The sequence below is a fragment of the Cynocephalus volans genome, chromosome 10 (genome assembly GCF_027409185.1).
Source record: "Cynocephalus volans isolate mCynVol1 chromosome 10, mCynVol1.pri, whole genome shotgun sequence".
Taxonomy (NCBI): Eukaryota; Metazoa; Chordata; class Mammalia; order Dermoptera; family Cynocephalidae; genus Cynocephalus; species Cynocephalus volans.
In genome coordinates, this window is record NC_084469.1 from 104,395,734 (window position 1) to 104,467,822 (window position 72,089).

A 72,089-nucleotide genomic window follows, 5' to 3' on the forward strand; every position below is an offset into this window, starting at 1 on the left:
GGAAATTGGCTAGTCTTGGGAGGGGACTTGCTCCAGTGTCCACAAAGCTCCAGATGTCAAATCATCAGAAATATAGAAAATAAAAAGACATGACGGATACAGCCTGATGGAGGAGGTGGCATCCAAGGGGAGACCCAAACAAAGGCCCCGACAAGTAAAGGCAGGAGTAAGGGCGTGCCAGGAGAGGCCAATGTGGGCAAACGCGGAGTGCATGGAGTGTGTCTGGGGAGCCGTCCTGTGGCATGAGCTCCAAACTGAGAGGCTTAAAATGACAATGAGGGGCCGGCCCATGGCTCAGTTGGGAGAGTGTGGTGCTGATAACACCAAGTCAAAGGCTAAGATCCCCTTTCCGGTCATCTTAAAAAAACAAAACAAAACAAAACAAAACAATGAGCATGTATTACCTCTAACAGTTTGTGTGGGTCAGCAATTTGGGAGCAGCACAGCTGGGCAGTGCTGGCTCTGACTCTCTCATTAGTTTGCAGTTAGATATCAGATGGGTTTGCTGCCACCTACAAGCATAACTGGGGCTGGAGAATTCACTTCCAAGATGTCTCACATGCCTGGCAAGTAGGCACTGGTTGTTTGCAGGAAGCCTCAGTTCCTCAACACTTGAACCACAGGCTGCTTGACATCCTCATGACATGGTAGCTTTCTTCCTCCACAGTGAGTGAGGGATTCTAAAGATGGAGTGCCAAGCAGAAGCTCTGTTCCTTCACTGACCTAGCCAGCAGTCACCTGGCTTCACTTCTGCCACATTCTGTTTGTTAAAAGCGAGCAACTGGAAAAAAAATTTTTAAACACAAACAATTTGCAATTGCTCCAAAGAAAATTGAATGCTTATATATAAATCTAAGGACACATATACAGGATCTGCATCCTGAAAATTACAAAGTGCTGAAGAAAGAAATCAAAGAAGGGGCCGGCCCGTGGCTCACTCGGTAGAGTGCGGTGCTGATAACACCAAGGCCGCGGGTTCGGATCCTATATAGGGATGGCTGGTTTGCTCACTGGCTGAGCGTGGTGCTGACAACACCAAGCCAAGGGTTGAGATCCCCTTACCGGTCATCCTTTAAAAAAAAAAAAAAAAAAAAAAAGAAAGAAATCAAAGAAGACCTAAGTAAATGGCGAGACATACCACATTTGTGGATTAGAAGACTCAAATAGGAAATGATGACGTAGACAAATGTGTTCTAAAATTTACATGAAATGATACAGAATTTAGAATATCTAAAGAGTTCTGAAGACAGTATAAATTGGAAGGAATCACTCCGCTCAATGTTAAGGCTTACTATATAGAATTACAGAAATCAAGATATGGCGGTACTGGCAGAGGGCTAGGTGCACAAAACAATGGAATGGATTAGGAAACCCAGAAATACAGCTACACGTATATGCCCAATTGATTTTTTTAAGAGGTGAATATGGACAAAATGCAGATGTTAAGCATAAAACCATAAAACTTTTAGACAAAAAAATAGGAGAAAACTATTGCAACCTAAGGCTAAATGAAGATTTCTTAAACTTGACACCAAAAGCATGATCCATAAAAGGAAAAACATAAATGGGATTCATCAAATCATAAAATATCTTACTCTGGTAAGGGGATGATGACACATTTTGCAGACTGGGAGGAAATACTTGTGAACCACATACCTGTCAGATGTCTTGTATCTAGAATATATGTGTAAAGAACTCTCAAAACTCAATAGTAAAGAAGACCCAAAAAGCCCAATTAGCAAGTGGTCAAAAGACATGCACTGACATTTCACTGAACAAGATATACAGATTAATACAGACAAGATAAAATTCCAAGGAAAAAGTATCACAGAGTAAGTGGGATAATTTATGAGAAATAAAATAAGAGACTCTTGTGTACCCCCCAAAAATGGATATACAGACGTCAGCACATGAAAAAATGTTCAACGTCATTGCCATTAGAGAAATGCAAATTCAGACCACAATGAGATGTCACTGCCATCTACCAAAATAGCTAATATAATAAATAGAGATAACACCAAATGCTGGTGAGGATGTGGAGAAACTTGATCACTCAAACTTTCAGGGTGGGAATGTGAAATGATACAGCCCCTCTGGAAAAGTATGGTGGTCTCTTACGAAAGTAAACATGTGCTTACCATATGGCCCAGCAATAAGACTTTTGGGCATTTATCTTAGAGGCATAAAAACTGAAGTTCACATAAAATCTGTACATAAATGTTCATATCATCTTTATTCACAATACCCCCAAACTGGAAACAACACAAACAGTCTACAATGGGTGAATGATTAAACAAACTGTGGTATCTTCAAACCATGAATTACCTAGTGAGCAATAAAAAAGACCTAGCTAGTGATATATGTAACAACTTAGATGGATCACAAGGGAATTATGCTGAGTGAAGAAAAAGCTAATTCTAAGGTTTACATACTATATGATTCGTGTCTGTATAGCACTTTTAAAAACAGCTTTATTGAGATATAATTCACATACCACCCGATTGATCCATTTTAAGTGTACAGTTCAATGGCTTTTAGTACATTTGCAGAGTTGCACACCATCACCACAATCAATTTTAGTACATTTTTATTATTCTCCAAAAAAAACCCTTCTATTCCTTTGCTGTCAGCCCCTATTTTCCCTGTCTACTCCCCATCAGCCTTAGGCAATCACTAATCAACTTTCTTTCTCAAGAAATTTGCCTTGTCTGGATACTTCAGATGAATAGAATCACACAATATGTGGTCCTTTGTGACTGGTTTCATTCACTGAGCTTAGTATTTTCAAGGTTCAGTCGTGTTAAAGCATGTATAAGTGTTTCATTTCCTTTTACTGCTGAATAATATTTCATTATTCAGATATACTATATAACATATTTGAATTGGGTCTCCTCAAGGCTAAACCAGGTCACTGGTGGGCGAGCTTCTTTTTTGGGAAGTCCACTCTGCTGTCATGGCCACAGTGTCACAGTCTCCAGAGCACACAGAGTCCCCAGAACATTGGGAATCTCCCCAGACCTCCAGCAGCATGATCACCTGTGGCCTGGCTTGTCAGGCCAGGAAGACGCAGCCTAGCGGCCAGCCAGCAAAGCCAGCGCTGGGCCTCCACCAGCTGCAGGCCTAGGCCCTCAGAGCCCTTCCCTCCCCTCCCCACCTACCCCTCCCCATAGACTAGGCAGGCTGCAGCAAGCAGAGAACAACAGGTTCCTTTATACCAAAAGAGCAAACACCAAAAAGAAATCGAGAAAGCCCCACTCTTTATGCTCTGAGCCATCCGTGAGCTTTCCTGACACCCCATAACTGCCTTGAACCAAGTGGAAAATAAATTTCAAGCAGCCAGCAAAAACAAAAACAAAAAACCAAAAAAATGTATAGACATGGAGAACAAATTAGTGATTGCTAGGTATTGGAGCAGGGGGATGTGACTGGTTTTAACAGTAGCCTGAGGGATCATTGTAATGGAATTGTTTTGTATCTTGACTATGGTAGTGGTCACAAGAATCTATTCATGTGATAAAACTGCATAGAAGTAATACACACTCACACACACACACACACACACACACACACACACACACACAGAGTGCATGCTGATCTGGTGAAATCTAAGGTCCATGGATTACGTCAATTTTGCAAACCACAAAAAATGAATTTTCTCAATTTCATTTGTATATAAAATGACAATTGATAATAGACCTTGTACTTGCATCCTATTTCATACTACAAAGCATTTTCTGAACTTAGCTGGATATTAAATGCATTAGGGTGGCATATCAGTGTGGGAGCACCACTGACCCAGTCTCCAATAAAACTGGTGAAAGTAAGGGCCGGCCCGTGGCTCACTCGGGAGAATGTGGTGCTGACAACACCAAATCAAGGGTTAAGGTCCTCTTACTGGTCATCTTTAAAAAAACAAAAACAAAAAAACAGGTGAAAGTAATTAAAAAAAAAATTTACAGTTTCTAGAAATGGTCTGAAGGGCAAATAACAAATGGAGAACATCTGTTCATGAAAAGCTATGAAAATTCTGTAGAAAAAACGTGATTCTGTGATATATGAACCAAACCTCCTTTCTCCTCAGCTCCTCCCAACTGAGCAAGTTGAAGGCTCTACTCCAGACAGAGGGAAATAGCATTTTACACTTCACAAAAATTGTTTTTTAGAAGGTTACTATATAGAGATGTGATTTCCTATTAAAAAGTAATTACTCATCTGATTTATAAAGTATTAAAAATGAAATATGGTTAATCAGGATCCTCCAGAGAACCAGAAACAACAGGATGTGTCTATGTAGTTGTATGTAAATATATCTATTTTTTTTTTTTTTTTTGTCTTTTTCATGACCGGTACTCAGCCAGTGAGTGCACCGGCCATTCCTATATAGGATCCGAACCCGCGGCAGGAGTGTCGCCGCGCTCCCAGCGCCGCACTCTCCCGAGTGCTCCACGGGCTCGGCCCTAAATATATCTATTTTAAAGGAAATGGTGCACACAAGTTTGGAGGCTTGGTAAGTCCAAAGTCTGCAGTGTATGTGGGCAGCACTTTGGATACCCCGGGAAAAGTTGCAGCTTGAGTCCAAGGGCAGTGTGCTGGCTGAATTCCTTCTTGATCACGGGAGGTCGGTCTTTGTTATATTAAGACAATCAATGGATTGGATCACCCCCACCCACAAGATGGAGAATAATTTGCTTTACTCAAAGTCCACTCATTTAAAGTCATCTCATGTGTTAACACCTTCACAGAAATATGCAAAAGAAGGCTTAATGAAATATGTAGGCATTGTGGAAGAGAACGTGGCATGCATACACACCTCCTTAAACCATAACAAGGTCACACTTCCACCTAACATGATACAACTATCCTGCATAGAACCAAAACACACTAACCCATTTCTCAGCTGAGGATTTAACAACCTACCATGATGTTTACTCTTCTCTTTAACATCTCATAACTGATATAATATGTAAAGTTAACAATACTCAAATAGTATGATAAAAGTCAACACATCTTCTGTTACACAATAAATGGATAAGAGAAAGAATAAAACAATACTTTATATAGGTATATATGCACACAAACATATTTATAATGAAGAAGAAATAGGAAAATTACGGTCCTTGTTTCTGTAATTGATCACATGGTCATAGTTGGTATTTATAACTACCTTTATCCACTATCCATTTCATATTCCCTTTGTCTTCAACAAGAATCTCAGCTGGTCATGGTTCTTTACCCAGTAGGTAAAGAAACAAATCTTCATTCCTGAAGGGTTCAGGCCATTTAGTCCTTCCACTTGGGTTGTTATAATTTTCCACAGACTATAATCATAGAGTGAAGGAATACTAGGACATGCTGTAAAGGATCACATGTAGCCCAGACATACTCTTCTTACCTCCACTGTGGAGTGGCAGTCCATTTTCCCCCTGGTAGTCAGGATCAATAACCCCAGCCAGCACATAACTCCCTTCTTTGCCTGTTGATCCAGAGGCACTGGGAGCCCCAAATGGCAGGGTGGCAGTCTTAACTCCCGGTTGAGCGGAATAGTTGTGTCTCCTGGTGGGAGTATTCCTCTCTTTAGAACTAAGATCTCTAGGATAGGAGAGCATATGATCTCGGGGTCAGGAAGCAAAAGTTTGGGTATAGGTCACTAGGCGTAATAGTGAGCAGTGTCACTCTCATTTCCACCTCTTCATTCCTCAACGTATGCATCCTGCCTGAGAGAAACAGCACCATATATTGCATGCTGATTGACAGCACGCACAGCCTCCTAGAAAACCTTGTCCTAGCTCTACAAGGTATTGCCACCTCGCTGGCACTGTAACTGTCTTCAGATGGCCATTCTACAGTTCTGTCAAGCCAGCTTCTGTAGTATGATGGAGAACACATAATAAGACCAATGAATTTCATGAGCATAGGCCCTTTCCATAGACCCCACAGCACTTCATTTGCTGTGAGGTGATTCCTTGATCAGAAGAAATGCTGTGTGGAATATCATGACGATCAATAATGCCTTCCGCTAGTCCATGGATAGTTCTGACAATAGCATTGCATGCAGGGAAAGCAAATCTGTATCCACAGTCATTGTCTATTCCAATAAAAACTAAATGCTGTCCCTTTCATAATAGAAGTGGTACAATGTAATCAACCTGTCACCAGGTAGTTGGCTAATTGCCCTGGGAAATGTTGCCATATAGGAAATTTAGTGTTTAACTCTGCCACTAGCAGATTCGGCACTCAGAAGTGGCTATATGCAGGTCACACTTGGCCAGTGGAAGTGCATGTTGCTGAGCCCATGCATAATCTCCATTCCTGTCACCATAGTCACTTGACCATGAGCCCAGTGGGCAATGACAAGAGTAGCTAGGCAAAGAGGCTAACTGATATCTATGGAATAGGTCATTCTAATTACTTGATTATTACAATCCTCCTCTGTTGAGGCCATTCTTTAGTGAGCATTTCCATGGGACACAAATATCTTCACATTTTGCACCCAGTCAAAAGGGTCTATGCACATAATTCTTCCAGACTTTCTTATCACAATTTTCCAGTCATGTTCTAGTACCTGACCATCCCACCATACCAGTGGTCACAGCCCACAAACTGGCATATAATAGCATATCTGGCCATTCCTCTTTCCAAGTAATGGACAACCAGATGCACTGCTCTAAATAATGCCCACTTGGAGGAGTTCCCTTCACCAACTGGAATGTCCCAGGAAGGGGTTGTTGTGCTGCAGCTGTCCACTTTCAGGTGGTGCCCATCGATCGTCAGAACATTCTGTAAACCAGGCTGGAGTCTTCATGTGTTGACTGATATTAAGAAACTCCTCCCCCCCCCAAAAAAGCAACTCCCAATGAGGCTACAGGTGAAAGCTGGGAGTAGGAAGGCAGTGAAGCAGGAATGGGAACCACAGGCACTGGGCCTCCTCTTGTAATTTACATGTATCTTCAGGAACTGCTTGGTCAAGATCTCACGCACACCACTTCCCTTAGATGATGGAGCGATGTTGTGCATTCCCACCTTTCTCTCTTGGGGTGTCAGATAACACACAGAGTTCATAATAAGCAGCATGTGTTGTGTGGCAACTTGGGGGCCCATGGTTAAGTACTCAGCCTCCACGAAGTCTCCGAAGCAGATGAAAGTTGTTTCTCATAAGAAGAGTACTTATCCAGAGGACAAATAAGCAATGCTCCGAAACCCTATGGACTTACACTGTGATTCACCTGTAGGGCCCTACCAAAAGTTCCAAACAGAATCCCTATCTGCCACTGACACCTCAACCATCATTGGATCTGCTAACTCAGACATTACAAGTGGAAGAGATTACACAGCAGCCTTGTTAGAGTAAGCTTTGTCTTAAGGCTTTAAAAGTTGCAACTGCATGGAGGTGGCCTTGTCTCCTGGAATTCCCTGGGCCACAGTGGAAATTCCTAGGGGCAGGTTGGATCATACTGCCAAATGACATAGCGTCAGACCTGTGATATGCGTGCAGGCCTTATGACGACCATTAAACTTACAGTTATATCTCTCTTATAGTATACTATTCTGATTGTGGTAAGTTATGACTTAGATGATGAACTCAAAAAAAAAATGAAAAATAAGTCATACTAATTTGCAAGGGCATGTTGGGTGGAAACAACTTTCTGACTTTCTTCAATTAAAAATTTACTCTCACATACTGTAATAGTGTGGTGGTAAGATTCCCCATTCATCTGTCCTGAAAATTTCCATGTTTCATCACACATTTCAACTCCAATATTAAATGTACTCAATGTTGTACATGCAGTAAACTATTTTTATCTATTTCTTGAAATATTCCTTTAAATCAGGTACAGAATTAGTGGTCAAATCACATTCCCTATTCTGTTGAATTTTCTGTAGCTAAAAAGGTCTTTCCCACCTTTGTGTGTGTGTGTACTTTTTCTGCTTAATTTCTTCTCATATTCTAGATCTGTTCATGAGCCAACTTTTTTTTTCTTTTAAAGGTGACAGGTAAGGGGATCTTAACCCTTGACTTGGCGTTGTCAGCACCACGCTCTCCCAAGTGAGCCACGGGCCGGCCCTCATGAGCAAACTTTTTTATTTGTCCAAATTATCAATGTGTTTATGAGTGGTGTGCAGAAAAAATTAAAATCATCCCTTGTAAATAGATAACAGGAGGAAGTTAGCATACTTCTGGACAGTGGGGTTTAGGTCTGGAGAGGTGAGGAAGCAGGTGAGCCAAGCCTCAGGATCAAATCTAAGTGCTGCCTCAGAGCTAACAAGATTAAGTGAGAAGAGGTCCTTCATGGACACAGAAAAAAGTACATACAACCTTAGTGCTGAGAACAAGAAAGGAACCTAGGGCTGCCTGGTATGTTGAGGGTCCCATGGGGTCTGTGCAATACTGTGGCCTTTTAAATTCATTCTTCATTAATGTGCTAAAATATATATAACATAAAATTAACCATCTTAATCAATTTTAAGTACACAGTTCAGAGGCATTAAGTACGTTCATACGGGTGTGCAACCTTCAACGCCATCTGCTTCTAGAACACTGTCTTGCAAAACTGAAACACTATGCCTGTTAAACGATCATTCTCCACTATCCAATTCCCCCTGGCAAGTGGCATTCCACTTTCTCTATGAACACAACTACTCTAGATACCTGATATAAGAACTATGCAGTAGGACTAGCCAATTAGTTCAGTTTAGAGCATAGTGACATAACACCAAGGTCAAGGGTTTGGATCCCCATACCAGCCAGGTGCCCCCCCCCAAGAAAGCTATACAGTATTTGTCTTCATATGAATAGCCCACTTCAATTAGTATGTCATCAAGCTTCATCCGTGTTGCACCACGTGAGAACTTCCTCTTTAAGGCTGAGTAATACTTCATTGTATGTATACATGACTTTTTGTTTATTCATTCATGTCAATAAACACTTGGGTCACTTCCACATTTTCCCTATTGTGTAGATGATGCTGTTATGTACACAGGTGTACAAATACCTCAAGACCCTGCTTTCATATTTAGTATATTCCCAGGCTATGAGTTTTGTTTTGATGGCTGGCCAGTGCAGGGATCCAAACCTTTGACCATGGTGTTGTAACACCACACTCTAACCAACATATGTTATTTCTATGTTTAATTTTTTGAGGACCTCCCATACTGTTGTACATTTCTACTAACAATGCACAGGGTCCCAATCATTCCACATCCTTGCCAGCATTTATTTCTTGATAGGAACAATCCTAACGTGTGTAAGATGGTATGTATGTCATGGACATGGCTTGCACTTCTCCAATGAATAACGACATTAAGCATCTTTATGTGCTTACTGGCCATTTACATATCTTCTTTGGAGAAATGTTTATTCAAGTCCTTTCCCCATTTTAAAATTTGGTTGTCTTACTTAGCTCACGCTGCTAAAATAAAATACCATAAACTGTGTGGCATAAACAAGAAACATTTATTTATTTCTCACAGTTCAGGAGGCTGGGATGCCCAATGTCAAGGCACTGGCAGACTCGAGGTCTGGTGAGGACCTTTTTCCTGGTTCAAAGATGCTATCTTCTCACTGTGTCCTCACATGGTGGAGAGCAAAGCTATCTCTTTAGGAACTCAAATAAGAACTCTAATCCCACTTATGTGGCCTCCATCCTCATGATCTTATCTAATCCTAATTACTACCCAGAGGCATCTACTGCTATTACCATCGCATTAGAGGGGAGGGTTTCAACATATGAATTCAGGGGAACACATATGCTCAGTCCAAATATTCCTACCCTTGGACACCCCCCAAACTTCATGTCCTTCTCACATGTAAAATACATTCATTCCATCCCAAAGGCCCCCCAAATCTTAATTCATTCCAGCATCATCTCTTAAGTCTAAACTCCAAAGTGTCATCTCAATATCATGTAAATCTGTTATGAGGGACACTTGAGAGTAGATTCATGCTGAGGTAAAATTCTTCAGCTGTGACCCTATGAAACCAAACCAATTGTGTGCTTCCAAAATACAATGGTGGGACAGGCATGGTACATTCCTATTCCAAAAGGCAGAAAACAGGAGAGAAGGAAAATGTGATGGTTCCCTAGCAAGTCCAAATCCCAGAAGGTAGGCTGAAGACTTTCCACATCCTTTACATTTATAGGGTTTTCCTCCATTAAGCATTTTCATGCACACTCAAAGGCTGTGTGATAAATGAAAGAGTTCCCACATTCCCTACAAAGGGTCTATCTCCACTATGAGCTCTTTCATGTCTTTGAAAGGAACTGTGATAACTGAATGTTTTCCCACACATCTTGCACTCATAGGGCTTTTCTCCAGTATGAGTTCTTTCATGTATTCGAACAGAACTGGGATAATTGAAGGCTTTCCCACATTCTTTACATTCATAGGGTTTCTCTCCTGTATGAATTCTTTCATGTATTCGAACAGTACTGGGACACTCAAAGGCTTTCCCACATACCCTACATTTATAAGGTCCTTCTCCAGTGTGCAGCATCATATGTTTTCGAACCCTTTTGAGAGAAATGAATGCTTTCCCACATTCCTTACATTCATAGGGTTTCTCCCCAGTGTGAGTTCTTTCATGTATTTGAAATGAACTGGGACAGTCAAAGGCTTTCCCACACAGCTCACATTTATAAGGTCCTTCTCCAGTGTGCGTAATCATGTGTCTTCGAACATTTGGGAGAGAAATGAAGGCCTTCCCACATTCCTTACATTCATAGGGCTTCTCTCCAGTGTGAGTCCTTTCATGTGTTCGAACATTACTGGAATAACTGAAGGTTTTACCACATATCTCACATTTATAGGGTTTCTCTCCAGTATGAGTCCTTTCATGTTTTCGAACAGAACTGGGAAAAATGAAGGCTTTCCCACACTGCTGACATTTATAAGGTCCATCTCCAGTGTGTCTAATCATGTGACTTTGAAAACTTGTGAGAGAAATGAAGGCTTTCCCACATTCTTTACATTCATAGGGTTTCTCTCCAGTGTGAGTCCTTTCATGTATTCGAAATAAACTGGGACGGTGAAATGCTTTCCCACATTCCTGACATTTATAAGGTCCATCACCAGTGTGCCTAATCATGTGACTTTGAAAACCTGTGATAGAAATAAAGGACTTCTCACATTGCTTACATTCATAGGGTTTCTCTCCAGTGTGAGTTCTTTTATGTATTCGAAATAAACCAGGTCGATCAAAGACTTTCCCACATTCCTCACATTTATAAGGTCCATCTCCAGTGTGGGCTATCATGTGTCTCCGAACACTTGTGAGGGAAATAAAAGCTTTCCCACATTCCTTACATTCATAGGGTTTCTCTCCAGTGTGAGTCCTTTCATGTCTTCGAAAGGAGTTACAATAACTGAAGGCTTTCCCACATTGCTTACATTTATATGGTTTCTCTCCATATTCCTGATACTCATATGGTTTGTGTCCAGTGTGAGATATTATGTGCCTACTAAGGGATGAATGATGCATGAAGACTTTCCCACACAAACTACATTCATATGGTTTTACTACAGCAGGGATTTTCTTGTTCAGAGTAAAATTTGGAATTTGGTTGAAGGTTTCTCCAAATTGACTTCGTTCTTTATTCCCAAAGAGTCTCTCTAGCATATGATTGCTGTAACAAATGGAAAGCATATTATTAATCACTTATTAGTCTACAGTAGTGTCATAGGCTTTCATATTCACTCACCACTCACTCACTGACTCACTCAGAGCAACTTCCAGTCCTATAAGCTCTATTTATGGGAAGTGCCTTATGTAGAGGTGTACCATTTTTTATCCTTTATAATGTATTTTTACTGTACATTTCCAATATTTAGATATGAGGGTACTTCAAAATGATCAAGGAAAAATGAAATTAAAAAGGTACTATGAACCTTTCTTTCAACTTTTTAAAGACCCGCTGTATGTTTACATACACAGATACTTAGTACTGTGTTACAATTTCCTAACAGTATTCTGTACAGTAACATGCTGTACAGGTTTTTAGCCTGGGAACAATGTACTATGCCATACAGCCTAGGTGTGTAGTAAGCTGTAGCTACACCATCTAGATTGTATAAGTACACTCCATGATGTTCACATAATGACAAAAGTGCCTCACAATGCATTTCTCAGAACTCATACCTGTCACCACGCAACATTTGTCTGTATATATTCTCAGTGAAAAAGTTCTATAAATAAACAGTTTTGAAGCTGGGCTTATTTGTTTTGTTTCCTTATTTTAAAAATATTATGACATACTAAGATTCACTCAAAGGACACACTGCTTTCTCTGGTGAGTGAAAATTACCTTAAACTTTGCCCCTCATTTTTATACCGATCTTCCATGTTCTGGTCTTCCCATTTTTTCCCTATAGGGCAAGAAAAATGATTATAAATTTTTGGACATTATAGAAAAATAATAAGATTCTAGGTTCAAGATGAGCTGCAACCAAGCCTGACTTAGTCACCAAAGCATACTGTTTCTACATTCCAAGCCTAATAGCACTGATGTGCAAGAAACACTTTTTTAATTGACTAAGAGAAAAAATGATGTCATCTTTACCTACTGAGGCCAGGTTCCTGAAGGTTTCCCGCATCACATCTCTGTAGAGTTTCTTCTGGGAAGGATGCAGCAGAGCCCACTCTTCCAGGGTGAAGTTCACAGCCACATCCTCAGAGTCCACTGGGTCCTAAAACATCCCATACATGTTGAATGGAGGAAGGGCAAGACAACACCACAGGGCTACATACACTGAATTCATAAAAGTTCACAAATCATATTGTGGTCTTCAAATGCTAATTTTATGATAAATGAACATGTGTCCACACTCACTTCCTCAGGAATTAAACAGCACCATGAAAACCTTGAACTAATCTCTATGTTTTTACTGTAGCTAGTATAAGTTTTTTGTTCTCTAATGGCAGGATCCAGTTTACCTTGGAGAAATGAGGGAAATGCTATACAAAGAAAACAAATTTTAAGACCATCATTCCTTGTGACAAAATTTCTTCCATTTCCTGACTACCCACCATATCACACACCACTCAGCACTCCATAAGGCACAGGGTCAAGCATGGATGAGGTTTCAATGAATAAATACACACTGAAGAAGTGGAATCTTTTCCTTCTGTTCCCTTCACCAAATATGAAAGGCCACAAGGCTTGTAGAAATTCAAATTGTAACAAAGTCCAGCTGACTATATTTTCCAGAAGTACTCAGGACCATTAATAGTCAGATCTAGCTGGATAAATGAAAATATTCCTCTGCAAAAGTATTAATTTTAATGTGTGTATGTAATATTTATCATAGACTCAGTGTTTCCTTTAATTCTCTGTCCCATTACATTATATAGGAAGTTACTGGGAGGACAGAACTCAGGCCTTATGAAGATGGCATCACAACTGAGACCTTTACAAAAACCCCTATACTGATGAACCCCCGGGCAATTTTCCACCCAGTTTTTTCACATAATGAGAGCTTTCCACCTAATGAGAAGATAAAATGCCAGAAGAGCTCTTTCTGGCAACCCATAGCAATGTACCCAGGGCCTTGTTGACCTTGAGGAACAGGTTGAATTGCAATTTCCAGGATATTTCATTTACATCCATAACAGTTTGAAGGTGAATTTGCCACAATCGTAAAATACATAAAGAGTTCAACAGCGCTTTCTTTTTTAACATAAAATCCTTTCTCCAATTTCAGGAGGAAATGATTTCTGACCAGTCACTATGACATTGCATTATGTAATGTCAAAGCAATATGAAACAAGAGAAAAGATGGTACATTTTCTCAGAACTCTATGCCCCCAAAATGTCCTCTTTCAAAATATTTTCTTAAGTCCATAAATCCCAATTCAGAATGTTTAAGAATCAACAAAAGTACTTCTCTAAACTTAGGAGGAATAATGAATGTCAAAGTCTTCTGAAGAACAAGGTGATGGCTTGCCTAGCATGTATCAAAGATTCTGAAAGTCTAATATGGTGGACAGCACAGTATTAGCATAGAGATAAACAGACAGACTAAGGGAAATAGTCTCCACTGGGCCCGCATTTGATATGAAAGTTGATTAATGATAGACACTGTATGGCATTGTACAGTATTAAGAATAACCAAAGAATCACCAACACTTTAATACATGGAGCAGAGACAAACTGCTATCTAACTGGAAAAATGCACTGTATTCTCTTCTATGCCATGAACAATAATAAATTTATTATTGGTTTATGTAAGACAGATAAAACAAAAACATTTTCTATAGTTAAAGGCAAATTTTTCTTGATGCAAAAACAGGAAGAATTTTCTCATATAAGAAAAAGAATAAGCAATACAGAGACAGATTCAAATATAGTAAAATTAAGGGAGTTGAAAAAAAACAAAGTAGATGAAAAATATCTGCAATACATGCAATATAAAAGAACTAATGTCCAGAGTAAAAATAATAAACACATGATTAAAAAGTGGGAAAATAAGCAAAACATATTTAACAAAAGATAAAAAAAGTATATGAAAAATGTTCCATCTCCTTGGTAAAAAGTAGCCATATAAAATGTCAAGTAGTTCAGATCCCTGTACCGGCCAGCCACCAAAACAAAAAACAAAAGATGCCGAGTAGATCCCAGTTCACACTAATTAGGACAAAAATTAGTCAGTGAGATAATCCCAAGTGTTGATGACCATTGCAAACAGATAAATAGTTATGCACAACTAGAGAAAGGGCCAACTGATATACTTCATTACTATTTCCTGTAAATTTGAACTTGATCATGATCTACAGCACAGCGATTTTTCTCTAATGTCCTGAGATTTTGTTGTGCATTTATAATATTTGCAGACTGAAACAAAAATGACAGAAACAGTATTTCACATGAGAGCAAAAAATAAACTTGAAAACGCTCAGACACCATAACCACTGGACTGAATGCATGAATAGGATGGCCAGCAACATCAAACACCAGCATCTGTGAAACATACTGGGCAAAGAAACCATTGAAGGCAAACCCTTTCTCTGTAATTCCCCTAACACTCATGTACTGAAAGTGCAAAGGGGGCAAAACAAAAAAACACAGCTCAGTGAGAAAGAAACAACGTTAACAATATTAAGAATAAACAAAGAATCAGGACAATGGTCAACTATGGGGCATGACAGAAATGAGTTAAGGAGAATATAAGGAGACTCTAATCACAGTGTAAGACCCAGTTATGAAGCTTGATGATGACTCTAAGGATGTTTATGTTGTATTAATAAAACATACCACAAAACGTTTTTTTAATTCTTCTGTGACTATTTTCTTAAAAAATATAATCACAGAAGATTTAATTAAGTTTGGAAAAGAACATAATCTGTATGTATTTATTTGCCTTGAAATGTGGTAGCAAATACTGGTGATGAGCCAAGTATTTATTTAGAAAGAACTGGTTACACAAATCTCCCATCTTATGCACCTTTAAAACATGAAGGGTGGCAAGTATTGATATGAAAATATCTGAAGGATATGTGAGTAGAGCAATTAAGTGAAGTGTATTACAATATATACACCATCTTACTGTTTGTGTCACTGTTACAGTCACCCGCAGAGGAAGGCGGAGCCCTCACTCAAGGCTTGGTTCTGATGTGAGACAGATGACACAGCACACACACCAAGAGGGTATGGAAGGGTCTACTCCTTCATAATGAAGGTCTCTGGGGAGAGCAGGGCAGGCCTCTCCAGCAGGTGTGAAATGGCTTGAGAGCAAGGAAAGGTGCCTGACCTGGGGTTTTTACCGGTATTAGGGGGTGAAGTAGGGTGAGATTTCATGAATGAAAATACAGGTTTGCATGGACTAAAAATTTTGCCAGCAACAAAGGAGAGATCCCAGGTTTCATGTGAGTCAGAAGGGGGAGAAGGAGGGTTGAGGAGTTAAACTTGTCAACAAACATCAAAAAATGGTGTCAGAGACTTCTGGTTTCTGGTCTGGTGTGTAAGCAGTTTAGATGCCATCTTTTCCGCCGTCAGAGAATTGAGGTCACAGCGCAAATCTATAACCCCCAAACTGGAGAGTCAGGCAAGAAAAGTAGCCATTTTCAATTACGCTCAGAATATTCTCTTCAAGGCCTGTCATCAAAACAATCCTCAACTAATCTAATCACTGGGATTTTACCAGAGCCTAACTGACCTGGGAGAAGGTAAATACCTTTGTAGCATTCCTGCCACCTATGGGAGAGGGGGCGACCAGAAGCAAGAGTGAAGATGATAGTTTTTTCCCTTCTGACAACCAAGTAGTCATCAGGGTTATGGGCCTCCTCCATAGCAATTATTGCCCTAAAAGGTTTAACAGCTCCAGGTTTAAGTCACATTTGAACTAACCCCTTTCCTGTGCCTGGGTGTTATCCCCTATAACCCTGAGAGGCAGGATCTTTGTGGTGTTAGAGGCACAGGCAGCGGCAGTACCAGACGTACTTAAGGGTCCTGGTGAGCCCTCTTCTATCAGGAGTGCATACTCAGCCCTCCACCTACATGCTGCCTCCCCCTCCACTCTCTTTCTCTCTTTTTAAAATGACTGTTCTTTCAGGTACAGTCTTTTCCCACAGCATCCTGCAGGCCAAAGTATGGCAGCAGTCACAGCTTCAATCTTAAAGGCACAGAGGGTTCCAGACCAAGACACAAAGGACTACTTTGAGAGCCCCAATCCCATACTCTGTTTCTAAATGCCAAGGAATTCTGATACTGCAAACTTGAGTCAGTCGAATATAGACCCAGATTTGTTGGATCTCAACAAGGTAACAAAGAGGAGCATAGCACATGGCAAGAGCTCCCCAACAAGCAGCAGCTCAAAGCGCACCCAGCCATCAGCCAACAGAGCAGATTAGCAAGTCAGAGCAAGATACGACAGGCCCAGAGGGGTGGTCAATGTCTATGCCTCTGTTCACACCGATAATGGTGTATCACACACACTAAGAGGACTTATTACTCACATGATTGAGGTCTCTGGGGAGGGCAGAAAAGGCCTTGTAAGCAGGTGGGAAATGGCTTGAGAGAGCAAGGAAAGGAGCTTGGTCTGGGTTTTCATTGTGCTTGGAGCTGGGCAAGTGTTCCTTGGGCAGCACCAGAAGAGGGAGCCCCAGGCTTTCTGGAAAGCTGGTCCAGGTGTAGGAACAAGAGGAGGGAAGGGAGAGGCTTCAGCTCTTAGCAAACAACAAAAATGGAGTCTGACTAAGCGTAACAATAACAAAGGTGGGAAAGAAAAACATGCATTCTCAATTGCTTGTTTTTATACAAACAGTGACAGGCTGCACAAGCAATTATCAGAATTGGTTATTTGGGGGTGGATGGAGCAAGAGCTCAGGAGTGGACCAGGATGTGCTGGCAGGGACTTTCCTGTCAAGTCAGGACCTTCCTGTCTTAGGGATTTTTAAAAACACTGCTTTTACTTTTTAATTCTCTTTACTTCTAATTACTTACTTTGGCTTTTCAAAATTTAATCTTTAATTAACTTATTTTAATCGTTCCACACAGGAATCATTGCAATCACAGGTAATCATTGTAAGATTTCATCCCTAACACACAGCGATGAGGAATGTGTGAAACATAAAAAAATTCATTAAAATAAACCTCTGAAATCTCTAATTAGATGTTAAGTGGAATCATACGTTATTGTTCCACTTTATCTAACATTGTGGGGTATTTTTGGAAATGTGTAGAATATTATAATTTATTATGGCTTGGTCCTCATTCATTAATTGTAGTAGGATTTTCAAGGACATACATAAGCTTTTACTCGTGACAATTAAAATATAATCCCTAGAGTGGGCCAGTCCCTGGTGATGGAGGGCAGAGGACCTGAGTAGCCACAAGAATGGACTCTGCTAATTGCACGTGCCCTCCTTTCTCCTGGAGGAAATCAATTCTCCCAAGTGAGGAAATTCTCAGCTGGATTCAGTTTAAGTGTTTGAATCAAACGAACACCCAAATTTTTAAGTTTTCCCGGACACAGAAATCCTGACCTTCACAGATTTTCTCAATACGCACAAATACCATTCTAGGTGCACCAGTTCTTTGGATACATTGCCATGCCCCTCAGGCCAACCAGATGTGCAGGTGCATCTCCAGCTTTTCAGGGCTCTGCAGCTTCTCAGTACAAAGCGTTCCTTCCCTGGTGGCAGTGAGCAGGCAGGACCTGCAGGGGAGGCTCCCCAGGAGAAGCAAATGGGTCTTCCCTCTTCAGGCTCAAGGGTGGCCTCAGCTTGCAGTCACTGGTCTCAGGCCCATGTACTCCAGTCATGTGGCTTTGGACCACAACTGAAATGACACAAACTGAGTGTCTGAAGAATCCAGCAAAATCACTCAAGCCCAGTGTTTATAAAAAGAAAATTGTAGGGCCGGCCCGTGGCTCACTCGGGAGAGTGTGGTGCTGACAACACCAAGTCAAGGGTTAAGATCCCCTTACTGGTCATCTTTAAAAAAAAAAAAAAAAAAAAGAAAGAAAGAAAACTGTAAGGCAATTGGCTAACTCAATAAGAAAACCCACAAGTGTCTTTTTCTGTCAGAAAATGAAGATGTTGGGCCAGCCCGTGGCTCACTCGGGTGAGTGTGGTTCTGATAACGCCAAGGCCATGGGTTCAGATCCCATATAGGGATGGCCGGTTAGCTCACTGGGTGAGCGTGGTGCTGACAACACCAAGTCAAGGGTTAAGATCCCCTTACCGGTCATCTTTAAAAAAAAAAAAGAAAGTGAAGATGTCAGCTAATTATTACGAAGAAATTGTTTTATTAAAAATTAACTATATTTAAACACACTTTTAGGTATTGTAAGTCTGAGGGCTAGAATTCCATTTGACAGTTTGTTTGGAGGTTCAGGCAGGAGAGTGCAGGTCCCACAATCTTGAGGGATGAATGGTCCTCTCCTCTATTGGAGAAGGTCATCCTCTTTGACCCAGTGCACACCTTGGGAGGGACGCACAAGGAGTGGTAAGGGAGGAGGGGACACCCATCTAGGAGCCAGATCAGCCAAATCAACCCTGGCGATCAAGGGGTGACAGATGTCGCAGCCAGATTGCCCTCACATCGTAGAATTTCATTTGAAATCATGCAAAACGAAAGAACAGCCCTGAGAAACTTACTATACACGCTCCGAAGAAAAAAAAATTTTTTAGAAATTCTTTTCTTTTTTTTATGGCTGGCCAGTAAGAAAAACATTTCTTAGCAAATGAAATGTTAAGCCTGAACTATCTTTTTTCCTGAAATTCATATCTTTCTTGTCTCTTTGGAAATCTTTTACACTATTTTTCAAGATCTACTGATTAAATACAATTTACATTTAATAAAAAACCTGAAGCTCAAATAAGTGAATAAATCTTTTCAAGGTAACAAACCTAGGGAGGGGCAGTGCTGACCTGCAACTGTGCTGAAAGGACAGATCATCCAGGAAGAGTTCCAAAGCGGATCCTCAACCCTAAGAAGTCCCCATAGGATGTCTGTGTCCAGGAAAGATACTGGGAGGAGAGGCACATGCATTTTAGACAAACTAGTGATGGGTGGTTATTCTCTGCTCTCCTCTCATGTAAAATATCCGCAAACAAATAAAAAATAAACCTTTCAAAAAGAGACATCCATGACGATGAAAAAATTAAAATTAAAATACTGCGAATGTTTGAAACATACAATGAAGGACAAATAGTTGGCCATGATGTTGTGAACTGGTGAGGAGAATCAGTGTTTGGGAATATGGGGAGGGATCTAGAAATTAGGGATGTATTCCCAGCTCTGGGAAGAAGAGCTGGGCTGGGGGGACAGGGTCGCGGACTGGAGACACTGCTTCCCAGACATTTGGAAGACTCAGGGAGAAACGGTCCCCTAAAGAGCAAGGAGACACTGGGGACTCCACAGCCTGCAGCTCCTTCCCCACACGAGCTCCGCAGCCCGGGTCGGGGTGTCCCCTGAGGACCCCGCCGTCACCGCACACTCTGGGGACACGTGGGGCTGCCCAGAGAGGGCTCCGGGCCGGGCCGAGGTCGCAGCCGCAGGGACGGGACAGGATGCCCGGGGTCCCGGCTGCCGGCCCCGCCCCACCCTGCGGCCGGAGGGGACCGAGGGCTGCGCTGTGCCGGCGGCGGACTCGGGGCCGCAGACTCCGGGGCTGAGCGCGGGGAGGCCCGGGTCCCGCGGCCACGGCCGGCTCCAGCCAGTTCCGACCGGCCCCGCTCCCGGCCTCAGGACGCCTGCTCCCCGCCCCCCCCCCCCCCCCCCCCCCCCGATTTCCCTGCATCTTCCCTACAGCAGGTCACAGAGCAACAGAGGCTGTGGCGGAGCCACCTCAGGTCGCTACAGGCATGTGAAACACACTGACATGTGGTGTAGGAATAAGAAGGGACCTCCAGCACCTTTGCTGAGCGACTTGTCCAGCTTTCCCACGGAGTCTGATTGGACACTTTCTATGGCGGGGGCCCCTGTACCCTGAGTCACAGGTCGCTAGAGGTCACGTGGCCTAGCCAACCATGCTTCAGCCACCGTTGGTGTCTGTGCTGGCCAGGTCCATTTGCATTTAAGATAACTTGCTCCCAGCCCAGAATGGGCTGACCCAGGTGTTCGCAGAAAATTGCAAGCTTAGTTTCCACTGTAGACACAGTATGTGGACTACTGGGGCTCCAGATGCCCTTACTATACCTCACGGGGTGGTTGTTCCATGCCAGGAGAGGCAGGCCAAGAGGACCCAAGGCTTCTATCCCTCTCTATTGCTTGCATAGTTCCTAGAGTGTGTTGTCCCCAATTTCACAGCTCTGGCATAGAGATTTTGCCAGGTCGTATAATAGCTAACTTCTTCCCAAGGTACTCACATAATTTGCAATGGAGAGTGAACAAGTTCAAGCCTAAGGGTACTCTCAAGAACAGGGGTGTGTGTGGTGAAAAACAATTGGGAGAAGATTGGTCAGGTTAACGATTTAATGGAGATACAGCCTTAACTGCTGGCTGGCCACAAGGCTTTTATCGGAGAAAACCTGGGAACAAGACAGCTTAGAAACCTCCAGAGGCCAGTACAAATATTTAACATTGAACTCACAAACTATTCCTTCAAAGGAGCTATAATATGAATAGTCTGTAGAGAATTTTATTTATCCAAGGCATTACTGAAAACAATGGCAAGCAACCAGTGGAGTTTAACCAGTATGTAGCTAGGGAAAGAGAAAGAGAGCAGCCTGCCAATATTACTGTGCATTTCCCCCAAACTGCACTGCTTTCAGTACAAATACCAAAAGTTTAACAGTGTGAGTGTGTATGTGTGTGAGAGAGAGGCAGAGAAAGACAGACTTCCTTAAAATAATATAGCAAACAATAACAGGTCCTAGAGATTAAGGATTGGTATCTAGAGTTGCTACTAAATACTATCTAAAATGTCCAAGTTCCAATAAAAAATCACAAGCTATCAGAAGACACAGCAAAATATAACCCATACACTGGTAAAATGCAGGTAAAAGAGACTACCTGTGGGAGAAGTACAAATGTCAGATTTAACAGAGACATCAGAGTAGCCATTATAACGTGTTTGCAAAAATATCAGAAAATATGATTAAAAAAGAAAAGCATGATTACAAAGCTTCATCAAATAAGAGAACATGACAAAGTTATAGAAATTACAAAACAAAAAGTAAATGAGAATTCTGAATTAAAATGAAGGAAATAAAAAGTTCACTGGAGGGTGGCAAGAATATGTTTGAAATGGCAGAAGAACTAGCAAACTTGATAAATAGAGATTACTGCTGTGGACTGACTGTCCCCCCAAAATTCACTGAAGCTTGAATTGTGTCCCCCAAATTTTATGTATTAGAAATTCAGCTACCACTGTGACTGTTGAGAGGGTGGGGGCCCTGAAGAGATGATTAGAATGTAGAACCATGCAGTAGTGAATGGATTTAATGGTAGTCAGGGGCAGGGTTCTGAGGGCTTTAAAAGGAGAGCAGGTAAGAGGTTAGTCTCTCTTCTGCTTCCACCATCTTGCAAGGTCAGACCCCTGGGTCACCGTCATCATCACCAGATGTGTTCCTTGGACTTTGGACTTCCCAGCCTACAAAACTGTAAGTAATCAATTTTGTTTTCTTTATAAATCACCCAGTTCCAGCTTTTTCATTATAAGCAACAAAAACGGACTAATACAATTATGATATCCAAAAAACAGAGAGAAAAAGGAATTGAGAAAAATAAAAGAACTATAGAAAAATGCAGCACATTGTTAAACCCACCAACATACACAGAAGTGAAGTTCCATAAGGAGGTGAGAGAAAGACTCAGAAAAAATATTGAAAGAAATAATCACTGAAAATATCCACAATTTAAGGCTGGCCTGTGGCTCACTTGGGAGAGTGTGGTGCTGATAACACCAAGGCCACGGGTTCAGATCCCTAAATAGGGATGGCCGGTTGGCTTGCTTCGGAGAGTGTGGTGCTGACGACACCAAGTCAGGGGTTGAGAGCCTCTTACCGGTCATCTTATAAAAAAAAAAAAAAGAAAGAAAAGAAAATACCCACAATTTATTGCCAATGCCCTACACATCCTAGAAATTCAACAAACTCTACGTAGGAAAAACTCAGAGTTCCATAAACAGAGGTATCATAATAAAAATGCTGAAAGTCGGAGAGAAGGAGGAAATCTTGAAATCAGCAAGAGAAAAACAATTCCTCACTTAACAAAAAAACTGCATTAAGAAATGATTTCTGGGGCCGGCCCGTGGTTCACTCAGGACAGTGTGGTGCTGATAACACCAAGGCCATGGGTTCGGATCCCATATAGGGATGGCCGGTTAGCTCACTGGCTGAGCATGGTGCTGACAACACCAAGTCAACAGTTAAGATCCCCTTACCATTATCCTTAAAAAAAAAAAAGAAATGATTTCTCAGTACGGGTTACAGAGGCCAGAAGGCAGTGGGAAGGGCTCAATGAAAATATCTAAGAATCCTAGGTCAGTAAAGCTATTTTTCAAAAACGTGGGCAAAACACTTTCCCAAGTTAAAACAAACAAACAAAAAACTGAATTTGTTCCTATGAGGCACTCCCAACAAGCAATATTAAAGAAAATTCAAGCTGAAATCAAGTGACCCCATAATCCACATGAAAAAACAAAGGGCACTATTAAAGATAATTAGGTAAGTATAAAAGACAGAATAAATGCCTATTTCTTCACCTTTCATCTGCTAATATATTTAAAAAGCAAATGTACAATGATTATAACAGTGTATTGTTGAATGTGTAACATTAAGAGCAGTAAAACTTCTAACAAAATAGGCAAAAAGGGAATAGAGTTGTATATGAAAAGTATTTTTCTGTATCACTTGAAATAAGCTGTACATCACTGGAAAACTGAACTCAACTGCAATAACTTATGATTTAGATGATAAACACTAGAGCAATAAAAAAATACGAACAAAAGGGGCCAGCCCATGGCTCATTTGGGAGAGTGTGGTGCTGACAACACCAAGTCAAGGGTTAAGATCCCCTTACCGGTCATCTTTTTTAAAAAAACAAAAACAAAAAATAAAAAAAATCATCCTAACTTGCAAAGACATGTTGGGTGATATCAGAATTTACTGCCCTTTCTCAAGTAAAAATTGGCTCTCAATACATGCCTATAGCATGCGGGGGCGGGGGGCAAGATTTCCCTGATTCATCTGTGCATGCAGGAACCTCTTTCTTTCCATTTACTGAACCTCCATCACAGGTACAGGATTACTGATCAATCATCCCAAATCATCTACTATACTGTCACAATTTTCCACAATTAAAAAAATTATTTCCACTTTTTTGGGGGGGGGGTGTGCTTTATTCTGCTTAATTTCTTCTCATATGTTCATAAGCAAAAATTTTTGGTGGCTCAACATCAGATATTTGTTTATGAATGGTGTGCAGAGAAAATTAAAATTATCCTTTTCAAACAGACAGCAGGAGGTGGGTGGCACAGTCCCTGGGTCTGATGTGAGTGGGGCCCACGTCTGCAGAGATGTGAGGACGTAGGTGAGCCAATCCTGGGCATGAAATCTAAATGATGCCCCAGAACCAAAGAGATTGTATGGGAACGGGTCCTTCATGGACACAGGAAAATGGATGAACAGTGCTGAGAACAAAGAGGAAAGAGACCTAGGGCTGCTTGGAATGCTGAGGGTCCCATGGGATCTGTGCAGCAGTGTGACTCTTTTTTGTTTGTTTTTTTCTTTTTTTTTAATGTGCTACAGTAGGGTTGGCTGGTTTTCTAAGGTGATTAGAGACTGGTGCTGATAACACCAAGGTCCAAGGTTAGAGCCCTGTACTGGCCAGCCATCAAAACGAAACATCAACAACAACAAAAAATAATAATGTACTAAAACACACATAACAGAAAATTTACCATCCCAACCATTTTTAGGTAGATTTCAGGGGCAGTAGTTGCATTCATAACCGGGTACAACTATCACCATCATCCAACTCCAGAACATTTTTCATCTTGCAAAATTGAAACTCTATGTCCAATAAACAATAACTCCCTATTACCTACTCTCCCCATGCCCTGGCAATAGCCCTTCTACTTTCTATGAATCTCACTACTCTAGGTACCTCACATAAGTAGAACTACACAGTATCTGTCTTTATATGAACGGCCTGACCCACTAGCTTAAGGTCCTCAAGGTTCATTTATGTTGTAGCATATGTCAGAATGTCCTTTTTAAAGTTAATATATCATTGCATATATATACTATCTTTTGTTTACTCATTCATCTGTCGATAAACATATAAGTTGCTTCTACATCTTATCTGCGAGACTTACAGAATTTTGATTATCAATAACCAATGATTTAACCAATCAAGACTAAGTCATGAAACTTCAATAAAAACCCAAAAGAACTGGGCTCTGGGACCTTCCAGACAGCTGAACAAAGGGAGTTTCCTGGAGGGTGGTATGTGGAGAGGGCATGAAAGCTCCACACCCACCCCTAGGCCTCTTTTCCATCTGGTTGCTCATCTGTATCCTTTGTAACATCCTGTATAGTAAACAGGTAAATGTAAATGTTTCCCTCAGTTCTCTGAGCCATTCTAGCAAATTAATTAAACCCAAGGAGGGGTTCATGAGAACTCCGACTTATAGCAGGTCAGTCAGATTTTCCAGAGGTCTGGACTTGTAACTGGCATCTGAAGTGGGGGGCAGTGTTGTGGGACTGAGCCCTCAACATGTGGGATCTGATGCTATCCCCTGGTAGTCAGCATCGGAATCAAATGTAATTACAGGATACACACTTGGTGTCCACTGTAGAGCTGACTGCTTGCTTGGTGTGTGTGGGAAACCCCCCACATATTTGGTCACAGAAGTATTCTGTGTTGTGAGAACACAGTAGTAGGAGGAACCATTTGTTTTTTCCACTCAGATACCAACAAAAGTTTATCTACTTTTTCCTTTATAGTGTGTGCTTTCGGTTGCATAGTGAAGAAATCATTGATAAACCCAATGTCAAGAAGCTTTGGCCTTGTGTTTTAGGGCAAAAAACAGGGCAAAAGAATATTAGAGATCTAGGACTTATATTTATGCCTTTGTTCCACCTTCATTTAACTTTTATGTAGGATGTAAGGTAAGGGTCTGACTCCATTCTTCTGTATGTGGATGTCAGGTTTTCCCATGACCATTTTTTAAAACAATATCTGTTCCCCCACTGAATGGTCTTGGCATCCTTCTCAAAAATTATTTGACTCTATAGGCAACGGTATATCTCTGTGTTGTCTCTTCTGTTCCATTAGTCTATATATCTCTTTTTATGCCAGTACCAAACTGTTTTCATGACTGTAGCTTTGTGAGAAGTTTTGAAATCAAAAGCATTAAGTCTCAACTTTATTGCTGTTTTTCATAACTGTTTTGGCTATTTGGAATATCTGCAGATTCTATATGAATTTCAGGATGGGGATTACTATTTCTGCAAAAAATGACACTGAGACTTTGATAGCCACTGTATTGAATCTGTACACAGCCTTAGATAATAATATTGACACCTTGTTAATCTTAGATGCATGAACACCACTGCATGAATACCATGTCTTTCCATTTTTTGCTGTCTTTTATGTCTTTCAGAAACATTTTGTAATTTTCAGTGTACAAGTCCCTTCCTTCCTTAAGTGAAATCCTAAGTATTTTGTTCTTTCTGATGCTATCATAAATGGAAATGTTTTCCGAATTTCCATTTTGGATTGCTCAATCCCATTGTATAGAAAAATAACAGAATTTTGTGGGTTCATTTTGTATCCTGCTAATTGGTTGTGTCTTTTATTCCAATTTTTTTTTTGTGTGGAATCCTTTGGGTTCCTACATAAAAGATCACATAACTTGTGAACAGGGATAATTTTTCTAATTCATTTCAAAGTTGGATGGCTTTTATTTCTCTTTCTTGCCTAATCACTCTGACTAGAACAGCCAGTACTATGCTGACTAGTAACGGTGAGAGTTAATTTTTAATAGACTTTTAAAAAAACAGAATAAAACATAAGGTGTAATTAAAAATAAACAATATAGAATATAACAACATTATAATACACATTTTAACATTATTAATAATATAAATTTTGTACTGAAAATATAAACATAATAATGTATAATATAAAATATTAAAATAATAAAGAATAAAAATAAGTATCATACAAGTTATCTTCGCTAGCCACAATGGCATGAACTTAGACATAAAAAAACCAAAAATCATAAATCTGTGGAAATTAAACACTTGCCTATAAAACAAAATGACTCAAGAAGAAATAACGAGGGAAATTAGAAAATAGTTAGAGATGAATAATAAAAACAAAAACACAGAATATTGCCCACCCAAAATAAGACAAAACAAAAACTCAACATACCTAAACTTATGGGACTCAACAAGAGCAGTTCGAAGGAGGAAATTTTAGCCTGGGGTCTTTTCCAGTTGTCAGACTATTGTGATTGTGTTTATGGGTGGAGAGCTAATGACTAAGGCTGAGGGGGCTGCAGTGGCTGAGGTTGTGAGTCCCATGACATGGGTTCTGCCACTGCTTCCTCCACCATCTCACATCACAGCAACCTAGGGCTGCTGTAGAGAAATTTTCAAAAGAATATACTGTGTGTTGATTACCAAAGAAGTTTCCCAGCAAGAAGGCACAGATAGGGAGCTTGGGATGGAAAATTAAGAGCTGGAAATGGCCATAAAACTGGCCTTGGAAAGACCTGATGCTGACACCCAAGGATTAGGATGCCCCAAAGAGACCCTACACTTGGGGAAAACCATAGGAAATGGTTTTATGTTTCAGAAACAGAGAAATCCCAACTATCTGACCCAAGGAAACTGTTGTAAAGTCAAAGACAGACTCTAAGAGTCCTCTCCTTTCTATCTAGTTGTGTTTGTGAGGTGAGGACAGATTTGGCTACACAGGGTGTTTCCTAACATCAAATAAGGTTCCAAGAAAGGCCTGTTGGGTCCAGAGTCCCTCGTGCCCAGTCCTTCAATTCTTTCAAACGAGGATCCCTTGGAGGTAGAAAGAAGTGGTGAACACATAAAAATCAAGGCTCAGGAGAAGTTAAAATTCTCCAAGTACGTGAAAGCATTTTTGTTGTTTGTTTTCTATTAATTATTTTTAACACGTACACATACTGTTTTAAGCATAGTTATGAGTTTTCACATATATACAGTTATGTCACCCCCAAGTTGGAGAACACTCAATAACCCCAAAAGAAATAGTGGGGAGTGGAGGATAAGAGAGGGTAATAGTAATTAGGTGAAGCACAGGAGATTTTTAGGGCAGCAAAATTATTCCATAATAATCCGATGGTAGATGCATACATTTATCTAAATCTATAAAACTGTACAATACAAAGAGTGAATCCTAATGTAAAGTATGAACTTTAGTTAATGACAATGTGTTGACTTATCAATGCTCACCATCAGATGAAATATATTGGTTCATTTTTTTTTTTTTTTTTTTTTTTTTTAAAAGATGACCGGTAAGGGGATCTTAACCCTTGACTTGGTGTTGTCAGCACCACGCTCAGCCAGTGAGCGAACAGGCCATCCGTATATGGGATCCGAACCCAGGGCCTTGGTGTTATCATCACCGCACTTTCCCGAGTGAGCCACGGGCCGGCCCGAAATATATTGGTTCATAATTGTAATAAATATACCACACTTAAAAATAGAAACTATGAGTTTGGGATAAGGGATATATAGGTATTCTGAATTATCTGCTCAATTTTTCTGTAAACCTAAAACTACTCTGCAAAATACAGACTATTAACTGAAAAAGTTAATAAAATACCATTCCGTTGAAGATTCTTAACTGTGTAAAAAAGAAAACCCTGACATTCAATAGTACATATAGTATGATACCATCTGCATAAGAAACAAGTGAAAATATACTGACATAGCAATGTATACACAGGTTAAGAAAAACAAGGAAATTATCTTATAATCTAAAATACTGGCTCCATCTGGAGAGAGATGAGATGCTCTGGCCTTTAGGAATCATTTCAAGTGGGGCGTGTGGCAAGAAGGTTACTTCCAAGTCTTGGCCTGGTCATCATTAGATGGATCCTCCCTTCATAATGTTTTAATTGACTGTGCAATTGTTTTATGTAATTTCCTCATACATAATATTTTTAGTAGGTTTCCACAATGCAAACACAATACAGAAACAAATCCCAGTTCATTTTGAATTATGAGTAACAAGCTATTGAAAGTAAATTCTTAGAACATAATGTACCCTATTAACATTAATTTCTATTAAAACTAATTCTCTGAAAGTCCTAAAATATATCTAGAGTATAATATGATTATAACAGAAAAATTATACCTCAAAAGACATCAAATTATGAAAAAATATATGGAGAGATGACATATGTCCTTAGAAAAGAGACTGAATATCGCCATGATATCAGCTCTGTCATATAAATCTAGGGTTTTTTTAATTCCAAGATATTCACAACCAGGTTTGTCTGGTATGTTGCTGACCTTAAGAAAAGCTACTTCTAAAAATTGAAATAGAAGACAAATGTCTAAGAATAGCCATGATTTTGTACAGAACCCTGCTGGGAAACGGCAGAAACTAGATGTGTCCCCCCCTCACAAATTCATTTCTTGAAATTCTACCTCCTAATGTGACGGTATTAGGAGGTGGCACCTCTGGGAGGTAATGAGTATTAGATGAGATCTCCCTCATGAATGAGATTAGTTCCCTTATAAGAGACAGGAGAGAACTTGTTTCCTCTTTCCTCTCTGCCACATGAGGACACAACAAGATAGCCATCTGCAACCCAAAAAGTGAGCCCTTATCAGACACCAGATCTGATTGCACCTTGACTTGGACTTCCCAGCGTCCAGAATTGTGATAAAAAAATGTTTACTATTTAAACCACCCCGTCTACAATAATTGTTATAGCAGCCCAAAGTGACTAAGATAGGGAGGCACTTTCCTAACGCACATCAAGGCTTTGAAATCTATGGTATGGGGCCGGCCCGTGGCTCACTCGGGAGAGTGCGGTGCTGATAACACCAAGGCCCCGGGTTCGGATCCCATATACGGATGACCGGTTCGCTCACTGGCTGAGCGTGGTGCTGACAACACCAAGTTAAGGGTTAAGATCCCCTTACCGGTCATCTTTAAAAAAAAAAAAAAAAAAGAAATCTATGGTAATCAGGACATTATGCAGCAGCAGAGAGGAGGACATATAGACAATAGAAAATAGCAAATTCTGAAAGAAGGATATCTGTTTAAGTTACATGAACCTATGACACAGCGAGTATGGCCAGGTAGTGTTAGAAATGATGGATGTGGTAATACACAAGGCAGTGACAAATGGATATCTACAGGAGAATAATCAATCTCCTTTCCATCATCTCCATATGCAATAACCAATGAACTGTAGAGGTGCCTGTTCTAGTAAATTCTCATAGTTTATGTTATCTCACCATCCATTTTGAATACAGGTTTAACTTTCTCATACCAGAAGCAGGGCTTAGTCACCTTTGACAGTTTCCAGTTCCTCAATGTGGTCAAGCCAGTATCTGCTTTATACAACTGCCTCCTGGTGACCACCTCCCTATGGGCAGCTCCACGCAACCTACTAGAATCACCTGACTGACCCCCCACACCCCACTTGGACTGCACAGATAACTGCGGCCACCACCTCTCCATCACAGTGTGATGACATGGAACTTGTGCCTACTTGCTGTAAACCCACAAATTAGAACTCCCCGAGGAGCCCCCAATAAAGGCTTTGGCCCACAGATCTCTCTCTTGCTCTCCACCTGCTGGCTGAACATGCATGTCCTGTTCCAGGTGGCCAGCAAGGCATGTTGCCCTCTTCTCTTTGGGATCTCTTACCTAGCAGCCAGCCTCACCCACAGTTCACAAGGAAACCCACACTCAGAAGGTTAAATGCATTCCCAAACTTGGGGACCACTCTCATATGGAGATGCAGCCCACGGTGGCTCGCTCTTAGGCAGTGAGTGAGGGACACCTGAGCAGCTGGGAAATTTAATTCTGGGAGCTTCATACACCCTAATCTCCTCTCCTCGCAATTGAAAATTATTCACTTCTCCAGGGTCTTGATTCTCACCAGCAGTCAAACACTCATCCACAGTCAGTTTAAGGTTCTGACCTCTGGTGTCTTTGACACCAAATGTCTGAACACCAACCAATTCTCCAACACTAGCTGGGTGTCCAACAATTCAATTCTGACATCACCCAGGGTTAGTGCAGACCCCACAAGTTCAGGGCTCAGTCCCACAATCCTGCCCCCAATTCAGATATGAGTTTCAAGGCCCCGAGGCCACCCACCCTTGTGACCAACTGCCTATATAAATCAAGGGCTCCCACATCCCTCTCCATGTTCAATAATTTGCTAGAATCACTCACAGAAATCAGTAAAACATTTTACCAGTATATTAACTTTAGCAGTATATTACAAAAGACACAACTCAGGAACAGCCAAATGGAAGAGATGCATAAAGCAGTTGAAGCGGGGAATGGGCAAAGCTCCCCCTCTTGGGGTGCACCACCCTCCCAGCACATCAAGGTGTTCACCAACCTGGAAGCTCTCTGCATGGTATGTTCAAGTGTTTTTATAGAACTCAATCTGGGGCCGGCCTGTGGCTCGCTCGGGAGAGTGCGGTGCTGCTAACACCAAGGCCACAGGTTCGGATCCCATATAGGGATGGCCGGTTCGCTCACTGGCTGAGCGTGGTGCTGACAACACCAAGCCAAGGGTTAAGATCCCCTTACCGGTCATCTTTTTTTAAAAAAAAAAAAAGAACTCAATCTATAGCCTCCCTGGTTTCAACACGCTAATCATGGGTTTGTTCTTTCTGGTCACCAACTCCCATTCTGAAGCTAATCAGGGGTCCCATCCTGAGTCACTTCATTAGCATAAACTCGGGTATGGGCTAAAGGAGGTTCTTATGAAGAACAAAAGATACTCCAACTATCATTCAAGAAATTCTGAGGATTTTAGAACCTCTGTGCCAGGAACTAGATGAACACCAAATATATTATTATTATTATACCACAGAAGTAAATTAGCTCTCAAATTCATAAACCCAGGGACTGGCCAGTTAGCTCACTTGGTAGAGCATAGTGCTGAAAACACCAAGATTTATTCAGATCCCCATACGGGCCACCTGCCAAAAAAAAAAAAAAAAAGGAAAAGAACCATAAACCCTTTCTTTCTCCAAGAGGCAGAACCCAAAGGCATCTTTTGAATGTTCTCATTTTGTACAAATTACACTCTGACTAAACCAACTCTGTGGATTCAAAACTAAACTTTTCACATTGTTGAATTTTGCCCAAGCTCTGTTATGATTGGAGAAACTCATACCAGCACCACTCTTGGTGTTCAGGAGAAGCAGACTACTGCAAAGAAATACCCTTCCCATTAAGACTTAGATGATGTCGCTTTTTTACCTATGACAGCCAGACACAGACTCTCCAAATCTCATTATTTGCCTCACGAACAATTAGCTGAACAGTTTTTTTTTTTCACTGATATACCAAAATAAATACATATTGGGATGGCCAGTCAGCTCACTTGGGAGATCCTGGTGCTGATAACATGAAGGCCAAAGGTTCTAGCCCCGATCCCAGACAGCCGCCAAAATAAAAAACAAAAAAACCACGTCAACCAAACTTTGGTTAAGTTTTTCTTTCCAGGCCCCTGAACCTAGTCCCACCTTCAGCAAACTGAGACAGCACAAAATCCCTCCTTTACTGCCCTGCAGAGAACAGGCTGACCTCAGGATAAAGCATTCTCTGATCTAGGATTTGACACTGTCACCCTCCACCAGACGTCCCTCACCCATGTTCTTTCTAACCCTGTTCGCTCCTCCCTATGAAAGAAAAGCCCTTTTCTGCCTAACCTCTGAGATGCTTGCAGATCTTGCACTTGGTGCTTTCTCCCATCACAATATTCCTTTAGAACCAGGCCACTGGTTATCTAAATGCAGACTGTTTTACTTGAGGCATAGAAACAGCCCCAGGACAGTAACAATTACAACCTCACAGAGGGCATCACCTGTCCAACAGCCTGTGAGTCGCCAGCTCTCCAGTGCTCTCAGTACCAAGGTCTCCTTCTAGGGTGGGTGTGACCAGACAGGGACACCTGCAGGGGAGGCTCCCCAGGAAGAACTAGGCCTTCAACGACCTCCCTCTGCAGGCTCAAGATTGGCCTTGGCTGGCAGTGTTTGACGAATCCAGCAAAATCACTCAAACTCACTGCTTATACATACATGGAAGGAAAAGAAATTGTAAGGCGTTTGTATTTTATAACTAAACAGAAAAAGCACAAGTATCTATCTCTTTCAGACAATAAACACGTCATTTAATTATTTCCATATCATATCGTTTAATAAACAGTCATTTTTGAACATTTCTAGTTCCTGTCCTATAAAATTTAGCATTAATCTCCGAAGTCCAGATAACAGGAAACAAAGCAATGTTATGCACTCTTACAAATTTTCCACACTACCAAAGGAGAGGAACTGATGTTCTGGCGAATCTTTCTAAATCACCAATTTATCTAACATGATTTTTTTAATAGAAACGTACTCATTTTTCTGCAGCCATTATGGTAGAGAGATTTTCCCTATTTCTATTCCCTGGTAGTTGGCTAAGTCCTGAAATTCCATTTGAAATCTCCCAAAAGAAAAAACCAGACCTGAGAAACTTACTACACACACTCTGGGCAGGGGGAAAAGAAAAAAAAGGTAAATATGGGTAGAGGGAAAGAAAAGGTAAATAAGAATTTTTAACAAATGGAATATAAGACTAAATATTTAATTTTTTTCTGAAATCCTCTTACTTGCTTCTGTAAATATTTCATCTTATATTTCAAGTTCTCTTAATCAAATACAATTTACCTTTGATGAAAAAGAAGATCAAATAAGTGAACAAACCTTTTCAAGGTGACAAACCCAGGGAGGGGCAGTGTTGACTGGAACAGTGTCTGACTCAAGTGTCAAGTCAGGTCATCCTATCACATCCCCCGCCCCATCTTGCTCACTGAAGTGCTCCAAGACCACTCTCCCAAGCACCACTGGATTGTGCCCCCGTGTGCATGAAGCGCATTTTGCTTTTCAGGTTCCCGCACCACCTCAATAGGGTGGGTTTTCCTTGTCCTTAGATATTCTTTTTCTCCCTTCACTTGCCTGAGAGAATCGAGGGCAAAAATCATTTGTCTTGTCCCCTCAATACCAGCAACTGACTGAGTGACCACCAGAGTCTCCAAAAAAATGGAAACTTGGGTTAAGTAATGAAAAGCTGAACAACCCTAGGGGTTAGCTTTTTAGACTGAGGGTATACTAGAAGATTCCTCCCTGCTCCAGGGCCTCCAGCTGCTCCCCTGAGGGGCCCCACCACGACACCTCAGGCTGTTCTCTGGGAGATGACCCAGGGCCTGACACTCACTAGACACTCCAAGAAACTTGGCAGCTGTGGACACCTGGGTCAGCCCCCAGGCAGTTCTGAAACCCACGACCAGGAAAAGACAGGAGGGAGGGCAGAGGACACATCAGCCTGTACAGTTTCCAAATGGGAACCTTACCCCAAAGACCTGTACTCTGCGTTTAGGGACGATAAAAGGAGATGAGACACAAAGATTTTTTTAAAGCAAAGTTTCAGGTGATTATTCTCTGCTTTCCTCTCAGATGAAAAGCCCATAAACAGAAAACAAATCTTTAAAAAGCTATCCATTGCTTTGTGAAAAAATAATAAACTAAAATACTGTGTCTGTTTGAAATGTAGAATGAAGGACAGCTAGCTGATAATTCTGTTGTGAACTAGACAGGAGAGGTGGGCGTTTGGGAACGCAGGGAGGGACCTGGAAATTTAGGGATTTATCGCCGGCCCCAGGAAGAGCCAGGCTGGGGGGACAGAGTCGTGGATTGGAGACCCTGCTTCGCAGACATTTGGAAGACGCAGGAAAATCGGTCCCCCTTGGAGAGAAAGGAGGGACTGGGGACAACACGGACCACAGCTCCTCCCACGCACGAGCCCCACGGCCCGAGTCGGGGTGTCCCCTGAGGACGTCGCCGTCACCGCACACTCTGAGGACAGGCGGGGCCGCGGGCGCGGGGCTGCCCAGAGAGGGCTCCGGGCCGGGCCGAGGTCGCCGCCGAAGGAACGCGCAGGACGCCCGGGGTCCCGGCCGCCGGCCCCGCCCCACCCTGCGGCCGGAGGGGACCGAGGGCCGCGCTGCGCGGGCGGCGGACTCGGGGCTGAGCGCGGGGAGGCCCAGGTCCCTCAGCCACGGCCGGCTCCGGCCGGTTCCAACCGGCCCCGCTCCCCGTCTCGGGACGTCCGCCCGACACTCACCATTTCCCGGCTTCCGGGGTGTCCCCGCGTCCTCCCTACGGCTTCCGCGGTCACTGGGGGTCACAGCGCGCCAGAGGCTGCGGCGGAGCCACGTGGGACCTCTGAGGACACAGGCGACAGGTCCCGGGCACCCGGGGCTCGAGAAAAGAAGACCCCGCGGGGGTCGCGGAGCGTTGTCCTCGCCTCTTAGAGGCGCGTCTCATTGGACAGCTCACAAGGCCCCGCCCCCGTGCCCCTGATTGGATAGTTCTCCCGGCCTGTATCCTGAGTGACAGGAGAATTGACCCAATAGGTGGCTGAGTGGAGCCGGATTGACAGGCTCTTGGCCACAGCAGCCCTTGTTCGCTGGGTTTCTTCCCTGCGCGCGCCGGTACCTGGGGCCCCGCCCGGGGGATATTTGCATTTAAGCTGAAGTTGCTTTAGGCTTTGCGGATCAGGGGCTGCTGGCTCTCTGTGTTCCCTGTGCCGTCCCTGCTCTTTTCTGCTGGAAGTGAGGTCACAAGTGTGCACAGTGCATTACAGACAGCGTCCAATGGAGCAGTTTCCTTGCTTCAGAGCAGGAGGGGGTCCCAGACCAGGCCTGGCAAGACTGGAATAGGAGGGAGGGCCTGGTGTTCTTGGGGGTCAGGAATTTGCTATGAGGCGGTTGGCAGCACGGCCAAGGCTTTTTCACACTTTATCTCTGAATCTACTCATTCTAAGTCAAGAAAAAAACACGCTAATATGGGAATAAAATTATTAAATACATGAAAAGAAGTGGAGTTTTATGGCAGCAATATTCTATGAAGGAATCAGAAAAGCAAACATTTGAACTAGCTCAGATAAGCAGCCTGCTTCACCTACAATTCACCAGGAAAACCCGCATTCAGAGATTAAATATTTGGAGTCAAACTCTGACTGCTGAAATGGAGCTCCATACGGAATCAGTCCCTGGTGATGAGACAGGGACACCTAAGAATTTAACTCTGGGAGCTTAACATGCCCTCCTGTCCCCTCCTCACAGTGTAGAAACGCTTCCTCCTTCAAAACCTTCATTTTCTTCTGCAGGAAACTCACACCTGGAGTCCGTTAAAGGTTATGACTGTTAAATAAAAATTATCAAAGCCCATTGTTTTGGACTAAGTTCCCTGCACTAGGCCCCAACACACCAGACTAAAAACCAAAATGGAGTAACCTCTGCTAAATTCCATGTCATTTAGGTTGTGATCTGACCTTCCAAAACGTCAGAAGAAAGAGATAACAGCCAATTTCACAAATATGCCAATTTAAATCCTATAATGAAGTTCCCTCTGCTTTAATCCTTACACAAAAGAGATAGCCTGAAGTAACCTGTTGTTAACTAATCCGTTATTTTCCTATTGTTCTGTCTCCCTGTCCCCACCTACAAGGAAAGTAACTTTGAAATGACCAATCCACTTTTTGTTCTTTGTTTCTGCTTTCTTCTGCCTTTTCTGTCTATAAAGCTTTTGTTATTCGTAAAAGACTTAGGAGAACTTCTCTGACTCTGTTGGATGGTGTTTCTGGGGTAAGTCCTCACATTTTGGTCCCAATAACCTTTACAAAGGTATTTCTGCCTTGACAGCCTTAATTTCAGTTGACATGACCTAAATAAACCATCAAATTTATAAACCCTTTATCCAGGAGACAACTCAACTGAGTCTTGCTCTAAGCCTGACCTTCACTCATTTTCTTCATATATACAAATTACAGTCTGATTGTGACTTTATGCATGCCAAAACCAAAATATTGTCCACAAAACAGCCCCATGACAACCAGAGTTACAGCCTCAGAAAGAACAGAACCCCCAACTTTATCTACATGTTGGTCTCCTGCTTTCCAGTGCTCTGCAGCTTCTCGTCATCAACCCTCCTTCTGTAGTTGTTCTGAGCAGCTGGAGGCCACCTCCAGGGCAGGGAAGGCTGCCCAGGAAGCACCAATGGCAACTTCATTTCCCTCCCTCTGCAGGCTCAAGATTGGCCTCAGCTTGGAGTCACTGGCCTCAGGCCTCTGCTCCCCACTCCAGGTTATGCACCTGCTTCACTCCAACTGTGATAAACTAAATAAGACAAACACCCTCAATAACACTGTTTTAATAAGAAGCCAGAGTATCCCTGCAGTTCTACTGTTTTTATATATGAGTACTTTTATTATTTTATTTATTTATTTATTTATTTATTTGGTGATTGGCTGGTACAGGGATCCAAACCCTTGACCTTGGTGTTATAACACCATGTTCTAACCAACTGAGCTAACCAGCCAGCTTACAAGAATACTTTTAAAAGTTCATGGAAGGGCCAGCCCATGGCTCACTTGGGAGAGTGTGGTGCTGATAACACCAAGGCCACGGGTTCGGATCCCATATAGGGATGGCCGGTTAGCTCACTGGGTGAGCGTGGTGCTGACAACACCAAGTCAAGGGTTAAGATCCCCTTACCGGTCATCTTTAAAAAAAAAAAAAAAGTTCATGGAAAAATAGAATTGAAAGACAGTACAAAGTTCTCCACGAAATTTTTGAAGTTCCCTCATGAAGTAGAGGAGGAAAATTCTAAGATAATTTTATCTGAATTTAAAACTGACAAATAAGCCCTGGCTGGTTAGCTCAGTTGGTTAGAACGTGGTGTTGTTACCGAAATCCCAAAGGTCCGTTTGCTCCCTGCTCAACAGGCAGTAACTGAAAGACAAGAGTTGGTGTAAGGAAAGGCAGCCTTTGATCAGGAAGCCGGCAGCCTGGGGAAATGGTGGACTCATGTCAAAGACCATCTCCACTTTCCCAGACTTGTGAAAGGGTTTAACAGAACAGGTGGTAGGGGGCTGATTCATGGTGATCTAAGCAGGGACGTGCAGGCATAATCATAAAATTGCAGATAACATCAAAGAACTTCTCGGGTGGGAGCTGATTCACAGTGACCACCCTCCATGAAGTCAAGTCACGGATTCAGTTCCTGTTAACCTCAAAAAGATCTAGTTAGTAAGCTAGTAAAGTGGCCATCTGGGTTAATAATTTCTTCTATAATTATTCTATGTACAGGGTGAGCAGGAGTCATTATGTTCTAGCAGTCATGTGAACAGGAATCATTGTGTTCTAATGTCCAGGTGCAAGCTCTGTGGTTTGGGTTACAAGAGTAAGAAAAAAAAAAACCTTTTAAATTTAGAAGTTTAACAAAATGGAGTTACTTCTGTTCAAGCTCTTACAGTGTTATAACACCAAAGTCAAGGGTTTGAATCCTCGTACTGGCCGACTGCAAAAATAAATAAAGTAAAAAAATAAAATAAAACTGGCAAATAATTATTCCTTTGAGAAAACGAAGATACCAGTAAACTATTATTTTCACATTACTACATTGTTATGTAAAATAACAAATCAAATGTGAACTCTCCTCTTTTCTCCTTCAGTGGCTTCCTGACTTTCATGGTTGTCACCAGGTGGTTGGTGCCTGAGGACTTACACGTCCAGTTTATCTACTTGAAACTCTCTCTCAATCCCACCACCACCCCCACTGGCCCATCCAGTCATTTCTGTAGCTAGATCCTAACCATTGTATCAGTAGCTTTCCCTTTCCAGCAGTCTAACTGGCTCCAGGTTGAATCCACCTTTGGCTCTCTCATCCCTCAATTTAAGTTATTCTTTTTTTTTTTTTTTAAAGATGACCAGTAAGGGGATCTTAACCCTTGACTTGGTGTTGTCAGCACCACGCTCAACCTGTGAGCTAACCAGCCATCCCTATATAGGGATCCGAACCCATGGCTTTGGTGTTATCAGCACCGCACTCTCCCAAGTGAGCCATGGGCCAGCCCTAAATTGTACATTTAAAATGGTTAAGATGGTAAAATTTGTGTTACGCATATTTTACCATAGAAATTTAAAAACCAAGGGCCGGCCCGTGGCTCACTCGGGAGAGTGTGGTGCTGATAACACCAAGGCCATGGGTTCGGATCCCATGTAGGGATGGCCGGTTAGCTCACTGGCTGAGCATGGTGCTGACAACACCAAGTCAAGGGTTAAGATCCCCTTACTGGTCATCTTTAAAAAAAAAAAGAAATTTAAAAACCAAAAACAAAAAGAAAACCATGAATCAAACTGCAAAGATGAAAAGAACAATATCTGGAATAAAAAAGACACTGGATGGAATAAACAGCAGATTAGATATTTTGGAAAAAAAGAGGAGTAACCTTTAAGACCTAGCAATAAAAACTATCCAAAAACCCAGAGAAAAGTGGATGGAAAAAATAAACAGCATCAGTGGGCTGAGCAGAGAGACAACTACACGTGGCAAAATATGCTTATAATTGGACATCATGAAAGGGGGGAGAAGGACAGAAAAAAGTAGTTGAACAAATGACCCCCAAATTTCCAAATTAGATAAAAACTATAAGCCCAGAGATTCAAAGAGCTCAACAAAACACAGCACATGATATATGAAAATGTCTATGCTAAGGTGCATGCATCATTAAATTGCTCAAAACCAGAGGTAAAGAAACTGTTTAAAGTAACCACCCAAGATCATATTGATAACATAGTTTTTATCAGAATCAGTGCAAGCCAGAAGACAGTGGAATGATATCCTTAAATAACTAAAAGAACAAGTATAACAACCATAAATAAATAAAGTATATCAACCAAGAATCGTATACCCAGCACATATCTTTCCAAATAAAGGGACAATAAATACTTTGTTCAGACGTGCAACAAGTGAAAGGATTTATAATAAGCATGCTTGATGTACAAAAAATGTCAAAGGAATCCCTGAGGCAGAAGGAAAAAGATACAAGATAGAAATATAGATACTGTATGCACAAAGGAATAAAGAACACGACATAGGGTAACAAGTTAAGAAAAAACCTTTCGTTACTATTGTTTAACACAACATATGGTAACAAGTTAAGAAAAACATTTCGTTACTATTGTTTAAGTCTTTTAAAAGATCATTGGCTCTGTAAAACAATAATAATGAAAACGTATTATGGTGCTATAAACTTAACATGGAAATACAAAGGACCTAGAATAGCCAAACAATCCTGAACAGAAGAAGAAAATTTTAGAGAACCCAACAATGCCTAACCTAAAGACTTATTATAAAACTATAATAATCAAGATAATGTGGCTATGGCTAAAAGGTGAACAAATACATCAATGGAATGAAATAAAGGGTCCAGAAATACACCTACCCATATGTGGTCAAGAGATTTTTTTTTTTTTTTTTTTTGGAAGCTGGCTGGTACAGGAATCTGAATCCATGACCTTGGTGTTATAAGGCTGCACTCTAACCAACTGAGCTAACTGGCCAGCCCCCTCAAGTAATTGTTTTTACAAAGCAGATAATTCAGTTGAAAATTCTGTCTTCTCCATAAACAATGAGAAACAATAAAACATGCATATGCAAAAAATAAAGAACTTGGATCCATGCACCATATACAAATATTAACTCAAAATGTACCATTGACCTGCATGTAAAACCTACATTTTCTAATCTAAAGAAAAGGTGGGTAAAATTATTTGAACTTGGGGTAGGTAAAATTTCTATAGATATGACAAAAATGCAGAACCCATTAAATAGAGAAATTAAACTTCATCAAAATTAAAAACTTCGGGCCGGCCCATGGCTCACTTGGGAGAGTGTGGTGCTGATAACACCAAGGCCACAGGTTCGGATCCCTATATAGGGATGGCCAGTTAGCTCACTTGGAAGAACGTGGTGCCAACAACACCAAGTCAAGGGTTAAGATCCCCTTATCGGTCATCTTTAAAAAGCAAAAAGAAAAAAAATTTAAAACTTCTACTGGTCAGCCACCAAAAAAAAAAAAAGAAAAAAAAAATTAAGAACTTCTATTTTTGTAAAGTTACTGCTAATGAAATTTAAGGAGTAGTTATATATTGGAAGAAAATATTTACATGTCTAATCTGATGAAGCATTTATACCCAGAACATATAAAGAATATAGAACTCTCAAAAACTAATAATCTAGGCTGGCTGTTTGGCTCAGTTTGTTAGAGCATGGTGCTGATAACACCAGCATCCAGGCTTTGATCCCTGGAGCTGCCAGCCAAAAAAACCCCAAAAAACAAATATCTAATAATCTGAAAACAAACAATGCAACTAGCACTTCACCCTAGGCTATTAATAAATGGCAAATAAGAAAGAACATGAAATGTCACTCAGCATTATCATTCATTAGGTAAGTGCAAAGTTAAGCCACATTTGAGCTACCACTACACATATCTGGAAATCTAAAATTATAAAGACTGATTATGTCAAATGTTGGTGAACATGCCATTTTATGGGTCTGATGGATATGTTCATTATCTTGAAGGGATTCTTTCACATATATATGATTTAGAAAGAACTCAGTAGAACATACCCATTTCTTCCTGTGGGCCATGGGAATTGGGATCATTGGAGATAATGAGCAAACCTGGGGTGGACAGAAATGGGCACCCCACTTAGGGGAGTGGAGGGAAGAGTGTCCTTTGGTGTTCTTGACCATGAGCTGGGTCTTTGTGGAGTTCACAGCTGAAGTAGAGCTTTGTGGGGCTCCTTCCTGCTCTGGGTATGGCTTCCTCCAGCTCATCCCCAATCCGCATGTGCCCGCAGACAGCGTTGAAGCAGGAGGTGACCAGAGCTTCTCAGCCTGGTGTTCCCAGGTGGTTCTCGTGTATCCTGGATGCAGGCACCAGGAGCCGGAGCGAATGGTGGGGCCAGCAGCCATGGGGTCAGTGGGCACAGGCTGGAATGAACAGGAGGGCAGGGGTCAGGTAGGGCTTACGTGCGGTTCGTCATCGTGCCATGCAATCTGGCTCAAAGATGGCTTGGGAAAGGATGTCATCAGCTGCTTTGACATGATGCTGAAGGCAGATGGACATTTCTACACAGGTAGGAACAGCTGGTTTATCTTGGAGAGGCCATGAGGTTGGGGATGGGGGACATGACTGGGTCTAGACAGAGGTAGGAGTGTGTGTTGATCATATGAGTGTTGAACGAGAGAGGTGGGAGGTAAGGAGGCCAGCCCCCTGGCCTGACACACCAGATACCACCTCTCCCCACAAGAGATTATCCGTCCACCTAGAACCTGAGACAGACTGAGCAGGTGGCGGGAAACTATGATCCAGTAAACAGCTGCACTGTGGTTCCCTCCAGACTCCCAGCCTGATGCTCCACTAGGCGCTCCCATTCTCCAGATTGGGGATCAGCCCCTCATCCTGAGCAACCTTCCACCTTCCACAGCTCATACTTCCACCTCCTCTGCATCCCACTGGTGCATTTGGACAGGCATGGGTTCGGGGAGGGCAGCTCCTCACCCGAACACCTGCACACACAGGACAAAAACATGCAGCGACTGTGCTGACAGCTCCCAAGGACAGCAGCCTGAAGAACAGCTCCAGAGAGCTCATGGTGAATGAGGCCTTTCCCTGGTTCCTACTCAGGTCACCCATCTGGCCTTAACCCAGTTTCCACTCAGATCCTCCCACACCCAGGCACTCACCCTGTCTTCACTCAGTGTCCCCAGCTGTCCTGTGATCCCTTCTCAGTGCAGTACCAGGTTCCTACCTGATCCCCTTACTGCACCTTGATTCCTCTTTCTGTCCCAGTTACCTGCCAGGAGCATCCCACAGGATGTGGAATGTGGACTAAGAACCTTGGAACAACCCCTCTAAGCTGAGAACCCCGAACCCACTCGGTTTCCTTCTCTGGATCTTTATCTATTCCTTGGCCCGGGGCCTGACCAGGACACTTGTCCAGTCCCCATCCTGATCCTTCTCTCGATCTGACTCCTGTTTGTTCCTGGCTTCTTTACCAGGCTTGAACTCATCTTCTGGTCACCTTCAAGTCCCCACACAATGACCTCCAATACACCTGAATCTCCCTAGCCACGTTCTCTCCCAGGCTCTCGTCTCTTATCCAGGCAATCTTGTACCAGGAACACCTGAAGGTGGCGTCAAATGATTATCTAGGTGTATTTCTAGGTATCTGTGTATCTAGGTGGACCTGCGGACGGTCCGGCAGGTCCAGAACTGTGGGTGACAGGGCACCAGTTCAGCCCTGCCCCTTCAGCCAATGCCCGCCCCTTCTCAGCTCAGCCCCGCCTTGAGTCCCTTCCTTTCCCTCTCATGTAGTTCCCCCCAGCTCATGCAACAGCTCAATCCTTGCCCCAGTGACAGCTCTGCCTTTCTCCTCCTCTTACTGCCCCCGGGCTCGGCTCGGCCCCGCCCCTCCCGCTCAGCCCCGCCCCTCCTGCCTCCGAGCTCCGCCCCCTAGGCCCGGCCCCGCCCTCTGGGGCTCATCCCAGCAGGGTCTGGCTCAATTCCTCCATTCCCTGGGTCAGTCCTACTCCAGTTGTCTGACCCTGGGATGATTAGAGCAGAGGGATAGTGGCCCTAAGTGTGACAGCAGGATAGACAAAGGTTGGGGAGAGGGGAGTTAGGGTATGGGCTCTGGACCTTTAGGTTTGCATGTGAAATGCACACTCACGTTTGAGCCCTTTACTAACTCTGGAAATTGGCTAGTCTTGGGAGGGGATTTGTTCCAGTGTCCACAAGGCTCCAGATGTCAAAGCATCGGAAATACAGAAAATAAAAAGGCATGATGAATACAGCCTGATGGTGGAGGTGGCATCCAAGGGGAGACCCAAAGAAAGGCCCCGACAGGTAAAGGCAGGAGTAAGGGTGTGCCAGGAGAGGCCAATGTGGGCAAACGCGGAGTGCATGGAGTGTGTCTGGGGAGCCGTCCTGTGACATGAAATCCAAACTGAGAGGCTTAAAAATGACAATGAGGAGTTCCAGTCAAGATGGTGGAATAGATGGTCCCCAGCGTCACTCTCTCCCACAAATCAACTAATTTACAACTATAAAAATGTAACATCAGCCAAGCTGGGGCCGCTGGAGCTCAGGAGAAGAGGAGGAGAGACCTACGGAGTTCATGAAGGCAGGAGAAACCACGATGAGAGAAAGAAAAAACTGCTCTGAGTGTTTCGTGCTGCGACAGCTTTAAGTCTGGAACTGCTGAGCATATGAAGCTGGAGCCAGCAGAAGCCACAGCTGTGCCCTTCAGATGGAGTTGCTTGGAGGCAGCAGAGGAGAAGAGGGCCTTGGCAGCCCCCAGGACAGCAAGACCACTGATAGGGTTCCCGTGGACCCACGCAGAGGCGAGGAGCCAGAACAACTGAAAAAAGGGAGCCACTCAGAGGCCAGTGAGTCATCGCAAGGGACTGGAGCATGGCCTGTCCCATGGGAAGTGTTTGGAGCATGGGTGGTGGTGGAGACGGGCCCACCAGGAGATCACTGGGGCACAGCAAGGACAGCCGATCCGCCCCCCAATCAGCACAGGACCACTCAGAGGAGACTGGTCGGGAATGCAGAATTGCATGGGGTGCAGTTTGATGAAAAAACTCAGGCCTAGATTAGAGTTTCTACACAACCCAGACCCACTGAGTCTCTGGAGAGCCGGAAGTACCTATAAGGTCAACCATTAAACTCTGAGCTGCACAAAAAGCCTTCCCTAGGGAAACAGCAGTAAAGCAGCAATTTAGCTAAACCACACAGCTCAAGTACTGGTTCCCACAGGAAGTTCCCCTGTTTTAGAAGTAAGCAAAAGACAAAAAATTAGTTCTGGCCCAGGCACACCACCAGCACCCTGGGGCCTGCCTGGGAACTGGAGGCTCGGAGCTGGGGACTGGAACCCCCTCCCACAACCAGGTACACCACACCAGCACCTTGGGGCCTGCCCAGGGACCCGAGGTATGGAGAAGGGGACTGGACCCCCCCCACACAACCAGGCACACTGCACCAGTGCCTCAGGGCCTGCCTGGGGACCTGAGGCATTGAAAAGCTGACCAGACCCCATTCCCACATTCAGGCACACCGTGCCAGCACCTCAGGGCCCACCCAGTGACCCGAGGTCTGGAGCTGCGGACCAGACACACCCTACAACCAGACACACCACCAGTGCCAAGGAGCATGTCAAAAACATCACCTCCATGTGGGAGGCCCACCACAGCCACCTCAATAACCATGGCTGCTGCAAAAGTAGCTAGATGCCACAACCACTGGAATGCATTGACACAAGGAGAGTCACCAGCAGAGATAAAGAAAAGAGGATTTCTCTCTCCACAAAGCCCATTTCAGAGTGACAGAAGAAACATCTGCTCTATGATAATATTGGGGGACCTGATCACACCTCTCAGCATTGGACAGATCATCTAGGCAACAAATTAACAGAGTAACCAATATTCTTTCAGAAGGAGAGAAGAAATCTAGGGTAATTAGAGGGAGGGAGGGGGGATGAAGAGGGGGATGGGGAGAGATTGGACAAGGGGCATAAAGAATAAGTACAATTTGTAACAATATATATGATAGTAATATTGATTTGATCAACATATCTCAATGTTGAACCCCCAAAATCTATATAATCAATTTTGATTCAATAAATAAATTAAAAAATAATTAATTAATTAATTAATTAATTAATTAAAATGACAACAAGCATGTATTACCTCTAAGTTTCTGTGGGTCAGCAATTTGGGAGCAGCACACTGGGTTATGCAAGATGTTATCATTGGGAGAGAATAGGTGAAAGGTACACTTGATCTCTCTGTATTATTTCCTACAACCGCATATGAATCTACAACTATCTCAAAATAAAAAAGTTTCCTTAAAAATGTGAGGAACCAAAACAAAAAAAAAGTGAGTAACTAAAGTCTGGACCACATTCAAAGGGAGGGGAATTAGACTCCACAATTTGAAGGAATTGAAAGTTTTTGTCCCTTGCAAATTCATGTTGAAGCCCTAGCCCCCACCAGTGTAATGTTATTTGGAAATGGAGCCTTTGAGAAGTAATTTGGGTTAGATGAGGTCATGAGATAGGGCATTCATGATGGGATTAGTGCCTTTATAACTAGAGACACTGAAACCATATAAAACTAGGTTAAACTAGCTGAAAATGGCTCTATTTCTTTATTTTAAGTTGTTTTACAAGTTGTCTTGTGGAATGTAAGCTGAACATACATAGAGAGAAGGGCCTTACTCTCCAGATGACCTTGGGTACCACAGGAACCTGAAAATCCTTCTTCCATAGGTATTCAGGACTGTATTCAGGCCCAGCCAAACAGCCATTGCCTGCATCATATAGCATGACTCAGGCCTAACCAATCAGTTCTTGATTCATCAGCCAATCACCCCTTTCCTAGTCATATGGTCTGAACAGGGGCCAGCCAATTCCCCGTACCTGATGCTTACTGATCCTTTCAAACGCCATTCATAAATAAAAAAATAAATACATAAATACGAATAAAAATAAAGAAAAAAAAAAAAAAGATAAAACCCCATTCAGCCCCTGTTTAAAGGAGACAGATTTGAGCCTCCTGTCTCCTTGCTGGTCGACCTCGCAATAAAGCTTTTTCTTCTTGCAAAAACCAGTTCTAGGGCCAGCCCGTGGCTCACTCGGGAGAGTGTGGTGCTGATAACACCAAGGCCATGGGTTTGGATCCCATATAGGGATGGCCGGTTAGCTCATTGGGTGAGCGTGGTGCTGACAATACTAAGTCAAGGGTTAAGATCCCCTTACCGGTCATCTTAAAAAAAAACAAACAAACCAGTTCTATGGAATTGGTTTCTACATTGGACAATGAGCCCTTACTTAGTATCAACACTAGAGTTTTCTTTTCTTTTCTTTTTTAAAGATGACTGGTAAGGGGATCTCAACCCTTGGCTTGGTGTTGTCAGCACCACACTCAGCCAGTGAGTTAACCGGCCATCCCTATAGAGGATCCGAACCCATGGCCTTGTTGTTATCAGCATCACAATCTCCCGAGTGAGCCATGGGCCGGCCCAACACTAGAGAGTTTTCTTTCTCTCTCTCTACCACATAAGAACACAACAAAAGGCTGCCATCTCCAAGCCAGGAAGAGAGTCCTCACCAGGAACAGAATTTGCCAGTTCTCAGATCTTGGATTTCCTGGCCCTCAGAACTGTGAGAAATGAATGTCTATTGTTTAAGCCACCCAGTCTATGGTGTTTTGTTATAGCAAACTGAGCATGGTGTGAGAGAGGAATAGCAAGGAAGTTAAAATCATCACACCAGAGATTTATCACGGAGGGGACAGTGTTGCGGTTAAGCTTGAGCTTTGGAGTTGGAAAAAAAATTGAGTTCACATCCAGGCTGGGAACCTCAGACAAGACCCTTGAGTTCTTTGAACCTCACCAGCCCCTTCTGTGAAATAAGGATGATAAGGTGTGGCCTAGCACCGTGTAGGCCCTCAGTGAATAGGGGTAGGTGCTGCTCTTGTCATTATTGTTTTTGCAGTTGTTCATGGTAATAATACAGTGGGACAGGCAGGGTGGGATCTTTCACCACTTCGGGTGTCAGGCTGAAGAGCTTAAACTTGCTCTCAAGAGCACCGGGGAACCATGGGAGGTGTGTGAGCTGGGGAAATATGGGGAAAAGTCCTTTTGGGACTGGGCAAAGGACTAGGAGTTGAAGTTTAGAAGACTGAGGAGAACACTGGGATAGGCACCCAGGTGGCAGCCATCGGGATGGCAGGAATGAGAGAAGAGAGAATGTCCCTCCAAAATTCATTGAAGGGCCGGCCCGTGGCTCACTCGGGAGAGTGCGGTGCTGATAACACCAAGGCCCCGGGTTCGGATCCCATATACGGATGGCCGGTTCGCTCACTGGCTGAGTGTGGTGCTGACAACACCAAGTCAAGGAAGGGTTAAGATCCCCATACCGGTCATCTTTTAAAAAAAAAAAAAAAAAAAAAAAAAATTCATTGAAGCTTGATCCCCATGGCAACAGTGTTTAGATGGTGGGAAATCAGACTATGGCCTTTGGGAGATGGTTAGATTGTGAGGACACTGTACTAATGAATGGAATAATCCATTCATAGGTTAATGAATGAATGGTTTAATGAGTTATCAGGGAGTACACTGGGGCTTTTTAGGAGGAGGAAGAAAGCATGTGAAAGCACACTTGCTTGGCCCTTGCCATGTGATGGCCTGTGTTACCACAAGACTCTAGAGATTTCCCACCAAGAAGAAGGCCCTCACCAGAGGCGCCCTGCTGTGGACTGAACGTCCTCCCAAAGTTCGCTGAAACAATTCCCACTGTGCCAGTGTTAAGAAGGTGGGAAATCCTTTTATGGCAATTGAAAGGTGGGGCCTTTGGGAGATGATTAGATTGTGAGGGCCATATCCTTGTGGATGAATTGATCCATTTGTGGAGAAACGGGCATGGTTCCAATGGCTTTAAAAGGAGAGCAACTGAGTAGCTTAACTCTCTCTGCTCCTGCCATTCTTGCCCTGTGACACCCTGTGTTGCTGTGAAGAGTCATCACCCACCAACAAGGCCATCGCCAGATGTGTTCCCTGGACTTTAGACTTCCCAGCCTCTGAAACTGTAAGGAATAAATTCTATCTCTTTATAAATTACCCAGTTTCAGGTATTCTGTTATAAGTAACAGAAACGAGTTAATACATGCCCCCTGGACCTTGGACTTCACAGCTGCCAAAAGTGTAATAAATAAACCTCTTTTCTTTATAGACCACCCAGTTTCAGGTATTCTGCGGTATTCTGTTATTAGCGACAGAAAACAGGCTAACACAGATGAGTACTGGGTATGGGGCTTGAACGGTGACTTCATGCCCAGGTTGTGAGAAGCAGTTAAGGTAGGGAGGGGTGTAACAGAGTTTAGTTTCATCTTTGCTTTGTGTATGTCGTTCACTTTGTGTAGGATGTCTTTTCTTCTTGTGCCTTCCTGAAATGTTCCCACTGGAGACGCTGCCCAAAGAGCCCTCGTCTGAGAATCCCTCTGGAGCAGATGAGGTTCTCAATTTCCTGAGAAGCTGGTGACTCATCACTTTATCCTACAAACATCTCAGTACCGGTATATCTCATTTATCCCTCCTCTGGGAGTTTCTCTGGCGCAGTCTCTGGCTGGATCCACTACAGAATCCTGCACGCCCAGCACAGACCTGGAACCAAGGGGGCTGGAAGGAGCATTTATTTATTCACTAAGAAAAAAGCAGGGTCTGGGTCAAGCCAGTGGCGCACTCGGGAGGGTGCGGCGCTGGGAGCGCGGCGACGCTCCCGCCGCGGGTTCGGATCCTATATAGGAATGGCCGGTGCACTCACTGGCTGAGTGCCGGTCACGAAAAAAGACAAAAAAAAAAAAAAAAAAAAAAAAAAAACAATGAATTTTTACACTGTGTATATTTTGGGGCCGGCCTGTGGCTCACTCGGGAGAGTGCAGTGCTGATAACACCAGGGCCACGGGTTTGGATCCTATATAGGGATGGCCGGTTAGCTCACTGGGTGAGCGTGGTGCTGACAACACCAAGTCAAGGGTTAAGATCCCCTTACCGGTCATCTTTTAAAAAAAAAAAAAAGAAAGAAAAAAAAAAAAGAAAAAAGTGGGGTCTGCAGGACGTTGCTGCAGTTCTGCCTGTGGCCACGCGGGGGCAGCAGTAGACAGGCCAGAGCGTCTGAAAAAGTCACTCAGGCTGCTGGACCTCTGAGCGTACCCAGAGCTTCCCTGGCCAAGACCTTTGTCTTTTTTTTTTTTAAGGGGCGGCATGGGGTGGGGTGGGGGGTGCACCATGACCCAACTTTGCCTAACCCACCCACCCGGCGGCCCATGCCCCACAGCCCAATAGTTAGTGGACATTATACAAAACCTAAGTCAGATCAGTCACTGCTCTCTGCTCAGAACCTTCCATGGCTCCCACACTACCAGGGGTAAACAAGCCCCCTTCCCCCATCCCCAAGTCCCCGCGCACACTGCCTCCTCACCTCCTTGCCTTCATCACCTCCCACTTTCCCCCTTGTTCACTCTGCTCCAGCCACAGTGTCTTTTGTGTCCTCAAGTCAAAGAAACTCACAACAGCACCTGGATTCTTGCGGCTTTGGTGCCTAGAAAAATCCATGTTTGTGATTACTTTGTAAACGTGTAATTTAAATCATATGTTTAGAAACACTTTCCCTTAAGCCTTTAGTTACAACTATCATGTTACACACCTGTCAGAGTGGAATATCACTTTCGAAGAGGCCACTGGATACACATTCGAGTCCACTTGAAATTGAATTTGTATAAACAGTTTATGTAGCATTTATAAATGTGATATATTTTATTCTTTAATCTTTTTATTTATTTATTTATTTTTATTATTATTATTTTTGAAAAGATGACCGGTAAGGGGATCTTAACCCTGGACTTGGTGTTGTCAGCACCACGCTCTCCCGAGTGAGCTAACCGGCCAGCACTTTTCATCTTTTTAAATGTTTCCATCAAGCAATCGCTTCTGAAGTTCTGAGCAGTTACTACAATCTAAAAATTAAACATACATAGGGAGAAATCATGTCCTCTTAAACATTCTACTACTACTCCTAAACTCAGCCAAATTATCGTATACTTTTCAAATTAAAGTTACCAGTCTTTAGTGTAGGTAAATATCTGGTAACGCTTATTCCCTCCAAGGGGAGAAGTAATTGGGGAACAAGAGTGGGATTAAAAAACTGGAATTTTAAAATTGAAATTACAAGGGGAGAAGCCTTCAACTTTATCCCTACTGTTTTCTTTTTTTCATTGAAAAGAAAATGTATATCTGAAGCAATTATGACCAAATGTTAACATTAACTACATGTGGTGCATACAAGGGGTGTTTTCAGTTTTATCGTCTGTGCTTTTCTGTATATTTTTAAATTTAATTGTGGTAAAATATATACAGTTGTCCCCCTTATCTGCTGGGGATAGGTTCCAAGACCCCAGCGGATGCCCGAAATCTCAGATAGTACCAAACCAGATTACCGTCAATCGGAACACGTTTCTGTTCATGTCTTCCACCCACAAATTTAATGACTTTTCCATTTTAACTAAGTATTTATCATACATTGTGACCTTACACTTTTGCTGTTTGAGGTGCGACAGTAAAAACTAGCATAAATTCCTTTTTCCTTCTTCACAATTTTACAGATTGAAGCTTCATTCTTACTGTAAATCTTAGCAACCTCAGCATACTCTTTATTTCCTTCCTTATTAAGTCAAGAATTTTCACATTTTCACTTAAAAGAAGCACTTTATGGCTTCTCTTTGACATACCCTAATTGTCAATATCACTAGTCTTGCATTTTGGAGCCACTGTTAAGTAAAATAAGGGTTACTCAAACACAAGCACTGTGATCCTGAGACAGTCCATCTGATAAACTAGGGCGCTACTAAGTCACTAACAGGTAGGTAGCGTATACAGCACACATAGGTGGGAGAAAGGGATGATTCACATCCCGGGTGGATGGAGAGAGCTGGCATGCTACTCAGAATGGCCCACAATTTAAAACTTATGAATTGTATTTCTGGAGTTTTTCATTTAATATTTTCAAACCATGGTTGACCAAGAGTAACTGAAACCATGGAAACCACAGGTAAGAGTGGACTACTGTATATCACATAAAATTTACCACGTGCATTAGCCCCTTTCTCTTTCTTATAACAAAATACATGGAACTGGGTAATTTGAAAGAAAATGAAATTTATTGCTTATTGTTTCAGAGGCCGGGAAGTTCAAAGTCCAGGGAACACATCTGGTGAGGGTCTTCTTGGTGGTGGCTTTACAGCAATGCAGGGGTCTCGCATGGCAGAAAATGGCAGAGCAGAGAGACTCTCACATGCTCTTCTTTTAAAGCCTTCAGAATCATGCCCTGACCACCATTATCAATCCATTCACTGTGGCAAGGTTCTAGAATCCAATCACCTCTTCAAAGCCCCACCTTTCAATTATCATAGTAGGATTTCCCACCCTCAACAGTTACAGTGTGGAATAAGTTTGGGGGGGACATTCAGTCCAAGGCACCACGTTAACCATTTTTCAGTGCACACTTCAGTGACATCAAGTACATTCACAGGTTGTGCAACCATCACCACTGTCCATCTCCAGTACTTCTTTCAACTTGCAAAGCCAAATTTCTGTACCCATTAAACACTAACTTCCCATCCCTTCCCACCCTCTCCCCGACCCTTGGCAACCACTATCCTACTTTCTGTCTCTATGGATTTGACTACTGTAGGAAACTCATATAAGTGGAATGATACAATATTTGTCCTTTTGTGACTGGCTTATTTCACTTAGCATAGTGTCCTCAAAGGTCATCTGTTGCTTTGCGTTGCTTCGCCCCCCACAGATTTGTCACCCCACTTCCCCTGGGTGATGGAGATGCAAAGGAGTACTCAAAGCCCATCTTTACTGAGCAGTGAGAGGCCCCGAAGTGGTTAATCTCCTGGAACCCTTAAGAGAGAGGCATCCCTTCCTTGGGAAATTAACACTGAATTAGGGTTCTCTTCCTGCATTTATTTTCCAGACCAGGAAGTTACAGGAAGAGAACAAAGGTGGGGTTATAGTTTAACAATACAGGCTGGTAACTTTCAGTGAAACAAGCCAGATGACATTCCAGTAAGGCAATTAAGTGGTCCTATGAACAACAGTTTGATCTTGGCAAACATTCCTTCCTATAGCAATTCTCAGTATCTTTACATAACAATCAGTAACTAGTCTGTCCTTGAGCCAGCAACCTGCTATACCACAAATCTTATCTTGCAACAGAGACTTATAGCCTGAGGGAAATTTCCAGTCCTCCGCAAGGTCAATATTTGAAACTGCAAGGCTTTGGAAAACCAGGCCCTGTGAAGTACATATGCTTTTTAGTATATTCCACAGTCATCCATGTTGTAGCATGTGTCAGAATCTTTTCTGTATTTTTTAAAATTAAATTAAAATTAAAAGTTTTGATTTAAATAAAAAATACAAAAGCATGTGCACAGGATTAAAATAAAACAGACCCTGTGCAGGGTGCAGGAGGAAAGGCGAGCACCACTGGATTCTTCTGCTTTCTGTCTCTGGGTGCCTCCATGTTCTGAATGGCTCTTCTCTCTCGATTCACTGACTGTGAATGGAGCCCTCATTGCTGATCTTCTGTGGAGGTGGATCAGGACTTAGCTCACAGCCTCTTTCTCTTCACCCCTGCCCTGCCTCCCAACCCTGGTGTTGTTTCTGCACTTAAATGCCTTGCTGTCCATTTGGAAATTTTTCAGCAACACGTTGTGTATTCTTCTGCTAATTATAATGCCTTTGACTGTTACAACCAAGTAATACACATATTAAAAATGAGTGCTTTTACGGCACGTCCTAGGTGCATGGCACTCTTTACTATTTCTACATAGATCAACTTGTTTAATACCCACAACAACCTCATGAGATATCACACAAGTACCCTTCTTCTTCCCATTTTAGAGATGAGAAACTGAGGCCTGCAAAGGCTGTCACTTGCTCCAGGCCATAGAGCTCTGCAAGTGGCAGAGCCTGTGTCACCTCCTCTTACTTTAAGTTTTTGTTTTGAATCTCACGAGGGATAAATAAGGTATTTCTAAATGGCTGTAGCCTGAGGTTTATGAGAACTCACCCAGTGTACACTTAAGATTTGTGCACAGCATAGTATGTAAATGTTACATCAAAGGAGAAAACTATAAAAATATATTGAACTCTGGTTAATGGTGTGAGCACTGAAGTATTAGGAGGGAAGCGTACAGATGTCTGTAACTTATATTAAAATGCATAAAAATTAAGATGGATGAATAGACACATACACACATATTAGATTAATATACAGACACACAGACACATAGAGATTAAAGCAAATATAATCTAATATTAATTGCATTATCTAGTAGTGAGTATGTGGGTGTTCACTGTACAGTTCTCTCAACTTTGCTGTATGTTTGAACATCAACTTTGCTGTATGTTTGAACATTTTATTTATTTATTTATTTTGTATGTTTGAACTTTTTTTTTTTTTTTTTTTTTTTTTTAAAGATGACCGGTAAGGGGATCTTAACCCTTGACTTGGTGTTATCAGCACCACACTCTCCCAAGTGAGCCACGGGCTGGCCAGTATGTTTGAACATTTTAATAATAAAATCCTGGGACCTCTGTTCCGAGCTCCCCACAGGAAAACCTACCTCCCCCAACCTGGACAGACAAGAGACCCCTTGAGCTCAGTGCATCCACACGTGGGTTGGTTTCCTTCCCCCAGAACGGTTCCCCTCCCTGAGTCTCCTCCTCTGGGTGGGCTCTCATTCACCAGGCCCTGAAACATGGGAGCTGCCAAAGCCTCCTTATCACCAATGGTTTCAAGATCGATCTTAGGGTGACCAACTGTCCTGGTTTACCAAGGACTGAGTGAATTCCTGGGATGTGGGTCCTTCTGTGCTAAACCAGATAGATGTAGAGATAGTCAGATACTGATAAATATTTAGAAGATATCTGTCTTTGGCTTGCTTTTATTAGATGATCTTTTAAAACATGGCTCAGATCCCATCCCCAAATCTGTCACCTCCTGGGTCAAGTCCACACTCCTTACTACCAGTCACTTGTTCCCGTGGTCCTCAAAGCCCCTGATTCCCACTTCCTGACACCATCTGACCCATGCTTGTCAGAAGTGATGTTTCACCCAAGTTCCCCCCCCCCACTACACTGAGCATGTGCTGGTTGTCCACTCAGACGTGCATTCACAGGAGCTCCTGGTGGGGAGGTGGGGGTGGGGGTGCCCGGCAACAGTAAAGACTGGGGAAGAGGGAGGGGGCTAACTGACCACAGTGTCAGGGTGGTCTGAAGAGGTGGCATTTAAGCCAAGTACAGTACTCAGTAACAAGAAGATGGGCGAGAGCAGTCCTGTGGAGTGGAGAGCGAGACGTGATAATCAGCATCTTTTTTTTTTCTTTTTTTGCAGCTGGTTGATGCAGGGATAGGAACGCTTGACCCTGGTGCTGTCACACCGCTCTCTAACCAACCGGGACAACCCGAGAATAAGAATCTAAACAGGGGTCATTGAAACGTCTCTAAGAATTGTGTCCCAGGCAGATTATCAACAACATCTACAATCAAGCGGTGAAGGATTTGGTGGAGTCCAGTCAAAGGCTGAAGCCAGCAGGATGTGGGAAGGCTGCACGTTCAGGCTGGATGGGAAGATGGACTGATCAAAGTGTCCTGAAAGGGCATCTCTTCATTCCATCAATTCCCAAATCATTACTGAGCAACTGCATGTGAGCTCCCAGTTCTACAGATGCCAGAGAAACAGCAAGGAAAAAGACATAGGAAGTTCTTGTCCCCACAGAGCTCAGTCTGCTGGAAAGTGAGAAAGACTCTTTGCTTGGCCAAACTTTAGTTAGGCTCCTGAACCTTCTCCTATGCCCACCTGTGAACTTCCTTGTGAAATTCGATGTTAGCAAGAACCCCTCATTCTCCATATCTGATCACCCTCAATATTTGATAGGATTTCTCATCTTCCACCATCCCCCAGATGATATCTGATCAACCTGGCCTGTCTTCAGCAAGAATCCTGTTAGATCAGGTTAGCCAGAATCCCATCACCCCTGATGTTCCTTTCAGTAACTCTTCCTCCCCTGACCACAACTCTGCTCCTTGGCTATAAATTCTTACGTGCTCATGCTGTATTCAGAGTTGATCCCAGGCTGGCTGGTTAGCTCAGGTGGTTAGAGCATGGTGCTGATAACACCAAGGTCCAGGGTTCCATCCCTGTACTGGCCAGCTGTCAATAAAAAGTAAAAATTAAAAAAACAGCGTTGAGCCCAGTCTCTCCACCATGTTGCAAGACCCTATCGCCATGGTCCCTGTAGCTATCCCAATGGTCCTGAATAAAACCTTCCTTACCCTGCTTTCACAAGTGTCACTAAATAAATTTTTTCTTTAAAAGGAGACAGACAGAAAACAGGGTAAACAAGCGTGCAGAGAAACCTCAGAAACCTGAGAAGGAGAGAATGGTGGGGGGTGGGAGGTATATTTCAGATAAACTAAAGTAACTTCAATACAATAAGAGAGGGAGCCACATGGTATCTGGGGAAGGAAGTCATCGGCAGGTGGAACAGCAAGTGCAAAGGCCCTGTGGTCAGAGTGTGTCTGGGAAATTCAAGGATAAGTGAGGAGTTCAGAAGAATAGAGAGAGCAAAGAGAGAGGTGAGGAGGGAGGGTAGGGAGGCAAGGAAAGGTGGGACCATGACGACGTGGCCAAAGAAGAAACTCAAGTGTGGAATTGTCAACCTAAAAAGGAAAGAGAGGCAGCCTCTGAAGAACAAAAGATTTTACTGGGGAATAGCAAAGAGTTGCATGCTATGAAAATCACAGGCACACCTGAGGAAATCAGGAGAAAAAAGGGAACTCTTAAAGACAAAGAGAAGTCCATGCAAACTGCTCCGAAGAACATTCATTGGTGAAAGGAACTTATTGCAGGAGTTGGCATTTGTTCATTGATGGTTGCCTTGCATTGTCTCTTCAAAACTTGACCCCCACTGTGACAGTGTTAAGAGGGTGGGGAATCCTATTATGGTAATTGAAAGGTGGAGCCTTGAAGAGGTGATTAGAGTGTAGGACTGTGCTATAGTGAATGGATTTAAAATGGTGGTTGGGGCGTGGTGCTGAGGGCTTTAAAAGGAGAGTGAATGAGGAGGTTGGTCTCTCTCTGATCCATCATTTTCTGCCCCAAGTGAGACCCCTGAGTCACTGTCACCACCACCAAGACCCTCACTAGATGTGTTCCCTGGGCTTTGGACTTCCCAGCCTCCAAAACCGTAAGTAATAAATTTTGTTTTCTTGTAAATAACCCAGTTCCAGGTATTTTGTTATGAGCAACAGAAATGGACTAATACAGTGGTGACAACCATTGCTAGTCAATGGGCCTGGATTATATGAAATAATTCAGGAGAGGAATTCTTGTGGCAGGCTCTGTTTGCAAGAGAGTGTGAGATATGCAGGTATTATGAGAAATGCATGCGTGAGAGCTTCTTTACGGCCTCCCTTGACTACATTTTGGTTAGGGTTTAACATAAGGGACTCCATTTTATTATTAACTTCCACAAGATTAATGTCTGTGATTTACCTTGGTGTTGGGAAAATAGGCAGCAGTAAAAGTGTAGGGAGACTTTTGAGCCAAAACCTGATCAACCCCCACAGAAAATCAGAAGAAGGCACACCTGGGTGAGTGGATAAAGAAGAGCTTATTCAGAAACCTGGAGGTGACCAGAGAGAAAGAGCCAAGAATCCATGAGTTTCATTACATGCCCTGCACTAGATCTGGTTTATTTTAATCATGTGCACATGCTTTTCCACTTTTTAAAAAATATAAAAAGTGTTAACACTTAAAAGATTATCAAATAGTACTAATAGTATCCAATTTTTCTGAGTACAAATGTAGGCATAGAAAAACTAATGAATACTGTCTCTTTGGGCCAGGTATTACTAGCTATTCTAATGTTTTTTTTTGTCAGTTTCAGCACTTTGCAACTTTTCTATAAAGACCATGCATTACAATAAGATAATATAGAGCACAGCCTTGTAGCACCAAGGTCGAGTGTTCAGATCCCTGTACCCGCCAGCAGCCCACCCCCCAAAAAGGATAATAAATATTATAATTTTGTGTGATCTCAAAAAAATATAGACAGCATAGAAGATAATCCCTAAAACACCCATGTACCCACATGGAGAAGCAAATGTTAACATTTAGTAATAATTGTTTTTTGTTTTTTTTAAAGATGACGGTAAGGGGAACTTAACCCTTGACTTGGTGTTGTCAGCACCACGCTCAGCCAGTGAGTGAACCGGCCAACCGTATATAGGGATCCAAACCTGTGGCCTTGGTGTTATCAGCACCGCACTCTCCCGGGTGAGCCACGGGCAGACCCTAGTAATAATTCTTTTTGATACACTTTTTCCTTTTTTATAAAGAAAATAGTAGGGATATCAATGAAGCCTCCTCCCCAACACCCCTTTGTCTCTCTGAGCCAACTCATTTTCTGACCTCTCTCCTCAGAGAAACCACCACGGTCCTGAATTTGGAGCGACATCTTTGTTTTGTGTTTGCATTTTGACTACAGATATGTTAGGAGAACGTCTCTATTTATTCCCCTGGCAAAATAACTAACAGGACTTTTCAAGTGAAAATCCAAACAGTACATGAAGTATAAAATGAAAACGGATGCCCCTGTCAAATCCCAGAAAAGAAAGAAAAGTAATTAATTGCAAGAATATAAATTCTTCTAGCATGTCAATCCCTGCAGGGCAGGTGACCAGCCTTCAAAAAACACTCTGGGCACTGGATCTCTCAGGAACTTCCTTGGTAGACAGTTTTTCACACATGTTGTCACAACATATGTGACAAGGAGTATTAGTCAATTTCTGCTACTTATAACAGAATACTTGAAACTAGGTGATTTTATTTATTTATTTATTTATTTATTTATTTTTAAAAAGATGACCAGTAAGGGGATCTTAACCCTTGACGTGGTGTTGTCAGCACCATGCTCAGCCAGTGAGCAACCAGCCATCCCTATATAGGGATCCGAACCTGTGGCCTTGGTGTTCTCAGCACCACACTCTCCTGAGTGAGCCACAGGCCGGCCCGAAACTGGGTGATTTATAAGGAAAAATGAAATGTATTCCTTAAAGTCTCTAAGGTTGGGAAGTCCAAAGTCCATCTGGGGGTGGCAACAGTGACCCAGGTGTCTCATGCTGCAAGATGGTGGAAGCAGAGACAGCAGAGAGAGAGAGAAACTCTCCTCTCTCCTTTTAAGCTCTCGAACCACGCCCCTGACCACCATTTTTAATCCATTCACTACAGCATGGACCTACCATCCAATCACCTCTTCAAGGCTCCACCTTTCAATTACCATAATAGGATTTCCCACCCTCCTTACAGTCACAGTGGTGACCATGTTTCCAATAGGTAAAACTTGTGGGGCGCAATTCAAGCTTCAGTGAGTTTTGGGTTGACACAATTCAATCCACTACACAAGGCTTGGACATTTGAGCCCATTCTATGTGATTACATTAAGAACATGTAGAAACTTGCACCTGGTTTTGAGACAGAATAGGGACTGGACTCAGGCCACCTCACCCTTGACTACAAAGGGCTGAGACAAATAGTTTCCCAACCACAGAAATCCAGCCAGATAAGGGGAAGGCTAAGTCATGTATCTCTTAAGCAGTATCTTGCAGGAATGCAGGAGCAGGACGTTTACCCAATGGAGAAAATCCAGATGCAGGAACCGGATCAAACCAGTCTGTGCCAAGATGGACTCCAGTGCTGACCTTTCACCAACTTTTTCCTTTTTTATAATACTAAAAATGACACCCAGGGGTGTAGAGTTATACATTAATTAGACATGCAACACATGAAGAATCATGATCTCCAAGTGCTCAAGTGCCAGGAAACCCCCACCTCTACATGCTTAATCACCCCTTTCCTGCCTAAGCCCCTTTAAGATTCTCCCCGATCTCGCCCTGAGAGAGCCAGAGAAAGGACCCTCCCTTCTGCGCTGTCTCCCTTGTGCCCAGACAGGAGCTCCAATAAAGTGTTGCTTGAGGGCCGGCCTGTGGCTCACTCGGGAGAGTGTGGTGCTGAGAACACTAAGGCCACGGGTTCGGATCCTATATATGGATGGCCAGTTGGCTCACTTCGGTGAGCATGGTGCTGACAACACCAAGTCAAGGGTTAAGATCCCCTCACCGGTCATCTTAAAAAAAAAAAAAAAAAAAAGCGTTGCTTGTGCAGACTGATTGACCCTGTGTTAATTTCTATGACACTTGGTGTCAAAAGAACCTGGTCCAGTAACAGTTTCCTCCAGACCAAATTTAATGAAATACTAAATAAGACTAATGAAGGATATTTCACCATCCCAATGGAAAAAAATTTTTTAAATTTTCATTGGGTAATGTAAAAGCAGAATGAAATAAGAGGAAATATGGCACATTCTTAGGAAGAACCCAGTGTCACCAAATGTCACCTCTCTGAAATGGTATCTTTAGAAAATTTCATAAAGCCCCCAAACAAACCTTTTAGGAATCAGCAAAAACTACTTTTCCAAACCTAATAAGAGGAAGAAATGTTGAATGATGGTCAAACTCTTCTGAAGAACAAGGTGACAGCATGCCTAATATATATCAAGAATTTTCAAACGATAGTAAGCCAAACAGCACAGCATTAGCAGTGAAATGAACAAACAGATCAAAGAAAGAGAAAAGCCTTCAATGGGCTGGCAAGTAAAGGGGAAAGTTGGCTAAAGATAGAGCAGGCATTATAGAGCAGTGGCAGCCATCACCAACACATTAATAACGTGGGGCTTGAAAAACTTATCTAACTGGCAAAATGCACTGCATTCCCCTCTAGTCCATGAGCGATAGTAACAATAGTAATTCATTGAGTCACAGGCAAGTGGTTGGGTTTTTGTGTTTGTTTTTTGGGTTTTTTTGACAAAAGAATAGGGGGAATTTTCCCATATAAGCAAAAAAGTAAGCTAAAAAGATAGAGACTGACAAATTTAAATGTATTAAAATTAACAGAGTAGGGCTGGCTGGTTAGCTGAGTTGGTTAGAGCATGGTGTCATAACACCAAGGTCAAGGGTTCAGATCCTGGTACCGACCAGCTGCCAAGAAAATAATTAAATTAAATTAAACTAATGGAGTTAACAGTGAAACAACAAAGTGGGAGAAAAATATCTGCAATACATGCTATAGAACAAGATCAGTGTTCACAATAAAAATGAATGAATATATGATTTAAAAATTGGAAAATAACATAAACATATGTAACAGAAGATGAAACACCATATATGAAAAAAGGTTCATCTCCTTGGTAATGAGAAAATAGCTAAATAAAATTTCAAGTATATCCCACTTCACCCCAGTGAAAAGGACAAAAATTAGTCAATTAGATATCACAAGTGTAGATAACCATCACAGACAAACAATTATGCACAAATGGAGAAAGGGTTAGTTACACTTCCCATAAATTTGAACTTGATCATATATAATCCAGAATTTTTCTCCAGTGTCCAGGAGTTTATTGTGCATTTCCACTAGGAGATTGATACAAAAATGATACAAGCAGTATTTTTCATAAGAAAAAAAAACAAAAAAACAAAAAAAAACAAAAAAAAAAACCCTTGAAAAAGCCCAAACACCACAGCCACTGGTGTGCACGAGTAAATTGGCACAGGTACAAAGGTACAGAGGGAGTCTGGGTCACCTGCTAATTAAAATCTTTTCTGCTCCCATTTTCAGACTTGTCATATATATATAACTTTCCAATTGTACAATGTAATAATGCCATTCTTATGCAGTTTTACTGTTCAACAGCATAGATGTCACCCAGTCAGTGATGGGCATTACAGGTCATTGCAATATGGTTATCTCTTGGTCAGGAATTTAGACTCTACCAGGGCTCAGCAGGAAGCCAAGGCTATTTTTCCAATGGAGAAAAGTTTCCAGCACAAGAGGGTATGACCACACTCTAGGTCTGCACTATGATTCTCCTACTGGGACTTTTACAGGCAACACACAGTATACTTCAATACATCACCAGTGTAGTAAGTCCCAAGTAGAAGGGCAGTTGCACTGCAACCTGTATAAGCAGCAGAACTTTTTCTGCTCAGGGACACATTCAAAACTGGCATTCTTATGTGTCATCCAGTAAATGGGTCTGAGTAGCAGGCCCCAAGGTTGTATATGTGGCCTGCATAATATAAAGATTGCCACCAATGTTCATACCTTACTGTTGGGGGTCAGTAAAAGTGCAGTAAATTGTTTCCCATATTACACATACTATATCATCCTGTTCTCAGACAATGGAACCCATAGATAATTCGCTAATATAAACTACCCTTACACTTTCACAGCATTTATACCCCAAATCTGACATGCATGTGTCTGTACCCTATCTTGACAAAGATAAGGAATTTTGACCTAGCCCTAAGATGAGACAGGGAAAGTAAACCACTGTCCCTTGCCAAGTAAATGAAAAGTAATTCTAATTATCTCTAGTGGCAGAGATGGGTAAAATATCAGGTAAATCAGTATCTCCATACCAGATGCCACCAGCTTTGTTCGTATACATCAATGATACCATATTTGGAATACAGCTGTGATCAATGTCTCAACCTAATGATCCCTGTAATAGTTGAATCTCACCCTTCATAGACCGCACTAAACAAACATGCCAATTAAAGAGGAAGGCTTTTTAAGATGCACTGGTACTCTCAGGTCTTTGACGACAGAATTTCTCTCTGAAATTTCTACATGGATATGGTATTGCTTCTGGGTTGCTATATTGGTTGGTGAACACTTCTAGAAGCATCCACTTGGTTTTTCCAGTCATAATATGCCTCAACCAATGTGTTAGGAAACCAACATGTGTATTTTGCTACTTAATATAATACCTATATTCCCATTGCACATCTTGGATTTGAGAAGCTAATCTATTTCCATAACTCTATTAGGCATTTATAATTTATTATTTTGTAAGGGGTTTATACATGCCCTTTGAATATCTTCATTGGAGCATTTATATTTTTTATTAATAATTTGAAAATTATGATAATTTTTTTCTCTATAATATCTTTGAAAATATTTCCCAGTTGGTGTTGCTTCCATCTCTTATCATTACTAATGAAATTTTCACTTTTCTACCCTTTCAAATCTATTCATTCTTTTATTTACATTTTACTCTTTTAATAACATGACTTCCACTGACATTTACTTTGATGTATACAGAATACCTGATGTTTTATTTTAGTTTTCTTATCTTTTTAAAATGTTTAACTCTTTATTCCATCTGTAATTTATTTTGATTTAGTAGACAGAAGGGCAAGAGACTCCACAATTCCTTATATATAATATTTTATATTATTGTCTCTGCTTATAGACCTTCAAGCATATATCTGACCAGTCCAGTTTCTAAACATTGGGAGTATTTACATTTTGGACCAGAAAATTTTTTGTTAAGGGGTCCTATCCTGCAAGGATCCCTGGCTTGTATGCTCTAGATGTCTGTAGCACTACTCCCCACCTCCCACAGCAATAACAACCTAAAATTTCTCCAGATTTTGAAAAACGTCCCCCTAGGCACAAAATCATCCCCTTTGGAGAACTACTGATCTATTCTTGTAATGGCCGCAGATTATCAATTTATTTTTCCTCATTAACTTTTATAATTGTTGCATCAGACCAGACTTTCTCAGCCTCATTGCTCATTTACAATAAATGCCTGAGTACTCTTTGCATTTTTTTTTTTTTTTTTTAAAGATGACCGGTAAGGGGATCTTAACCCTTGACTTGGTGTTGTCAGCACCATGCTCAGCCAGTGAGCGAACCGGCCATCCGTATATGGGATCCGAACCCGGGGCCTTGGTGTTCTCAGCACTGCACTCTCCCGAGTGAGCCACGGGCCAGCCCTCTTTGCATTTATTTTTGAGACATAGTTTAAAATTATTTTATTATGAGATAGAAAGAAAGATCCTGATGCAGATTTGATTGGAAATTTCATTAAATGTTTAGGCTGTGATTAAAGAGACCTGCATCCTTGGAATGATGAGGCTTCAGTCCACTGAAGTTGTATATATGACCATGGAGGTGACAATTAGGTCACTTCATCAGGAAACATTTGCACTTGCTTGCACATAGATCCTGCACATGGCATTAAATGTATTCCTTGACATTTTCTATGTATTTTTCAGGAAATGTGATTTTAATTCAATAATATATGTTATTGCAAATATTGTGTAGACGTACTCAATAACCAGCAAGGGAACTCCTTCATCTGTTCTAATAGCTTTCCAGTTGTTATGTCTTTACTTTCCCAAGTAAACAATGCCATCATCTTCAATAACAATATCTGCTTCTTCCCTTCTAGTCTTCATATTAATCATTGCATTTTTTGACATGAAGCTGTAGATTATTATAATGACAAATGATTGGGGAAAAAATAGACACTTGGCTTCGGTTAGGTTCAGTTCCTCCATACGGTAGGAATCCTTCCACGCACTGCGTCCTCATCATTTTCTGCTCCCAAACATCATCTAGGAGTATGAGGCTGGACTGGCTATCATTGTGTCTAAAGGTGACCACACAAGGACTGGCCGTTTAGCTCAATTGGTTAGAGCACAGTGTTATGACATGAAGGTCAAGGGTTTGGATCCCCATACCAGCCAAAACAAACAAACACTGGGCCGGCCCGTGGCTCACTCGGGAGAGTGCGGTGCTGATAACACCAAGGCCCCGGGTTCGGATCCCATATACGGATGGCCGGTTTGCTCACTGGCTGAGCGTGGTGCTGACAACACCAAGTCAAGGGTTAAGATCCCCTTACCGGTCATCTTTAAAAAAAAAAAAAAAAAAAAAACAGAAAAGCAACCAGAGGATTTTAGCACCTGATAACGACTTAAAATATTGTGGAAACTGTACAAGATTTCAAGCAAGGGAGAGAGAAAAACTATTCCATAGTGGGGATTTTAATAGGATTAGCAGGAAAGAATAAAGTTGTTTTACATTCACACAAAGGAGTCCACCTTAGTCTATGAACCGTTTGTCCAACTGCATAAAAACGAGGTGTAATGTGTCAGTGGCAAAGATTGGTCTGAGGTGGGCAGCCTGGCAATGATTCCAAGCACCACTCCTGACTGCCTGTGTAAACCTGGGCAGGACACTTAGCTCTTCTAAGTCTGTTTCCTGTCTTATCAAATGGAGATAATATTAGTGCTTCCACGTTCAGGAGGCTGCAAAGATGAAATGTAACGAGCCAATCTGCACGAGGTGCTGAGTACAGTGCCTGACAGTTATTTTTCCTAAACTGCTCTTATTTTATTAGTGTTAGCATTATTGTATTTTCATTGTCATTGTCACCTTCATAAAAGTTAGAAAGCTGACCTTCTTTCGATGTTATCTAGGACAAGTTACACTGCAGACGTAATTGTTCCTTGAGAGTAAGATAAGAAACTGGTCTGGAAAACTACTAAGAAGTGATGCTTGTGACAATTATACTGCTTTCTTCTAAGGTTTATTTTTTCATACTCAAATCCTGTATCTATTAGTTTCTCGTGATTCATGCCTTCACCATTAGACAATTTGTTATTCTACCTTCCACTCCTACCTCCAACACCATGTCACTATTTCAGTCAGACTATGAAGTATTTTTGAAAACAAACATATAATGATGTTTTGCCATTTAAAGGTACTTCATGAAATCCACTCAAGAAGGATCACTTGCTCCTTTATTTCCATGCAAAGCTTCTAGAACCCTGGGTACCTCATGCCCATTAGGGTCACATTCTGTGGTCACAGGGAAAATATCTTTCTATACAGACAAAGAACTCCATGAATTCCTGAGGTACAGACCTTTGCTGGGCTTAGATGACTAACCTATAGACCAGGATGGGTCTGGAGTTTTAACGTTATTCCCTTGGTACAGGTGGATGCTATACACATATAATGGCTCACATATTTGCTTTAATGGAAATCAACAGGAACCCGCTTGTGTTACTCAACAAATATCATGTCTACAATGCCTACCACAGTGATCAGAGGACCTTTGAGAGCTCCAAAATATGACTATCATGACAAAGCAACCCTAATTTTACCTGGAGGAAGCAGAACTATTCCATGGCAGCAACTCCATCAGCATGTTTTTTACTAGAATCGGGACAACTGAATGGTTTCCCACATTTTTTATATTTATAGGGTTCCTCTCCAGTATGAGTTTTTTCATGTCTTTGAGGAGTGGTAATAACTAAAGGCTTTCCCACACTGCTTACATACTGATATGATTTCTCTCTGTATTCCCAATGCTCATGTGATTTGTGTCCAGTGTGAGATGTGACGTAATTACTAAGGGATGAATGATGCATGAAGAGTTTTCTGCACAAACAGCGTTCATGGGGTTTTACTCCATGTAGTGGATCAAATTGTATCCCCACAAAGCTTAATGTGTTGGAGGCTTGGTCCCCACTGTGACAGCGTTAAGAGGGTGGGAAATCCTATTATGGGAATTGAAAGGTGGCGCCTCGAAAGGGTGATTAGATTCTGATGACTATGCCCTATTGAATGGATTAATAATGGTGATCATGGGCGTGTTTCTGAGGACTTTAAAAGGAGAGCATGTGAGAGTCTCTCTCTCTGCTTCTGCCATCTCACAGTGTGATACCCTGTATCACTGAAGCCACCACCAAGGAAGACCTTCACCAGATGTGTTCCCTCGACTTTGGACTTGCCAGCCTCCAAAACTCTGATTGACAAATCTTATTTTCTTACAAAATATCCAGTTCTAGGCATTTTGTTATAAGCAACAGAAATGGACTAATACTTCTCTGGTACCAGAGAAGTAGAGTGTTGCTTATAAACAAATACCTGAAAATGGGAAAGCAGCTTTGAACTGGGTGTTGAGGAGAGGATGGAAAAATTTGGAGGTACAGGCTAGGAAAAGCCTAGACGCTCACTGGTGAGGAAACTTTGGAACTTCTTAGAGACTGGTTAAATGGTGGCTAGAATGCTGATAGAAATATGGACTGTAGGGCCGGCCCGTGGCTCACTCGGGAGAGTGTGGTGCTGATAACACCAAGGCCCCGGGTTCGGACCCCATATACGGATGGCCGGTTCGCTCACTGGCTGAGCTTGGTGCTCACAACACCAAGTCAAGGGTTAAGATCCCCTTACCGGTCATCTTTTAGAAAAAAAAAAAAAAGAAATATGGACTGTAAAGACCATTCTAAGGAGGTCTCAGATGTAAATGACAATTATTGGAAACTGGGGCAAAGATCACCCTTGCTATGAACTGGCAAGGAACTTGGCTGCATTCTGTTCATGCCCCAAAATTTTATGGAACGTGAAACTTCAAGGTGCTGACCCAGGGTATTTGGCAGGATAAATTTCTAAGCAGCAAAGCATTAAGGAAGCAGCATGGGTACTTGTAACAGCCTACACTCAGTTATAATGGCAAAGGCAGGATGTAAAGCCAGAATTTGAAACGGAAGCAGAGCATAAAGATTTAGAAATTTTGCAGCCTGGCCATGTGGTAGGGAAGTAGAGAGTAAGGATTTGGAAAGTTTGCAGCAGCCTGGCCATGTGGTAGAGGATGAGAGAAAGGCCTTGAAGGCATTTCAGAGATCTTTGAGGCTTCCTCTTCATTACAGGCCCAGAGGCCTAGGGAGACAGAATGGTCTTGGGAAACAAGCCTGACATGCCCACCACAGACTCACTGCCAAGGCCACTTTGAGAAGCTGCTTCCAGCATCCCAGGTGCTTTGGCTGCTTTGGCCATGGCTAAATTGACCCCAGGTGTGGCTGGACCTGAAGCTTTGGAAAATACAAGCCAGAAGCCTTGTCTGTGTTCACATGGTATTAAGTTTACAGGCTCAGAGAATGGCAGACCTGTGGAGGCCTGGGAGCCTCCACTCCAATTTCAAGGGAAGAGATCTGACAGAGAGGTGGATTCAGCACATTCAGCCTTTGCTAGGGCGATGTCAAGGGGAACTGTGGGATCAGAGTTGCAGCAGAAAAACCCCACCAAGGCCATGCATGGTGGAGCCATGGGAGCAAGACCACAATGGAGACACAGAATTGCGGAGCTACCAGTATGCAATGACAGCCTGTGAGAGCTGAAGCAAGGCCTCAGACCAGGAAATCCATAGAAGCAGAGTTGCTCAAGGACTTGGGAACCCAACCCCCACACCAGTGTGCAAAGGATGTTGAACATGGAGTCAGGGCACATTTTTTGCTAGCTGTAATATTTAATGCCTGCCCTGCTGGGTTTCAGACTTCCTTAGTACCTGATAACCCTTTCTTTTGGCCTATTTCTCCCTTTGTGAATGGCAATATGTACTCTTTGTTTGTCCCACCATTGTACCTTGGAAGTAGATAACTTGCTTTGATTTCACAGATAGGACTTTGGACCCTTGAGTTGAAACAAGACTTTGGGAATGAAATGCATGTATTTGCTCGTGAAAAGGACATGAGTTTTGCAGGGCCAGGGGAGTACCAGACCAACAGAAGTTTAGTGTTCCATTGACAGAACGTCAGACACAAGAATGTACTGGGAAAATGTGGAAGTAAAATAAAATAATGATAATATAAAATAAAATAAATATAAAATATAATTTTATAGTATAAATAAAATTAATATAAAATAAAATTAATATAATTATATAATTATGTGACTTTGGCCTTTTAAATTTCAATTTTTAATTTAATTTTTATCTTCCTACATAAGTAACATTGTTAGATTTAATCCTTATACACAAGGGCGATAAGTAAGCCATAAAAGTTTTCATTAAAAACTTTAAAAATCTTTTCCTAACTAAAATGGAAATTAGATTATACTTGCTGTTCCACTTTATCTCACACTGTGGGGTATTTTTAGGAACGTGTAGCACATTATAATTCATTAAGGGTTTGGTGCTCACTCATAATGTGCCAGGATTTTCGAGGATTTACATAAACTTTTAATACTTTCCCTCATATTAATTAAAATAGGAATTCAAATACTTCGGAATAGTATAGTCTTAAATCTTAAATTCTGTGAAACATGCACATACAAAAACTGATCAAGGAAAAGAAAAAAATGCACTTGAGAACTTAAATCCACCCATTTCAAGCCTTGAGGTTCTCTTGCCTAAAAGGAACAAAAATCTGTATGGATCCAGAATTTTCTTGACTTCTAGCATATCTCTATATTAACTTACATTTTCGCATGAGAAGCTAAAAGTATTACATATGCACAGAAGGAATAAAACTACAAAGTGTTTAGGGAAAACACATATTAAAAGGCAGCTATATTCAATAAAGGAATCAAAGGAAACTAACACAAACGGTCCAGTCAGCTCAGATAAGTAGCCTGCTTCCCCACACTTCAAAAGGAGCCACATTAGGGAGGTTAAGCACATTTTCAAGTGTGGGATCTGTATTAGTCCGTTTTTGTTGCTTATAACAAAATACCTGGGTGATTTAAAAAGAAAACAAAATTTATTGCTTACAGTTTCTGAGGCTGGGAAGTCCAAAGTCCATCTGGTGGTGGCAACAGTGACCCAGGGCTCTCACATTGCAAGATGGTGCAAGCAGAGAGAGCAGCGAGACAGACTCTCTCACCTCTTCCTTTAAAGCCCTCAGAACCATGCTCTTAACCACCATTTTTAATCCATTCACTAGTGCAGTGTCCTACAATCCAATCACCTCTTGAAGGCTCCACCTTTCAATTACCATAATAGGATTTCCCACTCTCTTAATAGTCACAGTGGGGGCTAAGTTTCTAATACATAACACTTTGGGGAAACAATTCAAGCTTCAAGGAATTTTGGGGGAACATGATTCAATCCACTAAAGCATCCACACACTCACTGTTGAAATATAACACCTAGAGGGTAGGGGACATGAGCAGCCATAGGAATGGACCTGGGAGCTCCACACGCCCTCCTCTCCCACAGATGTACACAAACACAAACACATGCACACAAACGGGTTTTACATAAACCTCGTCATAAGCCCACATCCACCTGATCTTCAGAGTGAATTGTTCTCACCCCCATCCCATGTGGCAGAGGAGTGCATTCTCGCACCCAGACCAATCCCTCAAGTCCCTCCCGTCCTGATGAGGAAGAGATTTCACACTTCCTAGGCTGGCACAGTACAAAAAATCATTTTTCTATAAAAGTACAGGAGACCAAGGATGGTAAGGACCTGAAAAGGACGGAGTGATGATGTTCCAGCCCCACAAACTGCTGTAAATGCTTCCAGAAATATATCCCTCATGACTTGGCCCTTTGACCATTTGCTGTTCCATTGTGAGCCCAGTGACAGCAGCAAAGGTGTGAGTCTCATGGTTTGGCCGCCATGTCCTCTGCTGCAGTCTCTTCAGTAGCCACCACCTGAGGTTTTATCTGCCCACTGAACCTGCTAGTCGGCTTCCTGGGAACCCACCATAGTCACTAAGGCCTTGGATGCTTCCACCTGACCACTTCTGCTGTTGGTGGAGGAGAGAGGCCTGAGGAGCTCAGACTTACAGGTCTCCCAGCAATAAAAAGATTGCTTCCAAGACCAGGAAAAGAGTAGGAGTTCTGAGGGTAGATAGTAACCTGGCTTCCTTCATTCTTGCCACTTAACTGCCAAGACACTCTGACTTGACCTTCAGAAAACAGTGGCCACCACCTCAGACAAAGGAAGGACCCACAACTACCATGCCTACAAAATTCAGCAAAGGTGAAAACCTTCGGTGGCTCCAGGTGGCAGTTCATTGTGAGTCAGGTACACCTTGCACTCCGGAAGTGATGACATGAGAAGCCTTCGACGACCTGTGGAGAATACCTCACACTGCCAACGCCCATACACAACAGTCTGGAGCTCTGCAGGATAGGTCCTTCTCCACAAAGTAGTAAGTGCTGGCCTTGATGGAGAGCCTAGGAACCCAGCCCTGGAGGGGTACTGAGGAGGCACTGAGGTGAGACAGCCAGTCCACAGTCCGTGAATGCACCACTGAACATGGTAGAATGTGTCAGAAAACTTACAGTAACAACTTTAAATGTTTGCAACAGCTAGGACATGGCAGGGTAACTCTTTGTGAAATCATCAGTGGTTTTGAGATTGTGACTGCAGTCATTGGCTCAGAGCTGGTAATTTGGGGCCAGCAGATACTGCATGGTTAAGAGGTATGTGTCCCATGACATGGGTTCTGCCACTGCTTCTTCAGCCCTCTCACCTCAGAGCCCTCTGGGATTGCCACACTGAAAATTTACAATGTGGGACAGGTGTGAGCTTTTAAGGATGTTTCCCAGCAAGCACACATAGCATAGGCTTGAGATGGGAAACTGAGACCTGGAAATGGCCTCAAGGCAAACCTGGAAAGACATGATGCTGATGCCCAGGAATTATGATGTCCCCCGGCAGATCCCACATGGAGAACTGTAGTATCCACCTTTGTTTCAGAACCACAGCATGAAACTAGTGTAAATACAAAGGCAGATTCTGGGAGACCTCTTGAGGTGAGGGCAGGTACTGCCCTAGAGAATGTTTCCTATCTTCAGATTGGTTCAAAAAAAGGACTGTTGGGGCCAAGTCCTTCTTCCCTAGGCCTTCATTTCTTGCTAAATAGGATCATGAGGAGATGGAAAGAAGTGTTACCAATGTAAAAAGCAAGGTTCAGAAGACTTCAATATACATGTAGCGCATGAAGATGTCTCTGTGATTTTTATTATTTTTAATACACATACTCTATTAATTGTAGTTGTGAATTTTCACAAATGCAATTATACCACCACCATAAAGATGAAGAACACTCCCAACCCAAAAGAATACTCTTGTGGAGCCCATTCATACTGAGCTTATCAACGCTTAACCACTGATCTGTGCTAGGTCCTAATGCCTTTATCTCTGAGAGAATATGTAAAAGTAACACCATGTTTGAAAACTCTGTGCCCTATTTGTAAAAGTATGTAATTACACAAAACTTGCAGTGTCTGAGTTTAAATTTTTGGACCATCCACATACGGGTAGTGAAACATGTTAGAACTTCGAAACATAGACTCAATTATTATGAGCTAAGTGGTTTAGGTAAAACTCTGCACTCCCTGTGCTTAACTTCCTTAATTTGCAATATCATATGAATAATGGAGAGACGGGCATCAAATGAGACAGTTATAAATACGAAATCACATAATCTCTACACTGCTAAGAAACATAAATCAGCACTGAAAATAAATGGACAAAGATTAGATTTCCTTTACCACTTGATAAAATACAAAGCTATTACCACTCCTACCACCCCCAATAATGTGTGCTGAAAGTCTATGCACATGGAAATGATGTCTGCGAACAGCAAAATAGACTTTGGGGCTTTGAGGGCCACTGAAACAAAAAGTTCTGGCTACTTCTCTGATAAAAAGGCGTTGAAAGTTTTCTCATTTAAGCATGTCAAAAATACCTCATTTTAGGGCCGGGCCCTGGCACACTCGGGAGAGTGCGGCACTGGGAGCGCAGCAGCGCTTCCACCGCAGGTTCGGATCCTATATAGGGATGGCCGGTTCGCTCACTGGCTGAGTGCGGTCACAAAAAAAAAATAAATAAATAAAAAACCTCATTTTACACTAAATTAGTGTATCACTCAAAATTATACTGTCTACATCTCACCTCAATACATATTGTGACATTCAGTCATGACAGCAGCAAAATGACTGTCAAATATATAAGGCAACTTAAAATATTATCAAATTACATTAAACACAAATATAACCACCACAAATCTCTATGGCACAGATCAATGGTTAGTCAATGCCCAGATACCTATGCTCAAACTCGGAGTCACGTGTAAAATTTTTATGCACCAAAACTAAAACATTCACTAAAACTTTTATCCATTGCAAAATTGAAGATGAACCTTGTTGATATCTTTAAGTCATTACTGTTAATTCCAGGAATGCAAGACTTTCCACATTCCTCCCCAATGTT

General features: G+C 42.3%; 1 protein-coding gene across 2 annotated transcripts; it reads right to left on the reverse strand.

Moving 5' to 3' along the window:
* Window positions 1-10,058: 10,058 nt before the first annotated feature.
* On the reverse strand, window positions 10,059-34,966 carry LOC134388185 (zinc finger protein 564-like). 2 transcript variants are annotated; one of them, XM_063111033.1, is made up of 4 exons: window positions 34,794-34,966; window positions 12,555-12,681; window positions 12,300-12,360; window positions 10,059-11,621 (listed from the first exon to the last, which is right to left on the reverse strand). In XM_063111033.1, the coding sequence occupies exons 1-4, from the start codon at window positions 34,794-34,796 to the stop codon at window positions 10,151-10,153; spliced, it is 1,662 nt and encodes a 553-aa protein (XP_062967103.1). In that variant the 5' UTR covers window positions 34,797-34,966; the 3' UTR covers window positions 10,059-10,150. The 2 variants fall into 2 exon arrangements, with proteins under 2 accessions (XP_062967103.1, XP_062967104.1); XM_063111034.1 differs by lacking the exon at window positions 34,794-34,966 and having other exon boundaries at window positions 12,559-12,630.
* Between the last annotated feature and the right edge of the window lie 37,123 nt (window positions 34,967-72,089).

What these genes read in the sequence shown, in the direction of transcription:
- LOC134388185 (XM_063111033.1), bottom strand. An exon ending in CAGGAACCTGGCCTCAGTAG is followed by an intron (nt 12,361 to 12,554) that starts GTAAAGATGACA and finishes CTTGCCCTATAG; the next exon opens with GGAAAAAATGGGAAGACCAG. An exon ending in AATGAGGGGCAAAGTTTAAG is followed by an intron (nt 11,622 to 12,299) that starts GTAATTTTCACT and finishes CATTTGTTACAG; the next exon opens with CAATCATATGCTAGAGAGAC.